The following is a 54,979-nucleotide window of genomic DNA, read 5'->3' as shown; positions in this document are numbered from 1 at the left end:
CATGTATGTTTATTTATTTTTCAAGGCACAAGCTGTAATGTCTATAATGTCACAGATAAATGCAGCATGTAAGCTACTGCTATGAGAACAATGTGGTAGATCGACCATAACTAGTGATTTAAACATTTTTTTCAACAAATGTGTTCTCATTTTGTCCATAGCACAACAGTTGCAATGTTTTTGTTTATGTAGTTCATGGTCAAAACTAATTTGTTTATTTTTATTTTCAGAAACTAGTAAAGTCATATGGAAAAAAAACTGTATATTATACAATATGTCTAAAAAATTTATTTTCAATTGTGAACCAGTTAAGTTCCGGTATTGTTTCGTGACAGTAGTGAAATAACTTTGATTAGTTGGTGTATGTTTCAAGTACTGAATAAAGTGCTTGTAAATATTTTTCGCCAAAATTAATAGCTTGATTCTGAACCTCTAAAAATGGTGTGTTTTTGATCATGTGTGTGCACTGAATAAGGTTAGAGTACTGTGCTTTCTTGGAGAACAGTTTGTTTACAACAATTTTGGCACACAGAGACGTATACTACCGAAATGAAATCAGGTAACGTGAAAAAGTAATTTCCTGCCTGATATTTCTGGAAAGACATGTTGCTGGTTTTTCTGGGAAAACCAGGATCCTGCCATCTTTAGGATACAGCTAAAATATTATGATATCATGAGATACAAGTAAACAATACTTTTTCCACACTGTACTTTATACTACTACAGACTGTGTGTACTTTATACTAGTTCTGTGGTTACTCAGAGCTTATATACTACTTAGTTTCACCCACGAAACACACCGTGTGTTAATTGTCTTATAAACTCCAAGCAGGGCTGTCGAGAAAAACTAAGAGCCCAGGGGCAAAAATTTTGTTCGGCTCCTTCCTCCATACCTAATGTACAACACTTCTAAATCCATAATTTATATACACATGTAAAGGTACCACGGCCATAACTGTAAATGTGTTCTGGAGGTAGCGCATAACGCGGGGAAGGTTTACGACGAACAGACTTGTAATTTCGACGGCCACCGAGAGGCAAGGAGCGCGGAGGGACAAGCACGCTACTCACCGTCACGCCGATGCCCACGGCCATGAAGAGGAGGGAGAAGATGAGGAACATGACTCCCCGCGTGCGCGCAAAGTCAGGCCCCACCGACGACCTGCGCAACAAACAGCACTGCTGCAGCGCGGCGACGCAGCGTCGTCCGTTCCCTCTGCCGGGCGGCCACTCTCCCGGCCCCAGCGATTCATCAGCATTCACACAGTAGTGTTCACCAGTGGCGTAGCCAGGATTTGTTATGGGGGGGGTGTTATGAAGCATGCCCCCCCCCCCCCCCCCCGTATTAAAGCGGGGGGTCCGGGGGTCCTCTCCCGGAAAAATTTGGATTTTAAGGTGTAAAATAGTGCTATTTTAGCAGTTTTCGGTACTTAAATTTAAATATTGTAATGGTAAAAATTTAATTAATTTTTAATATGAAATTTGTTTGAGTGATGAATAAGAAATTTTATTAAATATTTGGCGCTAAGGGGGGGGGGGGGGGGGTTGAACCCCTAAAACCCCCCCTGGCTACGCCCCTGGTGTTCACAGATAACTACACACAGCGCGTACATCAAGTATTATACTACTGTTTACCTACAGTCATTTTGTAATAAATAATTTGGTAACATTTACATGGTGTCTCAAACATTAAAACATCCATAAAAAGTATTATTTAAAAAGAAAACTGTCACACAATTATTGCAGGTCTACAGTCAGGCGGACTCACGAAAGCCATTACCAGCAGCACGTCATCCGCACAAAACTGTAATAAAATTTCCTTGACTTTTCCATCACCGAAAATAAAAATTTTCCGACTAAATGTTTAAATAATTGAACTATTTCGGAATTTTCTGGGGGAAAAAAAAGATTAAACCTAACTTTTAACAACCCTATAGCAGGCTTGATTCTCACTTCACTTACTTTATTTCTAAAATACACAAAAATTAATATTCAAACAGAACCTTGCACTGTTTCATAGCGTGTACGACTATGCACTACAACACCGCACTTGCTATCCCTGTCATTTACCGCGGTGGAAAACAGAAGGAAGGAAAAAACAGAAGAAACCCAGTGACAAGGATGAATATAAACGTATTTGGCACAATTTATTTTGCATCCGCGTACGTTACACGCAAAATTTTAAATTAAATTTTTATCACCCCTCGCTCTTACCAGTGTTTAAGTGCATGTTTCATTTCACTTACTATCTTATATACTAAGGCTGAGTTATGAGGCATAGTTTAAACTAACTCTTTTGTCTGTGCTGAAACTGTTTCTGAGGCGCGTAGTTTGGCGTTACAGAAATCTACAGGAACAAATTTTTAACTGAAAAAAAAATTGTTTGCCCTTTTCGCATAAACTTGATTGGAATATAATTTTTGCAATTTAGACTTTGCATGGACAGGAAACTTAGTTTGAAAGCGAGGAAGAGGAACTACCGACTAAATAACGATGCACATGAGTCTTTAAGGGCTTAAGTCCCTTAAAGAACCCATTATGAGACATTCAGCTCTGTTCCTTTTTTACCACGGGACTTGCTGCTGGTGTGCTATATTGTCAGCGAGTTCTTGCGCCTGTGAAGTTTATGATAAACATTGACAAGACACTAAGCAAACACCCAGTTAAAAAAGTTGATTTAGACTGTATAAAGATTGGGTATTTCTGTAAATTTTTTAGTTCATTATATGGTTCAAGCAATAAATTGATTTAATACACTTCTTTGGACATACCACATAGTATGCCATTGCATTTTTGCGCTGTTTTTCATGGAAAAAAATGTTTATATTTCAAACAGCGCAAAACTGGAATGACATATGTCCAAATTGAATTAATCAAATTTTTTGGTAGCAAACTTTAGATGGATATATGCCTACATTTTAAAATCATCCTTTTATTTTTGTATATATTTCAGAGAGTAGGACTTAAATTATTTTTACTTTCTAGTTGTGCCTTTTGGCATGAGCAAAAAAAGTTAAAACAATATTTTTGAAAAAATTTCATTGTTTTTTCGTCAAATGTATATTCATATAAATTACATGACCGTTAACCAAAGTTGTTGATTTTCAACTACATACCTATCTTAAGTAGCACATGACATTCTCTTTTAAAAAATATTAGATGTTTAAAGACCCCAGACATTTTTAAAAAATGTTGTGTATTTAATTTAATTATTAGTAATATTGTGCCAAGGTACTCAAATGAAGTATGTGTGGACTGGTGTAAGTTTTAATTGGGGTTTTGAAGAAGTATATCTTTTTTATGAATTATGTTTATTCAATAACTATAGCATATTATTAAACAAATGTGGCACTTAAACAATTTTGACTAATATATACATATAAACATACATATGCATATATATGCATATGCATATATATATATATATATATATATATAATGTGTGTGCACTTTTACAAAGTAATAATTTTCAATACACATGTTTAACTATTCGGAACAATAAAAATTTATTGACAAGTATTGGTGTGTTTGGAAGAAGTACCATAATAATGTAGAACTAAGTTACTAATAACAGTTGCATGATAAAAATAAAGTTAAAAATTCCAATTTATTTGGTACGCACATTTAGGTACAAACTTCTTGCATAAATAAATTACAATTATTGAATTTACTGTATTAAAAGATTAGGTTTTTGTGGCTTGAGTTAATTTTTGGTTTTAAATGCTTATTAATTTCATGATTTTCGATGCATTTCAGTGCTTTATGGAGTATTAACTTTCATTTTGGTATTGTCAAAGTTATTTTGGTTTTATCAGAATTCACGGCGAAGGGCGCATCTCGAACATACTTACACCTTGCGACAGTGTGGGCACCGGGCCAAGGCATTGTTCAGGGTGTTGAACTGGAACAAACCACAACACAGGCTGTGAGGACAACATTTGGGAAAAAACAATAATCAGTAACGTACAGTAGAATCCCATTATAATGTTCCTGCTTATGTCATATTTTTTAAGTCCCAACATTTCCCCCATAAGGACAATGTATTTATTTCCTGCATATAACATTTCACGAATGGTGCGTTTCCTGCTTACAAGGTTTGCTTTATAAAATTCAAGAAATGCAACAAATATGAAGTTTTAAAAACCTAACAATTCCAACACGTATCCCATCTGTAAAGTTCAATATATTAAATGGTTTACCTTACACGTTACATACGTTTTTGTTTACAATCACTGTTATTATATAGATGTAGATTGTTCAAAAAACAAAATGTAAGTGTACCAGGACACTAGTACACATTATTGCTGGCTAATGCTGTGTATTTAATATATCAAAGTAAAAAACATTCGCAGTTACGTGTCTGTTGGCACCCTTTTCTTAAAAAAAAAAAATCTTCTGTTCCTTGCCATTCTAGTGTTTTTTCAGATGTACGTATGTAGTCCTACAATATTTTAGTTTGCCAACTATTCTGCGATGGCAAAAAAATGTTATCTATTGCTGATCAAGTTTAATTTATTTTATTCATTGGTAGGAATCCCAAAATTATAATTTTTGTGGTGAAAAAATTGGAAAAAGGCATTCCCATTCTAAACAACATCACAAATCAATAAATCATGAGACAATTTTACTGAAATGTGGCAGTGTGAAGTTGAAAAATTACGCAAATTTGAACATTGAGAGTATCCATCAGTGGTTTTAACTAGAGCTGTACCAATTCACAAAATTTTGCTGATATGTCAATACAACTGTTGCAGATTCACAGATTCTTTAGTTAAAGTTTTTTTATAAATTTACTCAATCATCCAAAATAACTCATTCTAAGAAAAACACGCACAGCAAATGCGCATGTATTTTTACCTCTCTTTTTTAACATGTATATTTAGCTTGTTTTCATTTGTTTGTTGATGATCCGTTAATTGCATATTCAAACATGACTTTACTAACGGAGGCTAAAAAATTTATTTTATATATTCACAAAATACAAAGTTTAAAAAATGAATTTTAAATATGCATTCTGAGACTTTGTACAGATTTATAATTCAAGAACGGGAATTCCAATACCATCTTACCGTGTGCACCGGCGAAAATTTACAGTACCTAACACTTGAACTAGTGATGTCGTTTTCGAACAATTCGTTCAAAACGAACGAATCTTTGAGCAAACAAAATCATGCAAGTCGTTCGCGATGTAAATAATTGGTTCTTAGAGAGTCGATTCCTTGTAAGTTAAACACGAGTCAGAAGAACGAAAAAGCAAAAGAAAAAGACAAGAACTGGCCAAGCGACCCGTCTAATTCAATCTCGAATTCATTCATGAAAAGAATCGTGACATTGGGAGTCAGAGTAATCAGTAATCGCTGCATTATGTGTACACACAAGAGTAAATGATACTTGAGAAAATAAATTAAGGTAAAATGAAAAGTATGTACACCTTACAACATCAACAGTTAAGTAGTAGTTTAAAAATTATTTTTCACATATACAAACATAAACTTTGTAAATAAAAAATACCAAAAAACCATGCAAACTAAAAGTAACAGGGAAAGTAACAACCAAAAAATGTACCACTCTTACCATGTTTGGGTTAATTAGGTACTTCACATTGCTTGTACTGGCTTTTTGGAGCGGTCCTAAAACGAGGTGTTTAAGATGTTGTCTTTATTAAATTAAAAATTATAAATATCATATAAAGAAAAACATCATTTGAATAAAAGTTTTATTTAACATCTGTTTATATTTTAGACAAAATTATAATATTAAAATTTTCATCAGATGTTGAACTTACATGAATATTAATGTAATTTTGCAAACACATGCTAATTATGTCATTATCTAATGTAAATATGTCTGACATGTTTAACTCAGTGTGTCAAACTTCTGGTTGGAAAATAAAAGGTACAAATTTTTAATTTCCCGCCGAGTCGGGAATTTTTCACTTTAAAAAAATTTCCCACTCAGGTCCAGGACTGGGGAAAGCAATGGTAAACCATCGCACAATCAACTTTCCACAAACCCCGGTACACCGCGGCATCCCACAAGACTATCTGGGGTAATCGTGCTCGAATATAAGTATAAAAAAATCTTCATTAATGCAATTATGCATGCAAATACTCCCGAATGTTATATGCATCACTGCAGGAAACATTTGCAGTGATCAACAGTCAATATTTCTGTAACAGTCAGCATTCAGCTATCCGAGTCAAGCAGATTACGATAACCAGCCAGGCGCAAAGACGTATCTAATACTCCAAAGATTAAACGAGTTATGATTCTTTATGAGAGCCACATTCCACAGAAAAAGAAATTATTCTTTTGAATGAATCATTACTTGTAACTGATTCAAAAGATTAAAAGAATCAATTCTATAAATTCTATATAATTCTATATAATTATTCTGCCCATCATATTTTTTTTTTAATGAATTTTAAAAACTATGCAAATTAGTTCAATAATGTTTCTATCATGTTATTAACATGTCTTTGCAGTTCAAGCAGTTCGTATTTCCTGTTGTTTGTAGTGGTAGCCATGCTCTAAATATACCACATTTTTGTTCTTATCTAACTTTACCGTGCTGGTGATATATTTATTTACGATGCATTAGATTCAAGAACAATATTAAACAGAGAATGTTTAAGATTTATATGTACACTAGCACACGTAGATAAAAATGGATGTGAGCAACGTATGAAGTAGTACAAAAATGAAAAGGGAACTGGTGGATTTTTAATATGACAGGCACTTTCATTTTTCATTAATATCTGCCAAAATTAACAAGCATATTGCGAAGTGGCAGAAACACTGATTCAACTAAATGTTGGTAGAATCTGTTTCTGCCGATTCGTATCGGCACAGCTCTAGTTTTAACCTTAAATTTGTTTACATAGCTTGATGAGTCTATTGGTAAAGAGTTAAAACACTGACAAGTACTAAATTACTATTTCCTGCTTAATACCTTTTCCTGCTTATGTTTTGTTTTTTCATGTTGCTTTCTTGAAGAATACTATAACAGGGTTCAACTGTAGTACTATTTCCCTAACTTTTCCCCGACCAAAATTTGAAATAAATATTTCCTTTTTTTTTACCAACTCAGCTGTTTTGTAACTGACTGAAGGAAATACCTCCACCATCTCCGCAGCTGCACTAGCCCAAACGGACCCTTGCAAACGTCACTTAACAGTGTGTACGACCGCACACAAACACAAGAGTGGGTGACGGCAGACTAAAGCACGGCATTTTCCCCCCTCAAATTACAATCGCTCGGAAATTTCCACGAATTTTCCAGGGTTTCAAGTCAAATTAATTCCCCTTCTCAGACTTTCCAGAAATGGAAGCCCTCAAAGTACATATGTACATTAGGTCCGTGAATCAGGCATTTCCACCACCGGTCCAAATGGCCGGACTGACTCGACATGCAAGTATACGCCCCTCGGCGTGTACGACAAAGTGAGAGTAGATTCTAAACTCCTTGATAAAACTGATGGAGTGTATTCTCAAACTTCTCCTCCACGAAGAGTTTTTTCTATTACAAAAACCTGTGCAGGTATGACTGGGACCGAGAAATCTAGACAGTGATTAAACTGCAATGAGATAGTATGTAAACAGTATGACAGTGATTGAAACGCCAGAGGGGCGGCGCGACGCACCAGGAAGGTGTCGTGGCAGTGCGCGCAGCTGACGCGGCACATGCCCGGCATGGTGGGCACGGGTGGGGTCACCGGGCTCGGAGCCAGGTTGATGATGCGCTTGCAGTTGGGGCGCGGGCAGGCGATGCGCTGCGACGAGCTCTTGCAGATCAGCAGGCAGTTGCAGGGGCAGCGCACGTACTTCTTGCCCGGCGGCGCGTTGCGTATCGGCTGCAACCGGCACCCCCGCGCTCTCAACAACAACAACAACAACACACAGCACCACAGCACAGAACAATATCCCCTCAAATTCATTCAAAAGTTTTTTTTTTGATCCTGTTTGAGAAGGCGAGGAACAAATTCAGCGGCAACACGTCTCATTTGCAAATCCTCAGTCAAAATCCGCTGGCACGAGCTCCAACTCACTCCGGTCTCTTCTGAAATTTCGTTCATCTTGAAACAACGATCCTCATTGATTTTTTGGGGAATTTGTTTTCAACGTTTCCATTGTTTTGAGATAGAGCATTCAGAATAAAAATATCACTATTCGCTTATCTAGTTCCTTTCATGATCGACATTATTTTGATTGGCTTCATTCTGCACACGAGATCCCCTGCGTGTCGCGTGTCACATCACGGGTCAGTTTTAGGTCGGTCGTGGCTTTCATATTTTTACCCAGCCTTCTGACCGACATACAAACTAGGAATCCAGCAAGGAATAAAATTAGGTAAATGTTGAAAAAGAAATGTGGGATTCCATGTTTTAACAAAATATAACAAGGTGTATAGACTTAACTGTAGAAACATTTTAAATCCTAATATATGCTTTATTTTTGCAAATATTTCATTTAAATTTTATTTTAAAATGAAAAAGTGACATTCTGTACATTTTTTTCTTTTTTCTGTATTGATTATATTTAAAATATAATGTTTTCTCATATTCGGTTAACAAAATTATACCAATACAGAATTAATATTACTTTACTTAAGAGATGGTATTGATATATATTTATGTTTACGAATTGAATTAGTTGTAAAGGTAAGAGTATTTAAAATTGTATGTTTTTATTACTAATAAATTTTAAGAATAGTGTGTGTAGTAAAAAAAAGAGTTACTTTATATGTAACATAATCCCCATCCTTTTTGGTACGCAATCGTAGACAGAAATAGGCGAATATGGAAAATGAAGCTAGTAACAGTAACAATAGTGGCTAAGCAGTGGCAGTTATCTACGCTCACACGTGAAACAATGGGGGTGCTATCTCCTCTGTGACTCGCAGACTGCACCAGTCGCAGGGTCACACGCGACTCGCCAACCACGTTCCTGCCTCAGGTTACGATATGCTAGCGAGGTTTAGCCAATCAGTAGGTAGTTCAATCCATCAGTTCACCTCACGCTCAGTTTGCAGTACTGTACAGTACAGTGTTGCCACATGGATACCACTCGGATTGTAAACATTGAATACTATAGTGTATACCTACCATTGTTAATTATAACTAATTTTAATACTTTTTTATTGTACTATTTGTTGATTATTTGTAAGACCATGAAATTGTATCTATTGTCAGTATTACTACAGCTGCAGTCATTCTGACAGAAAAAAAAATGCAATGCTAAATACCAATTATTGTTTCACAGTAGAAACTTTTTCTAGCAATGAGTCACTATAAAAAAAGGCATTTCATTAAATTTTGTGCCATGCTCAAAGTTTTTATCACTACATTAAATAATTTTTTTTTTTGTAAACTACTACAGTTGAAATCAAGATGGCTTTAATTAAAATTCCTTAGAAGTAAAAAATTGAATATTTTAAGATGATGCTCGTAACAAAATACTAGAAAATATATATTTTTTTAAATTCTCATTCCCAATTTTCCTTCACAAAAAAACATTTTTCAGAAAAATTAAAAAATTATCATTACATAAAGGTATGCATATTAAGGTATCTAAAACACATGTACTCCGAAAACATAGTATGTCGGAACAAGGACAGTGCTAATGTAGATAGCATACAGTGGAAAGAGACAGTAAATGTCCAATAAAACTCACACTGCAAACTAAGCACGAGACACGCTATAGTCAGTGACAGGTCAACCGAAAGGTCCCTGGTTCAATACCTGCCCCATCTAGGGTTTTGTCACTCGTGGAATATTTTATTCTCAACCCAGGACAGTTTGTTGTTGTCCCTTTACCTCCACACGGCTGAAGGTATGGGCAAACCACTGCAGAATCACACTGCCATAACACGAGGGGGAACCCAAAAAAAAAAAATTTTGTAATATAAAATTTATTTATTTCTACCCAATTCCTTCAGTCACCTTCAAAGTACTCTCCATTAGATTTAATACACTTGTCAAGTCTTTTTTCCCACTATTTGAAGTATCTCTGGAACTCGTCAGCTTTGATATCCTCCAGTGCCCTTTGGAAAGCTGTTTTTACCGCCTCCACCTTACCTTTTAGATTTTTCTTCATTCTCGGGCACAGGAAAACATCACACGGGGCTAGATCTGACGAATACGGAGGGTGGGGAACAACAGGCCTCTGAGAGGCCGTGAGTGCGGGGCGTTGTCGTGATGAAGGAACCAGTCACCCGACTGTCCTCCGCACATCCTCTCGCAAACGTCTTCAAACTTCCAAAAATATTAGTGCTGGTTAACAGTCCAGCCAGGGGAAACCAATTCCTGGTGCACAGTTCCACGAAAATAAACAAAAAATCAATAATCATCGTCTTAACATTCCACCTCACTTGTTTTGCTTTTTTTTAGTCTGAGGGAGTTGGGAGTCTTCCACTGGCTTAATGCTTGCTTGGTTTCTGGGTTACACCCATAACACCAAATCTCATCACTTGTAATGACTTTGGTCAAAAAGTTTGGATAAATTTCAATCTCTTTTTTTTCCTGTCCTCTCTCAAATTCAATCAAAAGTTTTTTTTCATCCTGTTTGAGAAGGCGAAGAACAAATTTAGCGGCAACACGTCTCATTTGCAAATCCTCAGTCAAAATCTGCTGGCACGAGCTCCAACTCACTCCAGTCTCTGCTGAAATTTCGTTGATCGGGAAACAACAATCCTCATTGATTTTTTGGAGAAATTTTTTCGTTTTCATTGTTTTGAGACAGGGCACTCAGAAGGAGCATGGATTTAACACTCATCTCCTACGTGCCCAAACCACTCTACAACTTGTGTGCGGCTCATATCATCCTCCTTGAAAGCCTGTTAAGCATTTGGTAAGCTTCTATTACTGATTATTCAAGCAGGAAACAAAATTTCAAACACAATCTTTGTTCTTTTAAATCTGCCATAGCGACTTCGCAGGCGTAACACGAGAACAGTACGATAAAAACAATACTAGAATAAAACGTTAACCTACAAACTGATGCGCCATGGACAGCTGTTTAGTAAAAGTATCTACTAATCCCATCTAGCGGGGGAAAACGCTACTACTTCTACAAATGGCAGCATGCTCTCGGTCCTGTTTTTTTAGGTCCCCCTTGAAACCCCAGATGTGCAGCAGGTGCCAAGTCACGATGTTGTCTCAAGTCACAGAGCTCGGACAATAGCATTAAGAACTCATCATCATCACTAAACGAGTAATATTGTGTAGAGAACAGCTTTATAGAACAATATGTTCGCTGGGTTCATTACATTATAGTATTTAATGAATTTTTTTTCCTAATTTTAAGGAATTTCCTAGCACAGTAATCGGCAAAACCAAAGTTTCAGTGTTTTCAAAAGTTTCACCAAAATACATCTAAATATCAAGTTACATTTCACAGGGGAGAAATCTAAACACTCTTAGTTTTTAAATTATGCACCAGTTTTCAAAAATGAACAATTTCCAGAACTACATATTTAATTTGAACTCACGGAAGACATCACAAAGCATATCCGGATACAAATTATAAAACTGGAATAGGAAACTCCCGCCTGCCGCGGACTCCAGTCTAACTGTAACCCGGCAAGAGTGAGATAACCGACACACAGCTCTCGCGCAGCCTCACGTACAGACGCCAACGCCTGTTCGTGATGCAGTTGGTCCCGGATTTAAATGAACCAAACCACTCAGCTACGTTTCCGACGGTCTACGCTCAATCAAGCAACCGTTCTGGCACGTCAGGTGATTGCAGCCACTGATACGCCGACTGCTTGTGTTTCTCCCCCAGCACTGTTCCTGACCCCAGGCGGAGAACCTCCCGAACAGCGGTACTCACGGTGGCTTCATTGCACTGGGCGCACTTGACGACATGCTGGTCCCGCTTGCCCGAGATGTCGATCATGGCCTGGCACACGCGGCAGGTGACCATGGGCACCCCGCCCTGGTTGGCGGCCGTGTAGGGCGGCGGCAGCTCGTCCGGCCCGATGGGCGACACCGTCGCGTGCTGGCCTGCGGACAAGACACGACCCTGTGACCCGCGGGGCTGCGACTCTCCCGACTCCCCCGACTGCAACTACACACTCGCACCCGCCTACCTGGCACGTAGCCGCCGTTGTTCGCAGGGTAGTCATTCTGGAGTAGCGGTTGTCTTTCTCCGTCCCCCATTTCAACATCTAACAACAAAGAATTTATTAAACAACAAACTTGGCGATTACTTTAACCACATTCCGTGCACACAGAACGCAAAAACAAGCAGGGCAGAGAACTGTCATATGATAATGTTGCCAACTAACAAAAATAAAAACCTGCTACATTGTACTGAAGTAATTTATGGCGTTTTCAAAACTTCATATATAAAAATTGAAAAATAAAAACCCTACTTATAAATTAAACAAAGTAAACCAAACTAAAATTAGGTAAATATGAAATAACCTTTCATAATACTTTTATGTTATGTAATTATACTGCATACAAGAAAATATCAGTATCGCTTAAGTTCAATTTTAAAGAGGAAATAAACGTAAAAACGCCATCTTTGATTCAATAATTTTGTTAGTCAATTTTAAGAGAGAACTAAGAACCATTAGACACATTATTAGAATAAATAGATGTTATGCCAAGGTTTATTTACATCCAATATTGAAAACTGGTTTCATTGACGAAAATATATATTTTTATTTTAAATATATTTTGACATCATGAGCAAACAACCAGAACTGGCGAAGAGAACTTAGCAAATAAGGTTGGGTTCACAATTGAAAAAATAACAGTAACAGTAACAGTAGATCGTGTGCATAGGATATGAACGCCATGTTTCCTACCCTAACGATTCACAATAGCAGAAAGTTGGTCGTGTGCATGGGAGCGAGGTCGTTCGCATTGGAGTGAAATGAATATATTTTATTTCGGTCGCGTACGCATGGCACAACAGCCAATGAGAGAAGAGCAGGGTGCTTTTTTGGCGGGACTAGAAATATGTTTATATTTATTAACCATATTGTGGTAAGAAAATGTCGAGATAATAATAGTTTTATCGTTATTTTGAAAGTTAATATGTTTATTTATTAACACTGCAAACAGATGCCGCATAGTTCGCGAAATTTCATTGGCTGAAATTAACAGTAAGAATTCAATTGTGAACCTATTTCGCAGTTCGCACAAGAATGTGCTGTGGGACCAATGATTCACAGTACACCAGCACCTCTATCATGACCACCCCACCGAAACATCATCCCAGTTGCTGTCTGCACAGGCCAGCCCCGAGCCAAACGGGCCTGGTCTCACCACCATACCATCATCAACTTCACCAACACATTTAAAGAAACACTTCACCGCTCATAAATCACCAGCCCCCAAAGACTCTTGTGTTGGGAGGGGCCCAGTGCCTTGTATATCATATTGTAAATATCTGTTTTTTATTGTTTATTGTGTCAAATTTTCTCTTTCATGGAAATAACCTTTTGTACTACTCTTTTTCAAATAAAGATACTTTTTTTTGGCGGGGTGGACCCCCTGGGGGGGTTCCCCATTAAAAAAAAATTACTGCTCCCCTCTCCTCTCCCATCACTCTCCTCTCCCTCCGGAGCGGCCTTCGGAATTACGCTCTGGAAACCTTTGCTGGAGAGGCCTTCGGGATTATGCTCTAACATCCTTCCTCCCCTGGAGTGGCCTTCGGGATTACGCTCTAGACTCCCTCCCCCCCTTTGAGCGGCCCTTCAGGGATTTCGCTCTAGGCTCCTGTTCCCCCCCTCACCACTATCTTCGCTCATGCCCAGCAAGAGGGCAGGCAGAAGACATTCCAGGCAGGGCAATCACCAGCTGGACAAGAAGGAACTCTTCGGTAGTGCCTGAACCCGCTACACCTCGGGGGTTTTCAACCCCACCTTAAAACCCTCCATCACCTACGGTCTCTGGCTGGGACACGTCAGTACTGGATAACTAGCTCTACGAAAACCCCCCTCTTAAATTCAATCACAGCCGAAGGCCTAGTGGGCCACGCCGGGGCAGAAAGTATCCACGCCCAAAACCATTGGTTAGCGACTGTGCTAGCCTGGCGCCCACCGGAACATACCCACACACCACCACTTCCCACTAGGCCCGGCCCAGGTCTCGAAGCCAATACCGCGGGTGACGGCAAAGGAAGGCGTAATAGCGAGTATGAACCTAGAGGAAACTTTCAAAATATTCTATCATGTGTTGAGATCGATCAACTGTAGTTCACAGGCAAAGTCTTGAAATGCATGCCGAATAATAAAAAACATTAAATTTATTGTTTTGTTAACTGTGCCGTCACCCGACCTATGTGAAAGGCCCGGGGGGTACCTGACGGGCGCTACGGGCGTCGCGGTGCTCTTGTTGTCTGGAGGGGCGCCAGGCTAGCGGACTGCTAGGTCGTTGATGTTGGGTCGTGGGTACTCTGCCCCCGCGTGCCCCGCCAGGTACACGGCTTGAATCTACCCTGAATGGTTCTCTCTTGACTGTGAAGGCCGCTCGGCCGTGTGGAGGACGGGAGACTCCGGAAAATTAGTATACACGAGTTGGTGAGAATTACCTTTAATCTAGTCCCGCTACAAAACACTCACACCAACACTTGGCGATGTCTAGCCGTTACACGATTAACACAGAAAAAACATAATGCTACGCGACATTAATGGTTACCGCTGCAGTCTCGCAGGACGCGGGTCGATGCTCGCTGGAGACGGCCAGCGCCGGACATTAACGGGTGCAGGGTGTGCTCTATGAGCGGGCTCCTAAATTCGGCGAAACACTTACGTGTGTGCAGCCGGCAGGCATATGCACGGCGTCCTTAAGTAAAAACACTTTCGCTGGAGTCGGCCAGTACCGTACGTTTTGTGCTACGATACGTATCGCGGTATCACACTGAAGACGGTCGGGATAGGCCCGGCTCCGCAAAATACGCGCCGAGTCGACGTGGGCAGCGGTGAATTAACAAAAGGTTTTAAATTTAAAGATTTAGTACAGAATAAAAAGTAATAAAATGAAAGAAACTTGGAAGCTGCCAACGGACACACGTCTGTTCCCGGCGCGGAGTGGTTCGAGACTGCCGGACATGGCCGCCTCGCAAGGAAGAGAAACTTTCTCTTCTTTGTGAGTCGGCGTCAAAAAACTTATATTAATTTAATTTACTATATTACCAGTTAAAACATGTTCCAGGTGCCCAATTAAAATGTAGCACCTGGTAATTGGTGCTTAAGGCTTAACAATAGTTTTAATGTATTTAATTATTTAAAATGTGACATCAAGTTGGCGACTGTAAATTTACTACCATGTTGTCCCACTGTGAATTGTTTTAGAGGGACTTCTCCTATTCCGACATTCACGGGCATTTTAATTAAGGCCAGTGGCCGCGGTGACTGTTAATTTGGTTTGTTGTCTATTGGGGTCACGCCCGAGGCGCTCGTCTGACTCAATCCGGCTGGGCAAGGGGCGCGCTCCGAAAACGGGATACGGTAAAGGCGGTGCGGAGCACGGGCTTAAAGGCCATGTTCGGTACGACGTCAACTGTAAACACCAAAACAGAAGGAGCAGGTTATTTAACGAAGGTCTCAGGAAAAATGTAAAAAAAAAGTGGTAATATCACTTCAACAGTTCTGTACCACTGCATCGGTACAACAGAATCTTAGTAAGCAGCACCGACACCTTGGGTGGTCTTAGAAGCACCCATGTACATCGGCGAACAGTTGTGCATGGAGAACAAGGTTGCATAAAATTCCTGATAGGTTATGCTAAGGTGTTGGTGTTTAGTGCTGCCGTCGTCCGGGGTCTCGGGTTCGAGTCCCGGTGTGGTTCCTAGCGGGAGTGGCTGTTGCAAATGTAATGAGTCCGGGTGGGCGCCAGACTAGCTCTGGTGCTAGTCGGTAGTTGGGTCGTGGGGTCGATTGTCCTGCGTGGCCCACTAGGACCGTCGGCGGTGTTGCGTGGGTTTAAAAGAATCCCCTACTCGGCGGTGATTGGGAATAGCAGGTTTAAAGAAGCAGACGCTGGAATGAGGTAATAAATGACGGACGTCATTTATTCAGGCGACGATGGCTCTGGTGTAACTCCGTTGGTTACACGCCACGTCGTACAATAGGTGACGTCATAAAATACAAACACTACACAATTACACGCAACTAAGTCTGAGAGTTACTTAATTAACGTGGCACAGGTTTACAAAAGGAATGTTACACGAGGTTGCGTTACACAAATTTACGAATGTTACGTGGAGAGGTGCGCCGCACAAGTTTACAAAAGAATTGTTACACGAGGTTGCGTTGTACAGAGTTTACAAAAGAATGTTACAAAGTCACTAATTGTTCCGTATTATCGTGTCCCTAGGCGTTTCTGAGCCTGGTTGCTCAACGAGGGGTGGGGGTGATTGGAGGCGGCCAATCCCGTAAATCTGCGTATCGAGGCGGTGCTCGCGTCCACGTCCGTGGAGCGCGGATTGCAGCTAAATTCGCTCAAAAAGTTCCCTGACGGGGAGGGTCAGTGCCGGAGCGACTGAGTTTAAACAAAGTTCTGTCCTCGGGAGACGGCCCGTACCGGATACTGAACCTACCCCGCTGACCAAGTGTGGTGCAGGGGGGGGGGGGGGTTTAGATTTACGCGGCCGGATTAGGTCCTGGACCGAAAAACTGGACCGGGTACACACGGAGAGATTATTAAAAAGGGGTTTTAAGAATGACTATAGTTACCAGAAATGAGCTTAGTGGAGACAAAGGATGAAGTCTCTCCGTGGGACGTGCGTCCGCCCCGGTCCACGAGTCGAGCTGTATTGGATACATGTCATGGTGTCCGGCCGAGGCTCGGTGGCCCTCGCGCCAGGTTTGACCTCATTACGTTAGTTTATGATATGATATGTTAATAAGAGAATTTAATGATGTTTAATTCTTACATTGATTATAAAAGCTGAATCGAGGTCATTGGTCCCTTTTATGAATGAAAGTTATTATATTTAAGAATTATTATGTTTGAATTTCCACGTCACACCAGCGACTGTTCGTCTCTTGTCGGGTTGTTCTGGTGGGGTTAATGACGCAACACAAGGTTTGCATAAGTATGTCCTAAGGTCTGATTGATTGATTCAGGCAGAAGGCCGCCAGGGGAACATTCACACATGTATTGCTGTAGTTACACACGTGAGTGCCCGGGCACTCCTACGTCGCACCTTCGTTGACCAACTTCAAATAAATACGTAACACTGTTTAATAATCTAGGTTTGTTTTTTACGTGGTTGGTTTTAATGACGGTCTGTTTATTTTGGGGGGGCCGGGTTCTACCTTGGTTGCTGGTGGCTCGCCTGACTCGGGTGGGCCATGGCTAGGGGCGCGTTCCGTTAGCGGGGTTGCATACTGGCGGTTGCAGGTCGGGCTTTAGGGTGGCCTTCGGTCGGACGACGTCAGTGCCAATAATTATCAGAGGTAGTGGGGTGTGTGGCATCGCATAGGAGAGTCTATACCGTTGAGGACATACAAAGGTATAAATAAAGTGAACAAATGCACTTAGTTTTCCCAGGTGATTAGAGGGGAATTGGTTTGTCAAGCGAAGGAAAACAATAATGCGTGAGAATCAAAACTGTAACCATCATGTATATTATGTGTGTTGTATATGGAGAGACAGACGAAGAAGACCTAATTCCAATCACAAACACAATATGAGCTACAGAACATGCAACATTAACCATTGTACAATTTTCTTAGAATTACACACGCTGCTGGTAAGAGAACCGATGAATGGCGCTGCTATTGGAGTATGTAGGCAGCTTGACATGCCGTCACCCGCGGTCTTGGCTTCGAGACCTGGGCGGGGCCTAGTGGGAAGTGGTGGTGTGTGGGTATGTTCCGGTGGGCGCCAGGCTAGCACAGTCGTTAACCAATGGTTTTGGGCGTGGATACTTTCTGCCCCGGCATGGACCACTAGGCCTTCGGCTGTGATTGAATTTAAGAGGGGGGTTTTTCGTAGAGTTAGTTATCCAGTGCTCTCCTTACACAATATAGTACACTGATCCCTAGCTGGAGGGGGCAAACAACACTACGGAAGAACACAATTGATTACGTTACTGGGTTTTATTCGGGGCTGACCCCTTTTGCGCTGTGAGCACTGAGTTACACGTTACAGTTCACACAATTGGAGAGGCACTATACTTTAAATTATACACTTGAAAGTTCCGCCCTTACGCCATTTCCACCCATAGCAACGGGGGGAAGGGGGGTGATTAGGGGCGGCCAATCCCGTAAGCTTAGTTCTTAGCAGCGGCCGGGTCACTTGTGTGAGCCGCGGTCCATGTTAAATTACTTGCGAATGCCCATGAAGTTAGCATCGGCACTGGTGTGCGCGATGTTATTACTTGTAGTAAATGAGGAGTGGGGGTCGGCCCGTACCGTAAATAGACACTGCGCGGTGGACCGGAGTCTCGTCGCCCAGTTTAAGTTGGAGCGGCCGGGTTAAGCTCTGCACCGTAAATGAACGTGGACGAACACGGGAAGTTGAAAAAGCAAGGTTTGGTTAGTGACTATATTTACCAGCGTTACTTGGTGGTTGCAAAGCGATGATGGCTTCCCGTGGCACTAAGGACGTCCGGCCCGGTTCGCGAGTAGTTCGATACTGGCATGCTAACCTTGGCAAGGGGGAGAGGTAGGCTGATCCCGCGCGCCAAAGTTCGCCGTTTACTGTTATATTTATTTAAAGATAACTTAAAGAGATCATAACCACTACAATGTTCACACAATAATTACTAAGGCTTAATTCTAATGGCGGAAGGCCTATAATAATCGTAGTTACATTAATTGTATTTAAATGTACTTAAAAGGAAGGAGAGTCAAGTTGGAGACTGTTTGTTTGTTAACCAACTACTCCAGCAGTTACAGACAAGTTAGAACGGAGGGGAAAATGATGATGGAAAAGTCATTTAATTAGTTTAGGCGGAAGGCCGCAAAGGGAGCACTTGCTACGTGTGATTTCAAGTTCCCCACGGAAGTAAGTGGCACACTCCTACGACGCACTTTTCTTGTGAATAGTTTGTAAAAATTAGGGTAATTACTGGGCTCCCTTAATTACTCGTCTTTACGCGAGGGGCACTCGAGCCCTCAGTAATTACCACAATTTACCTTTGTGGTACGTAGTGGCGGGAAGCTCACTTGACTCCGACCGGGTGGCTAGGGGCGCGCTTCGTTAGCGGGACTAAGTACGGGCGGTCGCAAGTCGGGCTTGAAGACGGCCTCCGGCCGGACGACGTCAGACATGTTTCGCAAGGAGTTGAATTCAATTCTGGTATGTTCATCGTCGGAACGGTAGCAGTGTTTCTCAAGAGCGGAGAACTCTCTGGCTTTAAGCATGGGAAGCAGGCCCTACCAAGCACGTTTCTCACGTGTCTGTACATTGCCTAATGCATATTCCCAAGGTTAATAAATAAGTTAAAAGTTACATAGAAGGTTGATACGTTAAGTCCATAGATGGTCCAGTGTGGACGATGTAGGAAAGTTCACAAGTATGATATCCTACCTGACGATAAGTGCGCGCGGCTTGTATCGTTACTTTAATTAAAAAATAATAATTGAATAATTACATAACCAAGTCAAGGAACTACAACCTTCGGACGAATACACTTGCCATCATCCGGGGTCTCGGGCTCGAGTCCCGGTGTGGCTCCTAGTGGGAAAAGGCGGTTCTTGATCTGTGTTGTCCGGGTGGGCGCCAGACTAGCTCGTTTCTAGTCGTGAATTTGGGGTCGTGGATGTATGTGCCCCTGCGTGGCCCACTAGGGCCGGCGGCGGTGTTGCGTGAGATGATTTTAAATAAGAGACGTGGAGTTGAGGTGGTGGTGTCGTACCTTTTATTCAGAGGAGCGAGTCGTACACAATACAACACTCTACAGAGGTCCCCGGGGGGTTGTTACTTGTTATTCCGTGGCGCCGTATTGTTTGTGTTCCGCGTTACGTGGCCTCGGATGCTGTTATGTCTCAGACGTCTCACTGGGTACGCAGGTAACGTAATTTCGTAACACAAAGGCGGGACACAAAATACGCTGAATTAAGGGGGCGCGTACAGGTTACGTGGCACTCGTTACTCGGGTAACGTAAGTTAGCAATACAAAATACGGGATACAAAAATACATTGAATTAAGGGGGTGCGCACAAGTTACGTGGCACTCGTTACTCGGGTAACGTAAGTTAGCAATACAAAACACGGGATACAAAAATACACTGGATTAAGGGGGCGCGCACAAGTTACGTGGCACTCGTTACTCGGGTAACGTAAGTTAGCAGTACAAAATACGGGATACAAAAATACACTGAATTAAGGGGGCGGGCGATTGGAGACGGCCAATCCCGTATGCAAATGTCTCGGCGCGGGTGTTGTGCCCACTGTGGTGAAACACGCACCGCAATTAAGTTTGTCCAAGTTCCCTTGCGGGTTTGTGGTCAGCGCCGTGCGCGTGACCTTAAATAAAGTTCTGTACGTTGCGGGAGACGGCCCGTGCCGTATGCTGAAGAGCAGCCCCGTTGACCAAGTGTGGTGCGAGGTGTCCTTAAGTTGATGCGGCCGGATTAGGTCCTGGACCGAAAAAAGGGACCGGGTACTCACGGAGAGGTTAAGTAATAAAGGGGGTTTTGTTAATTAGTGACTATATTTACCGGACGTAACTTTCAATGTAGACAAAGGATGTTGCCTCTCCGTGGGACGTAGGTCCGCCCCGGTCCGTGAGCTGCGCTGAACTGCCGAACTGGCATGGCGTCCGAGGGAGGCTCGGCCTCTCTCGCGCCAGGCGTGACCTCATTACGCTAGACTCCAAACGGGTGTGTCTGGAAGAGATTTTATTGTCGCTAAAATCCTAATTTAATGTTTCAGGAGGAATGGGTACGGTTCTTCTCTTGTCTACTCAGGTTTCCGCGGTTTTGCCTTTAATTGCTGTTCGGCTCGCCTGACTCGGGTGGGCCATGGCCAGGGGTGTGTTCCATTAGCGGGAGCGTATACTGGCGGGTGCAGGTCGGGCTCTGGGGTGGTCGTCGGCCAGACGACGTCACACTTATGGCAAAGGTTAATGAACCCATCAGCACTCGAAAGCTATGCGGGCGTTTATCGACCTATCGACATCGGGTTCGTTTCCTTCGCTGCACTGACCTACACTACTGAAGCATTCGTGGTATTCACATTTTACAGGGGTACACATTGACGTGTAATGATGACCTATGTGACAGAGGAGCATTGACAGTTGGCGTCAGTATATTTTCTGTAATACTCGTAGGACTGGAGACTGGTAATTTGTTAATTAGCATTCAAGATTTTAACTTTATAGGAAGTTGATTTTACATATTGAAGTGCTTTTTGTCAATGATTCGCACCCATTCGAGTAAAGTAAACAAATTGTATCTGGATGTAATGAATTTTTTCTTTGTAGACATTTATTTGATGCATTTTTGTCATAAATTTGTTCTTGTCTAGAGGCACCCCAGTTATATTTTGAATGGAGATAGTGAGCTTACATATCTTGTGGTTGTCAGTGGTGTGCAGAGAGCCATTTTCTTGAGTCAAGATGTAATTCTAGATTTCTCGAATGTGTAAAGTTGTAATTTTGGAACGTAATGTTATTGAAGGCAAAGACAAGTTTTTGTAAGATTAAAGTTATTATGTTGTATTTAGTTGTGGTTATAAAAAAAGAATCTATGCGTTGTGATAGTCATTGTAAAAATGCTCACACTAAGCATTCTGCAAATATTTACTTTTGCGAAATTAGTTTGTTGGATATTATTTTGTAATCTCATTTAATCTTTTTTTATGTTCTGCTCATATTCGAACCTTCATATAGGCTAATTTGAAGTTAAAGAAGCAGCTTGAGCTTCATTCATGGACTTTCATATTCAGTATTAAATTTTAAAATCTTTTTCTTATAATATAATTATGGTTATGGGCCTTCTATACTTCTTAAAGTCATCACATATCATGTAAATGGATTTAACGTTGCTCAAGTAATGCAAGAGATTTCTGATTTTTTTTTTTAATGGTAATATTAAATGTTTAATGATTTGAATTTGATGTTTTATGTGTTCTGTTGATGTACGGCTCTAAAATAATTGATGCTCCTCTGAAGTTGGAGTCTCTACTCTGCTCTTCTTTTAAGCTTGTAGAGAAATAAAAGGTTTGTTTGACTCGAGGTCTCTCGTGCTCCTCAGGAGTTGAAAGAGTTGAGAGCAAGTTGACCTGAGGGCAAAAAGAGTCGGTAACTTTTAATGCACGAAGAAAACGCTATTTGTTGTAAAACAATGATGGCGGAAAAATATAGCAGACATCCTGAGAAATTTGTTTGGAAATGAAGATTCATCTGAAGATGAAGCTGCTATTGATTTACCATATATTGGACTACAAATTATGAGAGAGCATGATGAAGGTAAAAAATATAAATATTGAATTTTGACTTTAAACCACCTGTGGTATGCATAAGCTAACCTGTACTAGGAAACGATTGCAAATCTTGTGATTGCTAAATAAAGAACGCCAAATAAGTTATATTGAAAATTTTTTTCCGCTTCAATGTCGTCATCTAATTAAAATATTACCGTCATCACCAAATGTAGCTTGATAACATATTGACTCCATCATCAAAGTCGCGCCAAAACAACCAGCAGACGACTTGCCCTCGCAACTCTTCCTCGAGAGGAGGAGCATCGAGAGCATGACCTGAGTGACCTGAGAGCAACTTGCCCCCGCGAGTAAAACGACCATCCGCCAAACTGCTTCCGGAAAAGGGCGCCCCGAGAGTTGACAGGTCAAAAAGAGACCTCGAGTCAAACAAACCTAAGGAGTGTTGTTTCAGGTGTAAGAGTTTGCAGACATGAGTTTTCGCTCAGTTCTGCTATCTCGTACACAAAATGGTATTCTCTTAAAATTATTCATATAATTTGATAGAACCTTGATAGTTTTACTTTTACAATACTTATTATCTTTTCGCATTATTTTTTTGTGAATGTAATAAAATAGTTTTTTTAATTTTTTTAAATAGAATTATCTGAATTTTTTATTAACCAAGAATGTTACACCTTTTGTTATTATATTAATCTTTGAAATTCGGTAGTTTTGAAGAGAGAAAATGGCGATTGCGGCGGCTCAAATAAAGGGCAGCGGCTGGCCAAGAAGAGCAAGCCAAAATGCTCAGTTTGATTCCAAATTCGTTGGAAATCAGTCGGTGACTATAAATAGGACAATAAATTTGTAAGTATGAGTTATATTCTTGAACTTAGTGTGGATTTAATACCTGTGAAACTTCACGTTTGTGTGGTGGCCTGTCTATGTCAATAAAAAACCCGGGAATTATTATTTGTTTTACTCGTTAAATTACATTACACACACTTACAAAATTCTTATAGTGTATTTGACACATTGTTTAAGATGCCAGCCTATATTTTTCTATGGTTTTTGGTATATAATTTGTTTTGTCATTTCCTGAGGTGATTTCCTGAGGAATAGAAGACAAAGAGTGAGAGTGGGTGAGGAAAGCTCCGAGGAGGGGGAAGTGACGTCGGGGGTGCCACAGGGGAGTGTGCTGGGGCCTCTGTTGTTCACAATTATGATAAACGATCTGGGGGAGGGCATGAAAGCCAGATGGAGGCTATTTGCAGATGACTGTGTAGTGTATGAGGTTGTGGGGGAAGGGGGATGTTTAACAGAGGACTTGATAAGGTTGGAGCAATGGACGGAGAAAAATGGAATGTCCTTGAATGTTGGTAAGACAAAAGTTGTCAGATTTACAAAGAGGAGGAAAGTCACACGAAATGTATATTACTGGAAGGGGCAGGAGATAAGAGAGGCAGCAGGATATAAGTACCTGGGGGTGACACTGAAAAATGACCTAGGATGGGCGGAGCACATAGAGGGGGTGGTCAGGAGGGGAAGGCAGGCGCTGGGGTTGCTTGGTAGGACCCTGCAGGGAGCTGGGAGGAGGACAAAGGAGAAGGCATACTCCACATTGGTCAGGCCAATGTTGGAGTATGCGGCGGCGGTCTGGGACCCCTACCTGGTGACTGAGGTGAAGGAGCTGGAAGGGGTGCAGCGCAGAGCGGCTAGGTGGGTGATGGGAATGTGGAGAAGGAGGGAGGGGCAGGATGGGAAACTGCATAGCCCAACGGAAATGATTAAGGAGTTGGGGTGGGAAACGTTACAGAGGAGAAGAAGAGTGGAAAGGTTGGTCAGGATGTTCAAGGTGCTGAAGGGGGAAGGGGGATGGGGGCAATTGGGAAGCAAAGTACATAGAGGGGAGTACAGAGGACGAAGAGACCACAGATGTAAGCTCCAGAGGGTGTGGAGGCGGACAGAGAGAGGGCGGAACACCTTCCTGGTGAGGACGGGGAGGGAGTGGAATGGGCTGGGGGAGGAAATGGTGGAGGTCAGGGATGGGAGGGAGCTGAGGAGAAAGCTGATGGAGGGGGGGGGGGAGAGGGGAGTGAGTGGGAGTTCTTGCCACCGGGTGAAAGCCCAATTGCAGGTTAAGTAATAATAATTATATAAATTACGATGTGAAAGTCAGAATGGCCTCATATCACAATTGGTTGTACTGGCTCATTGTACTAATCTGAAGCTGTAGGAGCTTATATCTTTTAAAAGTGTATGCAAATGGATATGACTAGAGTTACTGGTTTTCATGTTAGATTTTTAAATGAACATTAAAATAAACTTTTAATGTTGAGGACAGTGTGTGTTAAAAAAATAGTGTGGAGATTCCCATATATGATTTGATAATTCTACACGAAACAGACTTTCTGTTAACAGGTAAATTGTAAGGATCATGGCTTTTATTTAAAAAAGAAATTTTGAATTATTCTGTATCTATCAAAGTTCATCGCTTGGTCCTTATTGAATAATCCTGCATACATTGATCCAGTGGTACAAGATGCTTGTTGTATCAATTTAGTATGTCAAAAGATCATAGACATGACAACTTGACTACCAATCATAATTCATTGTTAAACTTTAAAATGGAAATTTATATAAAAAAAATTGTACTTTTATTGGTCAAAAATATTTCTCAACACACTTAATGAAGGAAAATTGGAATGATAAATAAGTACTTATAAAAATGAATGGTAGTTTGTCCCTTGCCTATTACATTCACCCAATTGCTATGAAACTTTGATGAGTTGTTATGTATGTGACTGCGAAGGTTTTGGAATCAGTACAACCATTTTATAATAGGTGACATGTGAACTAGTATTTCAACAAATGTGTGTATTCCATATAGCTTAGCAGTATTTTGTGTGCTTTTGTTGTACGAGTGTGCACGTATGAGAGAATTGAATATAAAAGATATATATGGAGATATAACAAAGAAAATGAATGGCAGTGTGTATTTCACAGTTGGCTAGATTTTCAATCAGAGGATACATTTTACTCACTAAAATACGCTAACACAGTTAAATGTTTTTATCTTTGGCTTGCCAACAGATGTAGGTCCGCAGCACTGAAGCGACCAAATTTCAAAATGGTACTTTAAAAACACCCCTCATGCAATTGTTTATGTTGCATGAGTAAAAGCAGTGTGTTCCTAATAACACAATAACACAATATAGTGTTGTCTCATCGTCATCTTCGCATTGCATTATTCCAGCAGAAAAGTATAATAGTGTGAACTATTTACTATGTTAACTACATTAGATATACTTTTAAATTGTGTGAACGGCTGGTTATGTTAACTTAGCTACATTTAATATCATTAATCCCTAACCAATTGTTCAAAATATTTTACAATATTTGTAATGTAGATAACCTAACCAAATATTCTCCCAATATAACAATATTTTAATACGTTCTTCGAATATTTCTTTCAATGGGGAAGATTTGTTTAAATCATTATTTTAGACATGTGCCATTGTCAGTATGCACTGTACATCGTAGAGGAAACCAGAAGAATGGACAAGAAAGATGCACACACAAACACAAAGAAAACATGCAAAAATCAGCAGCTGTCAAATGTTTACTATAAAGACAGCAACAAGAATTCTATGGAAGGAATTAGAACAACATCTATCACAGCACAGACAAACAGGGTGGGCTGAGGATAGCGAGACAGTTGCAACAAAAATAGTAAATACAGGCAAACAAAAATCTTGTGTTCCCATTTACATTGCCCTATTGGTGGTGCGTTGTCTAGATTATCTGTTTAGTACCATCATTGTGTTCCAGTGTCTGTCAGGTTGTCCAAAGATGTTTGTCTGTAGTTACTGTTTGTTGCAACTGTCTTGTCAGTCTCATGTGTTCATCTCTGTTGTGATATTCCTTTATGGAATCATCAGTAGTTATAAATTCATCAGCAATTTCGTTTTGTGTACAGTTACTTTCTTTTGACTAGGCCGAATGGTAATTGTTTACTGTAGGGGTTCCACTAAGAAAAAAAGCTGATTGTTCAAAAAAAAAAAAAAGCCATCAAAGTGAATTAATATTTGACAGTTCTCCCCCTTCCCTTTGTTTCCTTATTATTGTAGCAGTTTACAGTTGACACTTGATGTGTGGTAATGGCCGGCTAGCAGCTAGCAGGATGTTTGGTAATGTGGCAAAGCCGGCCGGCTAGCAGGAGCCGTGGCGGCCAGGGTGATGTGCAGGGGTCGTGTGGCGCAGGTACCCGCTCACCAACTACACGTTCGGCACGAAGGAGCCGCTGTTCGAGAAGGACCCGTCGGTGCCGGCCCGCTTCCAGCGCATGCGGGATGAGTTTGAGAAGATCGGGATGCGGCGCAGCGTGGAGGGCGTGCTGCTGGTGCACGAGCACGGCCTGCCCCACGTCCTGCTGCTGCAGCTCGGCACCACCTTCTTCAAGCTGTGAGTGCCGTGCCGTCGGGCGTCCTTCCGGTCGATTACAGTGCAAACATTGAGTTGTTCAGCATGTTTGTTGACACCAGTTTTAATGATGATGTGTATTGAATAGTATCATTAGCCAGAACATACAAGGAGTAAAAATGAGGTAAATATGTAGTTCAGCGGTATTTGCGGAAAAAAAAAATTTAAAAATCCGAAAATACTTTTATTATATGCTCTTTGACTTCCTCTTTTCATTGAACTCGGCGGAGATGAGAAATTCCAAATACTTTATGATATATAGCCGTTCTTATTTTGCAATACAATACCTGTGCTATCATTCGACTGCCGCAATTTTTGTTATTTTGCCGTGTGTTCGTGAATGCCTAATTAATTAAAATGGTCGATTAGGTCAGGTCAGTTACATTATATATACTTTCAAACTAAGCGGACATTAAAAATAATGTGAATTAATTTTAATGGTTGTTTAGTTTTAAAGTATTTATAATGTAACTGACCAAACAAACCGGGACAAAGGATGAACAGTAGGAACTCACGTAATTTTTTTTTTACTTATTACTTTGCAACAATATCCAAATTACAAATAAAACATTAAAATTTGAAACGTTAAAAACTCACCTAAGTTAGAGGTGGGTACAATACCTTTGCCATTAGTACAAAATGATGTAGTCGCTCACCTACGTCGCCAAAAAAAAATTCATACCCGTAAACAAGAAACAGTTATGAAAGCCGCATGGATGCACAGGTATTGTGATGAAAATTAAAAAACTCGATATCTCCTAAAGTATTTGTAATTTCTTATCTCCGCCGGGTTTAATGTAAAGAGGAAGTTAAAGAACATATAATAAAAGTATTTTCGGATTTTTAACATTTTTTTTCACAAATACCGCTAAACTACATATTTACCAAAATGAAAAGTGGGTCAGAGAAAACTGAAGGAAAGTGACTGACGTGAGAGTGCAGGAAATAGGCGGTATGTGATTGCAATTTCTGTCATTCTCGTAACATTGCATGGTGTCTAGTGTTCCTGGCTCATCACAGAGCGTGTGATCGTCACCGCACTGTCGCACTCGTCGGCCAGGGGAGAGTGCTGAGTGTGCAATTACTGATTACAATGAACAATATTAATATTTTTGGGATAATTACACCATATTTATTAATCCAGTCAAATATTTGGGCAGTAATATACTTAGTGTCATCTATTCAAGTGTTCTTGTAATATATATTTCATTTTGTTGCTAAATATTAGCAACTAAATTAAAAAATTCCACTAAAACATTTTACCTAAATTGATTTTATTGTTGGGACCATCTTGAAAGTTTTGAGTGGTTATTTTATAATTTTTTTTGAACCATGTCATACCACGGGCCCAAATGGTTAATCACTTAATCAGTTCAAACGTTAAAAAACATTAAACTGTTATTTTTTTTACTTCAATCTTGTATTTTATAAAATAAGTTTAATGCTATGCAGCTTCGCCAAGAACAATATTGGCAATTCTATTGGACTTTGCAAATATTTTAAAAATTTGATTTGATATTGGCTTCGCATTAGAAAACTAGTGTTTGCACAGGCCTAGTCGGAGGTAATCTTTTATAAAGCTCAGTACATGTGAACTGTGTAGGACAGCGCAAGGTCTCTAACCTGGCCTGTAGGGCCCAGCACAGTCGAGCCCTCGGCTGCTCGTTTCCTAGCTGGTTACAGTTCAAATTCCACCGAGAAATTTCTGTAATCGATTTTTTAAGAAGACCAAGTGCATGGTGTTTTATAGCACTGAAAATGTGTTAATACGAGATCTGGTGTTGTGAAGACCTGTTCAGTAAATTACTATTTTTCTCGAGTTAATCGTTGGACTGTTTTCCAAAAGTTAAAAATTATTTCCCTCAGAAAGAAATTTTACTATAAAGGCCCCCCACATACGATCAGTCCAGTTTCCAGTCCGGACTGCTGAGTCCAAACTGACAGTTTGGACTTCTGAAGCCTTCCCCACACACATGTCTTGTTGTTGCTGTTGGGTTTATCTTTTCATCGTATGAAATGGAAGAAACTTTTGATATTGCAATTGCAGTTGCAATTTCAGTTAGAAAAATGAAGAAATTAAATAGCAAAGCATCCAAAGAGCATAAACAAATATGTCTGCCGAGACACTCGGCTGATACACTGATTGTTTGGACTGACGAGACGCTGGACGCTGTTCCCGCGCACGGCAGTTGTGACCGAGGGCTCTCAAACCCACATGCCTTTTTGGTGGAAGCCATCAGCTCCGGCCGATCAATCCTCCGTCCTTGCTCACACACGGCAGTTCCGATTGATCGTGTGTTTGACCTAGCTCTCAGACTGACGTCCAAACTTATTAGTGTCACCAGCAAGGATCAAATTAGGTGCGAGGTCTGTATTTTATCTTTCTGTAGAGCAGCTTGTTACAAATGGTAATAAATACCATTGTACTGTCTATTATTTTCACATTTGGTATTCCTGTTAAAAACCATATAGACGCTTGATAATCGGGCCAAATCACCAACCAGCATGGCCGTGCGCTGCCAGATGGTGTAGAGGAGCAGTGCGGAGGGCGCGGCTCTGACGGGACGTGTGTGTGTGTGTGTGTGCAGGCCCGGCGGGGAGCTGAACCCAGGGGAGGACGAGGTGGACGGCCTCAAGAGACTCCTGACCGAGGTAACGCTCTCCATCGCTCTCCATCACCGTCGCTCACTGTATGTCCAGTGTTCTCGTGTGTGTGTGTGTGTGTGCGCCCTCGGCTAGCTCGGAGTCCGGCAGCAGTGCACGGCATGCATGTGTGTTTCTCCGAGGATCCCGGGCTGATGCTTCACCGGGCATGAGGCAGACCCCCCGTGCGTGTGAGCCGTGGCTGAGGCTCGCTGTGCGTGTCTTATCACGACCATGGCTGCTCTCGTACACACTAGGCCTTGTGGCTTGATGTCAGTGGCTGTATTTTTTTTTTTGTAAATGTGAAATAACCGAAATAATCTTAAACAATACCAATGCAAATGAAATAAATCCACGTATACCGAAATGAGTAGGAAAACTGATACATCAAACAAAATCACTCGATACAATAGAAATAACATGATTTGTACCCAAATGTACTTAAAAGTGTAATATGAAATAGGAAAACAACAAAAAGCATCAAAAGAACACATTCATAACGAAATAAGTATACTTTAATAGAAACGAATTTCATTGATTAAATGCATGAATTGTAATGAAATAAATCATTGGAAAGGACTGAAATGTGTGGAAATGATATCTACTTGAACATTTTAATGTGAAATAACCGAAATAATCTTAAACGATACAAATGGAAAAGAAATAATATCACATATACTGAAATGAGTATACTTCTCTCGTATTTTTTAATTTTAAAAAAAAATCATTTTAGTTCAAGTTAGTTTTCTGTCTATTAACTAGGCTACTTGCCTTTAATGTAACTTTTTGCAATAAATTTAAAATTTGCACTGTTTTTAAACCTGAAAACAATTCATGTGTTACCAGTGTATTTGATTATTAAATTGTATTTTGTACCATCTCCTGCAGCAGTCATTGTGGTTGTTGCTATCTGCGAAGTTGGCTCATCTGGAGCTCCTCGGTCGAGGCCCGCTCCCGATTACGGGTGTGGGTTGGAATATAACCACATATTTCCCCCAGAAAATTGTCCTTTTTTCTGCATAAATTACCAACCTGTGTTTTACAATAATTTATCTTCTGTGTACTGGTGGGTACTGTTTGAACAACAATTTTTTGTTTCTGTAACTTAGTAGATTATATCGTGGGTCCACCAACTCAAACATGTTGAAGAGCCTTGAGGGAAACTGTATAAAATGTGTAGTGTGTAAGAACTGATGGTTTGTTTAATTGTCCCAGTCTGTGTCACAGAATAGTCGCCCGTGAGCAGCCAATCACTATACTTTTAAATGCCTTGTTTACGACAACATCAAGAACTTGTAGCTGGCTTGTCATTCCAGCTAGTATAACAACCAAGGCCTTGTTAAAATTATCTGTCGTAGTTTTAATCTTCGGTTTTAGATGTCCTCGAAACGCATCAACGAACAACATGCTATCACTCGTCATCCAACCTTTTTCTTGGCGACGAATGATTACGTCCCACGGAAACGCTTCTTTGGGAATAGTTTTCCTTTTTAAGATGATGAATAGTGGCACTTTTCTCCCGTCTGCCAAAGTGGATAACATCACTGTGACTCGCAGCGTCTCATTTCCAGTTGTGCGAACAGTGGAAGTCTTAACGCCTTTTGTTTCAACAGTACTGTTGCTGGGCATGTCGAAATACACTGCCCTTTAATCAGCGTTTCCAATTTGGCTGTAAAAATAATCGTGTTGTTTACGGAAACCAATCACATAGTGCTAAATGTAATCAATTTCTTTTGGAAATTCTTTTGGCAGTTCTTGCGCTAATTGTGTTCTGCGCCACAAACATAAACCACAACGGCGAATCATTCTTTCGCACCAACCAGTACTTGCCTTGAAGCTAGTCCGTGGAATGTTCAATTCACGAGCAATATCTGGACTTTTAATTTTATTACATCTCGTGGAATTAGAATTCAGTCTCCTCTTTTCTCTTTGATGAAATTTCCCACGCTGGTTTCAATATCAGAGAACAGTCTCTTTTTAGGCCCTCTGAATGATTTCCTCGAACCATTTGCATTCTTGAGATGAAGCAAATCCGCCCTTCAAATACGCACATGGCTTTCAGTAACGTCATATTTACGAGCAGCTTGGCAGTTGTGTGATTTGTCTTTATAATCTTAAAGTTATGATCGTAACTTTGTCTCAGTCCTTTTGACATTTTAAAGTGTGAACTCCCACGCCTACAATTCAGAACACAGCACAAGCGACCAAACCACAGTCACATCTATTGCTGACTAAAGCGCTGACTAGTAGCGCTGTTCACGTTTTGGCCGCGTCGCTGGCACCGGCAGTGACCTGGACACAGATGTCTTACGCCGTGCCGTGCCATTTCAAAACATTTTCCAGCATCAAAGATATAGGTTTGCGATTATACTGCGATGCTCACTTTCAGTTTCAGCAGTTTTGATAAAAATCATCACATTATATTCAGGTAAATACGGTATATACTCATTGGGAAATTTTCCAGTAAATTACTAGTAAATTTCTCCAAATATTTTCTGAAATATTAACATCTCTACTTGCATTGATGAGGTTTGTAATCTATGATGCTCTGCTATTAAATGCTTAAATCTGATTCATGCAACAGTGTGTATGTTGGAATGTTTAGAGATAATTTGAGGTATGTTTTTGTTTTTATAATATATTATTTCTTACAAGTTTTGCTTCCATGCACTGCCGAAAACCCTCTTGAACATGACAAGTCCTAAGATATATTATTTTTTTTCATCCCACAGTCTGTTGAGTTTATAATGTATGCAGAAATTACCAAATAAAATAAATCCTCAAAATAAATCCTCACAAAGTTATAGTTCCTGAGTTTTGCTAAAAGTGTGATTCTGTGCTTAAAATACTTTGATTTGAGTGGCTGAGATGTGTGTTTGCCAAGATCCAGTTGATAGTATCCAGTTCCCCAGAACACGCTGACACAACATCCTTAAAAATATATTTGAGACTCAAAGGTAACTAGTTTCAGTGGATAACTTCACAAATCAAGTGACACAAATTTTCATTAACTAGGCATAGAATAAAATAACTACACTTTGTAGCAAAAAGTTTATATCAGGCATAGAAGTTAACATAATAGCTTGATAAAAATGACCTGTCCATTTTTCAAAACAAATCAACAAATCAATAAATTTATTTCACTAAAATAGTTTTTATGCGGCCAACTCTACGCGGCTTAAGACTTGGGAACGGGATTACTGGGATTTTGGACCAAAGCTGACTACTGGAATCCAATCAAATTGCAGAAATATTGAAAACGCTGGTAAATACAAATAAACAGCTGTAGCGTCACTATATTGGGTGAATTCGTGTGACAAAAATTTACACTTGTGGATAAAGCCACTGGTAATTGTTTACGGAAATTAATATCATCACAATCTTCTCTCCGAAAATTCCAGATTACATTGTGTTAAGAAGTTGTACAGGATGGCTGAGACTAGCATCAGTTTAAAGTAGATTAAATTTTTTAAGAAACCAGCTTAATCATTCAGGACTGGAAAGAGGTGAAACCAGCTAGATCCAGAATGACGAATATCTACTTACGTTCTGCTTCGTGGTGGGAACTGTTCCAATCACGTGCTGTGCTCCCATCTCACACAAATGGAATTTACAAATTTAAAACTGTTGCAGAGAATTATCAAATAATTACAGATGCGTAAATCTTAAAAAGTCAAAAGTAGCTAAGAAGTTTTAAAATGTAATAATTGGGTGAATGAAAGCTTTTCAACAGTTTGTAAACAAAGGCTAAGTCATAGAGTATGTTATGTGGAGCACACCTAATAACTGCATAGAGCATCTGTTTTAAATAACAGGTTGACACAACATTAAAAAAAAAATTTGTAAGTAATCTATAGTTCCATGACTAAGGAGATTTACAAAAGAATGAAGAGCTGTTGTGACTTGGAGAATCATGATAGAATCAGTTATTGATTATATGTTCTGCTTTTTGGAAGGTGTATTAGATTCTCATGATGTACCACAGTGAAAATTCATATAAACATACTGTTCTTCAAATCAGAATAATAATGTACAATATGTGTGTTCCTACTTTTTAGTACAAATTTTGGACTTTTCCCCCTTAAACAGTTAGTTTTGTGATTGGAGCTGTGACTTGCTCCTGATGTTGAAACGGGCGAAGTGAAGACGACCCGAGTCCAGGGGTTGTAGGCAGCGGGGTGGGGCCACAAGGTCCAGGGTGACCTCATGTGGTCTAATTTGTACAGTACTTATGGCCAGTTTTATAGTTGTTTTGTGACAACTTTGTTATGGCATACTGTATATTTTGAAAAATTATTTTATTTAAATAAAATATTTATCACTAAAATAAGACACTCTTGTGGCTTACCTATTTTTTTTTTTTTTATATGATTGTGTTGAGAATATGTAAAACAGAAATAAAAATGGTACAAGATATTTTTTTTTTAATTTTAGACAATGAAATTTACTTCTGACAAGCAATATCTATATATGTGATCAAGGTTCCTATATTTGTATTCTGTTTTAGATCTTGTTGGAAATTTGAAGTTATCATAAATAAGAACTGGAATAACCAATAATTTTGTTTTTGTATATATAATTTATTTAAATTTTAAAAATTGAATACTTATTTTTTTTTTTTCTATAAATTTGTAATAGAGTTTGTAAAGCCATAAATGCTGTGTCAACTATAGGCTGTTAGAAGAACTAATATGTGGAATGTACATGTTGGAAACAGAAGCAGAACATGCTTGTCGCTAGTCACGCTAATAATGAAATGTGGGCTGTTAACTGATAAAAGTGTTCAGTAGGAGTCTTCATGTTCATTATAAACATATTATAAATTACGTAACTGGGACTGGAAATGTCGTACCATGAGGTAAGCCCTTCTCTTTATAACGATGCTTCTGTATGTTTGGCTTCCCATGACATTATAGCCAAATATCTTGTCAGGATAGGAGCCAGTTTTGCGACATTTACATTTGTAACCAGTGCAGCAGTTTACAAATACTAGCGATTAGTCGTTTGCGAGTTGTAAACGACATTGGTAAAGTGTCATAGAATGTCCTCTGTTTTGTGTAGTCTCGAGCATACAGTGTGAGTCTGACATTTGGCGCAGACTGCATGTACATTAGTTTTTTTTTTTTCTTTTCCTTTTTTAGAAACTATTCAAATAGTTAAATGGGTTTCGGAAATGTGTGTTGGTGAGCAGTTTTCTTTTGCTTACCCTGGGACACAAAATGGATTGATTTGTTTTAGCCCTAAAGTGTTTTTAAATCATTGTTTTTGACTTTTGTAACACTTGTGTAATAGCTTATTTCTGCATTATTAAGTGGTATCAAATGTAAGTGTGCCAGAGTGTATTTTACGGCGGGGTTGATTACGTTAATCAGCCAAGTGTTACTTGTTTTTGAACTTTTATTCTGAGTGGCCTTGTAAAAAATATTTAAAAACTCCACAGTTGTGCATCTTGCTTGTTTCTATCAGTGTTTGCTTTGTCCTTTTTATTCTGTCTTCTGTGACAGTTTTTCCAGTCGAGACCCAAGAGATTATTTTCTGTACAACTGAGATGTGTATTGTGGTAATATTCGCTGTGCCATATATCGCATCTGGTTTGTTTTCAAGAATTTGTAATTCTATGTTCATTGACAAATTGTTCTGGTTATTTTGATTGTTAGTGATAGAGAACACATTTGCTGTGCTATGCAATCACGTCTGTGTTTATTGCCCTTTGCACATTGTTTACGTCCATGAGCACATTGTTCATTGTTCAGATCTCATGTATGTTTATTTCCTCTGCATATTGTGAGTCATTCAGATCAGGTGTTGGTTATTGGCTACAAACTGTTAACTATACTAAACACAATTTTTTATCATATCAGTTAGTGTTACATTCAGTTTATTTTTTTATTTTACTATTCATTTAACATTGATTTTAGTATATTAACTTGTTCATATTGTTTATCTTGATGACATTATTGTTAATTACATGTGTTAACCTAATGTTATTGTTTACCAATAATTAGGCCTGTGTACATTTTTTTAAAATTTGAATTGAATATGAATACCTAATTATTCACGAATACAAATATTGAATTTGAATAGTAAGAATAGTTAGAATCACACTAAAAAAAATTTTTTTTCACATCATGTAACAACTTTTGGAAAATTATACAAATTTAAAGTGAAAGGTTGGTTAGTCAATTAATTATTTGTAAAATTTTTGTTAAATATCTAAGTACAATCAAATAAAACATTGTGTTTTTAATTATGAAACAACCCTATCTTAACCCAACCACCCATTCATTCATTCATTTCCTATGAGTTATTTTTTAGAACCTGCTACTCTACATGTTGATATAGAAAATTTTTGCAATGGCAAAATACTTAGAAATCCAATGCAATCCATTTTTTAAAAATGTGAGTTTTTTTAAATGATGTATTCCCAAATATTTACATATTTTAACCATAGTTATTCACAAGTTTTCATTGTTAGCATAGTCAAGTAAAGTTTTTTAATTCAGCAAATATTGTAAGCACAATAATGCTAATTTCATCTGGATACTTAAACCATTATTTACCTTTTTTATATATTATGTATATTTTTGAGTTGCAATATCTGTTTCATCATAAATACATACAGCAAGGAAGTTGCTACTGTGTGTATGCGCACAGGCCTATACAAAACACATTAATTTTTTTTATCATATCTGTCCATGTTTTTTATTCAGATTTTTTGTATTTTACTATTCATTTACATTGACTTAAGTATATTAACTTGTTCATATTGTTTATCCTGATAGCATTGATGTTAATTACATGTATTAACCTAATGTTATATTGTTTACCAGTAATATCAAACTGTTTAGTTTTGCGCTCACATTAGTTCTCTCACTCTTTAGTAATGACTGTTCAGTATTCAGATAATGCTAATTATTATTCATACCTCGTAACAACCAGACCTTGTCAGTGATCAGATCACGCAATATTATACTACGCAAATCACAATCAAGTTTTGTAATCGTAATCATTATGTGTAGTTTGAAACGTTAAATGTTGGCTATAGTTGTGCATGTTAGTAGTGAAGCCAAGGATCACATACACTGTTCTCAAGTTGCCTCCCAGTTTGGAATCGAAGCCAGTACTGCTGGTCTTGAAGTATGTTATCACCGTTTCTGTATTGCAGGCACCTCATGGTCAATAATTTTGTCTTCCTTTGGTCGTGTATTACGATCCACTGATATTAAGAAATTATTTGTGTTTAAGTAAATTGGTACATATTGTTTTGACAGACAACTGAGTCATGATTGTTGGTGTTTGATGTATTTAAAGCGACAAACTGGTACAAAATGACTTGGTGTGTGGCAGTGTGGCGCTGATGGAAGAGTCTGTCGGAAATGTTTGGAGGTAGTGTAAGTGTGCGTGGGCCGGGCGCTGGGGGGGAAGAGGCCGCGCCGGGACCCCGTGCAGAGCTGTCTCTTGAATATTGCTTGCTTGCAGACGCTCGGCAGGCAAGACGGAGTGAAACAGGATTGGATAATTGAGGACACGATAGGTAACTGGTGGAGACCGAACTTTGAACCTCCGCAATACCCCTACGTGCCGCCACACATCACCAAGCCTAAGGAACACAAGAGGCTGTTTCTAGTCCAGCTGGCGGAGAAGGGTATGGCTCTCACCCCAAGATTGTATACTTTCCTCTTGTCGCTGCCGTGTTAGCGTAGTGCGCCGCGGGCCTCTCCGTAATCTCGCTCCGGAGTTCCTTAGAGCCCTAACTAATCCTTCAGTGGTTGATTTGCAAATGTAACTAGAAGCCATGTTTTACCTGCAACTGTTGAAATTTAGTGAACAGCTATTAAAGACTGGCAATTTAATCGTTGGATTTAAAATAGGTTAAAATATTTGTTGAAACGCCAACGAAATTAAGGAATTGTGTGGTGGTGACACTTGTAATGAAATAATGATTTAATAACTCGTGTTGAGTTTAATTTAGGCTGTAATTTTTAGAAGAATTGGTGCTACCCTTTTAAAGTGAACAAAAAACTCCTGCTAAATCGAACGAGACTTCGGGTGAATTGGCTCACAGCACACAGATGATAAAAAATTTTTTTTGTAAAATTCTGATTATTCAACATCACTTTCAAGTACAGAGTGGCATCTACTCTAATTGAGAACGCGCTGCTGTAACACAGTTCCTCTGCATTTAACTGTCCTTGCCTGCCTGGGCAGAGCTTCAGGGAGAAAACACTTGATTTGAAAACAATTAAATATGTGCGAGCAGAGTCTGTTTAAGAACATATGCCAAGGGTGGGTGAGAAGCTGTTTCCGTATTTAGTGCACAAACTGTAAGTGAAGATGGCTAAAATGCGTGTGTGCACGATACATCTGTTTGAGATTCTTGAAAGCACTCCAGAGACTTGCATTGCACCTTCATCTTCATTTGTCTGCCATAAAGTGTTACGGTAACCGCTCGGATCTCGTGGTTGCTCTATGCGCGACGAGAAGACTGTCTTGTGCTAGAGGCGACACTAACACACACACCCCTGACTAGGCGGGCCCCTGAACACAAACTTCCACTACAGAGGTTAAATATTTTGCACATGTTTTGGCTCCTTTGAAAATTAAATGTTTGCAATGATTATATTTATGTAACAAATATTAATTTTTTTATCTACATCACCTTTCATAGTATTATTTTTTTTTTTATGAAAATTAGTTTGGGCTCTAAAAATTGTTGGTACTACAAAGTTAGGGCTTAAGTTTTCTGTTCTCTGCAGTAAATGCAATGCTGTGAAGCCTTCACTGTTCCAAAACAATGCTACATATTTAAATTTTAAAACAGAATAGTTAGCATAATCATCTAATTTATCCAGCGGAGCAGAGAGTACGGAAAGGCTTGTGCAACGTATGTGTTTGTAAATATTGGTCTGGTTATTCATTTACTGGCAACATTTTGTTTTCAATCGTTAAAAAAAAAATTGTAATGAATTGTTACTTTATCAAGTGGTATTTTTTTTTTTCTTTGGCTGCTAAATTGGATGGCAGGTTGATACCTATCACTAATGTTGGATCATAATCACAGTTTGCAAAATGATGAAATATTGTGACTCATTGCACAAAACCTGTCGTTTGGCTAAATGGTGTGTGAGATTACTAGTAACAATCAGCATCATTCATTTATAAACTTTGAATTTTCCATTGTTCTTTGACGCCTTACTTTCATAAGGCATCTGTCATTAAAACCTGACATTTACAAAGTTATGTTTCAGTCTTAGTGGTTGATGTATTGTCACCAAATGTACCGTTAGATTTGTAACACGTATAATGTTAGCCTTCAGACTGGATATTGAAGTCAATTACAATTTTGTATATTGTTTCTTTTAAATCATTGTGGCTGTTGTTAAGTGTAATTCTGCTAAAATAGATGTTTGAGATATTGCATGCAACTAATCATACTTTAGCAGTTAATGTTTGTAGAAGCCTATAATCATCTTAATTACAAAATATGGCACTTGTCTTATGTTTTTCTCACTTATTTAAATATCATAAGTAAACTATTTCTAGTGATAATACTAAACTATTTTAATCCTTATCTTCATCAGGTGTTGGGAAATGTCACAATATTTTTTGTAGTTCCTTCAGAACTTTTCCATTTAAATTTATTGTAGAACATTGTGATTTTTCTTGTTTCTCAGTAATCTTGAACAAATTAGTGTGTTTCTTTTAGTGAATTTTATTTCCAATAAGCTAAGATAAACGTACTGACTTCGTCCAATTTTTTTATTATCTTGTTTTCTTATGTAATACTGTAGTATTCCTGCACCTTATATGTCAGACGTGTGTTGCTTGCATTATTTTTTTTGTTTTATTTATCATACATTCATTATCTGATGGTCAAGAAATTAAAACGAAATGAATTGTGAAATATTGATGAAATAATTTTTACAAAATGTCTGTAAAAGATATATTTTTTTTTTACGATTCGTTCTATGAGTTGCGGTTTTTATACTAAATTATTCGTGAAATAACAATTTCCGTATGTTCTGTTTGTTTGGTGGCTTTTTTTATATGTGATACAATTTCACTTTACCTTCGGTTATTAGTCATGTGACACTATAGTCTATTCTTCCTGTATGTATATTTGTGATTACTGAATTAATTATATTTTACAATTAGATCTATTTTATAATTAATTAAATCTATTTTACAATTTTTTAGTGACTGAGAAATAATGGTTTTAATGAGAAGCATTAAAATTTGTATAATTTATTTTGTCATCTCATAAGCACAATACAGATAATTTAAACTTTCCATGCATTCTTTTAATAATTAATATTTGTGAAAACAAACGTATCTACTATTTTTTGATGAGTGAGATTATTGAAACTATTATGTGTTCTTATTTAATGATCTAATGAACTGTGACAAAACAGGTTTCCCAATGTATTACGTTATTGCTGTGCAAACAGGCTTAGGCTTATCCTTATCTAGAAAGTCTACCTAGTAGACCCACACTCAGGAACAGCTAGAACATCCCATGAACGACTGGCTTGAAGCTCGTTGGAGCCAGAAACCCTCTCACTCTTAGATTGCAGTGCACGTGCTGTTGCAGATTTCAGGAGATGATTGCACAAGAAACATTTTAAGAACTCATATACGTTAGTTATTTATAATATTTTATACTTTCACACTTATGATTATGTAATCACCACTTTTTTTTACTCTCATCTTACAACAAAAAACCATTCACGTACATAGTTTTTATTTATGTAATCAATATAAAGGTATGTATAAAATAAAATCTCATATGTGAATAAATAACCAGTATTGTAACTATGAGTCACCGGACACAACGCGTCGCTGCGGTAACTGGCTGGCTGGTATTCAAAGGAAACGGCTGAACTAAAGGAAGCCTCTATGTTAGAACTTGCTCTCAGTTCTCCAAACAACGGCAGTGCTTCATGTCACGGCAGCAGTTTGGGAGGGAGCCTCCGTTACAGCGCGCTCTTGCGCTGATGAGACACGGAGCAGTTCAGATGATATTCCCTTCATTGTGAACAACTTTCATGCTTTCCTCCCACCCATCTAACTTTAATCCAATAAACTTTGCCGCTGATCAACTCTTTGTTGTTTCAGTTTCTGAGGAAATGCATTTTAGGATTTTTAAAAAAAATATATATATCTAACTGGAACATTAAGCATTTTTGGCTTGAGGTTTATTCGGTGGCATCCTAAAACATTAATTTATAACCAATAAAAATCTGAATTGAATACACTTGTAGATTAATTTTTTTTATGTGATACATTTTGTAATACTTAAGAACAGTTCCCAGTGAGAAATGTACGTTTTTGTAATTTCTTTTGGCTCTTTAAAATGCTATTAAATATGTAAAATATTTATCATCTGATGCACATTTTCATTGAAAATACAATTTTTATTTGTCGGACATGGCAACAGCGCTCGGAAGAAAAAGGTCGTTGCCTACGGCAGTCGGCGTGTGCTTCCGCACTGCAATCTAAGAGTGGGACGCTCTATGGATGAGTATAGTGACTTGGAACATTCAGTATTATTTCCGTGTAATTTTGTGAAGAAAAAAAAAATTATATTTCTCATCAGTGTTGGCAGATTATGTTCTCAGCACTTAAAAAATATGTATACAGTATTCTAAAATTAGGCCAAAGAATATTGTGATTCTGGGAAAGCAAAATTTTTTTGTGATGTAAATGGTTGAAACAATTTGCATTGTAAACATAGGGTGAGAGTCTGGAAAAAAAATTTTGTGATAAGGGTAAAGTATTCTACAGTTACTGTAGTGGTAACATTATTTAATTAAACTTTCTTTTTACTATATCATATCTAAAGTAGGAATAAAATATCTTAAATCTAATAGAATATGTTATCAAGGATGTTATGAATTTTAGTAGAAAACCTTCAGTAGTTAATATTTTATTGTGAATTTATGTAAAACATGTAATAAAGTCAGGATAGGATAAACCAAAGAGAATTAAAAAAAATATTAATAGATTAGCTAGCTATCAGGCGTGTGTGTAAATTAATCTCTGCAGTTACTTGTGCACGAAACACAGTTATAATATAACAGATCTAACTTTCGGCTATAATTTCAATTGCTAGGCCTATGTGAATATCAGTTTTTTAATTTTAATCAAATATGAATACTAAATTATTTTGAAACATGAGTATTGAATTTGAATTGTGAGAATGATAGGATTTGTAATCCCACTTTAAAAAAAAATATCTTCTTTTGCATAACTTTTATGTTATATATACCTAAGGAGAGGAAATGGTAAATGTGTAAAGTAGCAGCTTCTGGGGGGGAAAAAATAGGTGAAATAAATGGTTAAATAGGTTAAGTCAACTGCAATAGTAATACATAAAATATTTTGTTTCAATTGCAATTTTTGAAGAAGAAAATGTGTTTTTTTTTACAGCTAACATAACTTAACCATACTTTTATTTTTGTTATTATTCACGTTATTTCCAATATGACGCTACTCTACATGTTGATCCAGAAAATATTCGCTAACCGCAAAATATTGTCAGAATGAGCTCAAATTTACCTTTCAAACCCTAGTTATTTACCCTTTTTTGTATTTAATTTCAGCCAGGTAAATTGTATTTTAGTTCAGTAGTGTCACAAACACATTTTCTGCAAATTTCATATTGAATCCGTAACCATTATTGAAGTTTGTTTAGTTGCAACTTCTGTTTCACAATAGACAACTACAGAAAGTAAGCTGCTAGTGTGTCACTTGGGGGTAGATTGTTTGTGGCTATTGTTTTACACACCAGTGCAACTATCGCTGTTCTGTTGTAGTTCGTGGTCCTAGAGTTATTATTTTAAAAATGATCTGTGTGTTCAATTGTCCACACAGTTTTTCTCACTAATGCGTTGGTAGATAGTAGTGAAATAATTTTGAATATTTGTGGATTTAAATACAGATGCTTTTGCGTATGCGTCCTGTTAAAAAAAATCTAAACTGGGTATTTATAGCTTACAAATTACTTAACCTTGATACTGAATATTGCCATTGGACAAATATTCATAGTCAAATGAACATTCATTATTTTGAAGTGTTAGTGTTTAAAGTCAAGTATAATACTAATAATAAACTACCTAATCATATTTGAATATTCTGTCAGGCCTTTCAATTGCACATCATGTTAATGTGGTTATCATTTCACTGTGAGAATCACGACTCCTCAGAATACAGAAGAACCCTGATTTTATATTACTGCCTTTAACGTTTTCCCGCTATTTGCACCATTTTATTTTGGTCCCGCTTTAACCTCATATGACGCAAATCAATATATTTGTGTTGATTACGACGCACCTGCAATCTGCTTCCCACAATTTACGCTGTTTGTTTATGCTATACCTGCATAAATTCGTTATTCCCGTGTTTGTCACGTACATCATACATATGAAGATAACACGTATGAAATATCAAATCCAGAATGCTGTTGGGAACACTAGCGCTGTAGCGCCTGGATTTTTCCATGTGAAAATGGTGATTACAGGTTGCCAACATGGGTTGAATAATGGCAGACTTTAAGAAAATTTAGCACGTGACACTAGTGCTACAATTTATAGAAATTCAGACTGTCCATCACTAACTTACACATACTGTATTACGTAGTTTATGTTTATGGTATTCATCTTTGTGGACGTCTGTTAAAAATAATTGGGTCGTAACAAATTTGAATGTCAACATGCCTAAAATTTTATCTTTTACTGTGAGTAATGAACTGAATTTTTATCTGTACGTATTTTATCGAGATGACAACTTGTAAAAGATTGAAAACATTTTCAACTGACGGTAAACTAAACATTTGAAAGCACTAAGGAGGTTAAGCATGCCTATTTCAACTCTGAACACAATTGTGAGAAATCACAAAATCATGGAAGGAAATCCAGGCGAGTGTTGTAATAAAGTACTGTATTTTTATTAATATTATTAACCTGTAAATTTTTGATGTTAAATCAGTTGCAAATTGAGATATGACAGTACATATGTACATATACTTACCAGTACTCTATACAGAATGTAAGTATAGAACTTGAATATTTAGATATCCTTCAGACACTTAATAATTATGTGCGTATCAGAGCGCGGTATGTTAAAGTAGTATAATATCGCTATTCTCTGAGCAAAAAATAATTTCTCATATGGTTCCCTTATTTTACACCATTTTCAGGCACCTGCTTGAACAGTGTGAAAATGGGTCCCACTGTAATTGGTTTCTGCAAGTAATAGTTAGATACTGTAGCTGGCAGACCCAGGCAACCATGGAAGGGTTGGGTTGAGTTGTATAGTGGTGTGTTGGATCTAGCACAAGAAATCTTTTTGTAATAGAGGACTTCGGGTTGTTAAACAAAATGAGGCTAAAGACAGGTGGTAGGTTTTTAAAGCATGTGTACTAAGTAGTATTTATCTGTAGTTGAAGTTTACTGTGGCTTCCGTACCTTATTTGAAGGATGCAAGATATTTTGATGTGGAGTCGACTTTCACTTTGCAAAAAAATAGGGTTTTTCATGTCATATTGCCATAACTCACTCCATCTCTCTCTTTTTTTTTTTTTTTTACATTTTCCTTTTTATTTCTAACTAACAAGTAATACTGTACATGTATCACAATAGTTTTCTAATCACTATCATTGCATAATAGCCATATCTACCATATTCACAAAAATTTACAAATTTATTGAAACTATAATTTTTCATGTATTTAGTTAGCTATTAGGATTTTCTTTACAAAATTTCTTTAAATAACTATTATTTAAAATTAATTAAAATGTAAATGTAACACAAGAGAACTAATATATACGTACATATTTTGTGTAGTTTCATTGTAGTTAAAGACTTCAAATTTAAGGTGTTAATTTAATATTTATATGAAAACTTTTATGACACCCCCCACTGTATAAATATTTTTGGGATTTTAAATATTGAATTTTTTCATTGTCCTGTACATACGGTATGAGAATATTCTACAGATGTTTAGCCCATTTTAAGAAACAATTGTTACTGCAGTAAATTCTACAAAATATATAAGGTCAGTTCTTATAAAGTATTTTTAGTTTTGTGTAGTAAATTGTAGGGACAATACTTTTAATGGCCGCATATATGTCTAAATATTAATGAATATTATAATTACAATACCCAGTACAAGATGATGTAAAATCAGCCATCACTAAAAACTTGAATATTGAACTATCTACATTACTTATCATGAAATGGAAGGCGATTGTTGTTTAGTTTGTAATAAATGAATTTTCAATCTTTTGTGCATCTAATAACATTTTCTACCGATCTGCATCGTAGGTACTTCACAATCACTAAGTATTTATAATGTTGGAACACACTGGTTTTGTGAATGAGATATTACTAGTGTTTCATTGTTTCCTAAACCAAACAGTGAAGTACTCAACATTTTGAACTTTATAATTGCAGGCTAGCCACCCTACCGGGAAAATCGGGAAACCTGGAATAATCTGGGAATTATTTTGGTTCTGGGAATACTGTGAGAAACCCGTGAATATTTGAAAGCCATCAGGAATTATTTATTGGTCTAGCAAGTTGAAAAGAGCTTAGAAAATTTGCTCATAGTGCCTTCATAGTGCCTACGAACTGCATCACTTATGCCATTTTGAGCGCAGTTCACAGCTTAGTAGTGAAACTATATGCCATGCCTAAAAAATTAATGTAAGGAATGTGACACGTGTTAAAATAATACTATGGGTTGCCTTCAAGATTAGCTTCTTGTTTTCTTTTCTTTCTCTTCTTGTTGGATCTTTTTTACTTTTACATCTTACGATTTTCACAGTCTCTGATAATAAACAGAAGATACATTTGAACACTATTACCTTTTTTTTTTTTCACTTGAAAGACTGGAGACTATTTAAGACTAAAACAACATAAAAGTTGGAAAAGAAACTAGATTAGTAGATGGTGCCATAATTCTTTTTTTTTTTCATTAAGTGTCCTAATTAGTTAGTTTTTTAAGGGCTATCATAAGAAAAGAATATATATATAATCTGTTTATTAAGGTTTTACCATTACAATTTGAATTTAGATACATTTCTACCAACCAGTATTCAAGTGATTTTTTTGTGGATACAAAAAAAAATACAGGCTGGACAAGTAGAGAGGTAACTTTTACAACTCAACATTCATGTAATGTGTTGGGAAAGTTCTCTTTGAGGAATTTAAGCTAGGGACATGTTTTTATATGCTCAGTTAACAAACATACTATTTCAATGATAATTTTAAAGTGTGAACTGTTTTCATCCTTGGCAGCTGCTGAAGTTATTTTAGTTGCGCCCTTATGGTTTGCTGTATTATTTATACCAATGCTTTCTTTTCGTAAAATTTTGCTGTTGATTGCTACTGCCGTAGTTTAAAACAACACAAGAGGTACTAAATTATGTTCGGAAAATACACTTTTATCACAGAAGTTAAATGGTCTTACAGGAATACTTTCTATGTTCCTATTTTACATAATATTAAATGGTTAATTTGGTTTCAGCTCTGATGCAATTAACATGGTTAGCTAAGTTACATATATATTTTATTAACATGGTAATGTTTTATGAACCTGCAATTTGGTTTTGCCAATAGTGTGGCCATCCTGTATTATTATTCTCAAGTAAGGTTCAAAAAAGTTGATTCAAAATTTTGAGGACTGTGCACCCATATCTTATTGCCAGGAATCGAGATGCAGTAAAACTTAGAGCTCATTTTATATCACTTTAAGAAGTGATTTCCTAAGGGGGTTAACCCTTTGTCGTACTTTAACATTTCCTAACATAAAAATCTTAATATTTTGTATTCTAACCTATTTTTGAAAATATTTCATAAAATAATATAATAGTACTAGCTGAGGACAGCCTACTTTGGCTAAATAGGCTGGGTTTCTTTTTGGTGCATCTGTGCAGTTCATTCTGTGCAGTTAGTTCAAGTACATTGTCACTCACTATTGCATTCAGTGACGGGTGGTCGGTGGTCAACTCGCTGGCCCACACACACACTGATAATTTTGTAGAACACTATTGGAACGGTATGAAAATGCCTGTGGTCGGCCACTTTCAACCACAATACCTCCCGCACCAGAGCTACCAACACGCGACCACGGTATAGCACGACCTCACACAAACACCAGCACACTCTGGTGGCTGCAAGTTGCGAACCATGTGTGTTTGTACGTCAGCCTGTATAAACTGTATTCACCAATGGCAGCGGAGTACTAACTGTGCTGCACTGCAGTGTGCGAACAAACTGCTCTGTACTGGCCTGGGTGTCCCTTTTAGCATCATTTTCAATTCACAGCGTGTCCTCATTCAGGAAAATTCCGGGAATGTACTTGAAATCATGGGAAAGTTTGGGTAATTCCTCAGGGGTAGTGCTTTGAGGTGAAATGGTCTGCCACCAACCAGACTGGAACACGGTGTCTCTCACACGCACGTACAGTGGCTGTATGAGGTTCCGTCTGAAGAGATAGCACTAGGCCAGCTGCGGGGATGGATGCTGGAGACCGGGTTGTCTCTATTTGTTTCAAAGAATTGCGAGAGGTTAGTTGTTTATATATCAAGTCAGGAAGAAGTCTGGTAATTGTTTTGCAGGTTTGTGTGGGTGCAACTGGTATGAGCAGGCAGGGGCTGTCTTTGTGAAGGGCATGGCCCTGGGACTGGCCGATAGTCACGGGGGAGGCTCCTCCGAGCAGCCGTGCAAGGGCACTTCTGTAATACTTCTGGTTGACTGTCTGTGATGCACTGCACCCATAATATCAGAGGGGAAAAAAAAACATTGTTTCATTATTATAGGACTGACTTGTCATATCTAACGTCTGTCGTGCTGACTTTCACTTCCCGCTGCTCTGATTGTGCCTTTGTTACTGGGTCCTACACACAAATCCATGTGTGCCGCCTTTAGGTACCCTGTTCAACAAATTCGGGTCACTTTCGGCCTGACTTATCAGTTCCCAGTACACTTTTGTGTTCCTGTTATTTGTCTTTACTGACACATGTTAAAATATTAGTTAAAAATTGACTGAAGTATGTCATGAAAACTTTTATTTAGTTCATCGGCCATCGTACGAGCTGTAATTATATGATAGAGTGCACTAAATTGTGATCTTTCACCATAATTTTGTTGGCTGAACCATGGGTCATCTGAGACTAATTTGTCTGTTGAACCAGATAAAAAAAATTTTCCTGTTCTGGAAAGCTGTTTTTAAAGGGTTTTAAGTCTTGAAAGCTGATTTCCCGAATTGAAAACACGAAAGCTTGTACCGTAATTTTCATCCATTCTGCAAAATATGTGATCTGCTTGAAACCGAAAACACTTCTTCACTCACCATAACACCACTCTCTCCCAAACAAAGATATCGCTTTGATCTGGTCAGAACATGACTGGGTTCCAGTAGGACAAGCTTCCCCTTCCACGCGTGTGCAGACCTAGCCCCTCCTGGCGTCGTGGGCCTCGGGTAGTGCAACTACTGTAGCTGCCCGTGAGCACACCACTGCACGTCGCAACTGTCCTCTGTTGTCCAGTCGCCTGTGCGTCTCTGTTTAGTATCATTGTTGTGTTTTCCAAGGTCTTACTCCTTGTTGCTACTGCAATAATTCTTGGCATCGCCTGATTTTGGCTTGTTTTCTGTGTTTGCATATTTCTTTTCAATAAATCACCTGACATTTATATGTACTCTTTTTTTTTTTTTAATTAATTTCTTGAGAATGAGTCCTATTTTGTGAATCTTTTAGAAATGAACAATTGAAATATCTATTTAGTTTGAAATGTTGAATCAAATATCAAGTTATTCACGAATATCAAATATATTTTGAACACTCACAGTGTTATTGTGGAAGCATACGAAGCAAGTGAACTACAGTTCTCATTGGACAAGGACTTCTGGCCCGGATGACCGTCCAGGCTTCGTCCTTGCCGAGGGCCGAGTTGTTTCTGCACTACTACCGAGTAATTCTAACTAATGCTTGGCATGTGTAGGAATGCCTCTTTCAGTATTTTGTAATTTAGTTGAAGTAGGTACACACACAAAAAGCATTAAGCTCTCTCCACTGTAATAACCACCCAAGTATTATTTTTTTAGTTAATTCTATTCTAGATATGATGTCAACTGTGCACAAGCATAGAGTCAGTAGCTGCGAGGGTTCTGCTGGTATCTGCAAGCCTGTGATCCCCCCCCCCTGCCCACGCGTGTCGCACATGCAGAGGATATCAGCGCTCCTCACTATCCGCCAGTCACGGCCAGCGACTGTCCGACAGGCCGCGTACCACCTCGGTTAAGTTAGGCGTAGCGAGGAAAGTTCAATACACATTCTGAAACTCAAACGTAAACAATTCACGATCCATCTCGCATGCTAGGTGGATTTTTTTTTTTTGTTCTTAATTTAAGGGCTATTTCTGAAATTTTAACTGTATACCTCCCTCGCATTTGTTATTCTATAACAAAAATCTTCAGCAGATATTCACTTAAGAGTAACATCGTGGGAGTAAGAAGCTGCAGCAAGTCTTTATAATTTTCATCACTTGCATAACTTTCTACACTCATGATAATGTTTGATGAAAATATTTGTTATTGAACAACAAATGCAAGGGAAGATGTAGTTAAAATTTTAGACATAGTACTTGAGAAAAAAATTATGAGAAAAAATAAGAAAAAGTAAACATGGCAGGTGAGGGTGAACCTCAAGTGAAAACAATGTTCGTCTACGGTCGTGAAGTCTTGTCTAGAGTGCTGCAAGGAACCTTTCAGAACCTTCATTCTTCCCTGGTCTAGTATGAAAAGGTTTTAATATATTTGAAGTAATCAAAATATGTAATCATTTAACTGTTGGTATCTATTATAGTTGAATGACTTGTAGAAGTGGTTCAAACTTCCAACAAGATTGCATGAGGAAATGTACAAGTTGTGTGCTTAACATGTTACCAATTTTGATTCTGTTGATTATGAGTAATGATAAACTTTTATTGCTACTGTAATATATTTATGATAAAATATTAAATTGCTAGTTTCATTATTAATGCCAGAAATTAAATTTGAAAACTTTGCAGTCAATAGAATATGATTTCTTTAATGCCAGTTATATGCAAGCTGTATACTATTATTGAAATTCAGATGTGCGCTAAAAATGAAACGTTTTCACTACCTGTGTGTATGTATTTATGCTTAATAATTCCACAGCATGTTTTTTTTTAAATAAAAGAAAAAGAAAAACAACATTAATTCCAAAATTTAACCATAAAATCTTGTTTCTGTTTATAAAACTGTAATTTAGTTATACTAGATGTAGCTCTTTACAGAATCAGTATAGAAAAGTTTCAGAGTAAATTCATTTTTTACAATGTACCTTTGCTGTTTTTAATTTACGTATTTCTAAGTTTGCATTATCAGTTATTTAAATTAAATTTTGAAATTTTATGATACTGAGTATATACTTCAAATTTATCGGTAATCCTTTTCTAATCCAATTATATGAGAATGTGTATGAACATCATAATTGTGGTATTTACTGGTTGAAAATAAATGGATAGCCTGTTTATCCATTTGTTAGCAACATGGTGCAGCATGTATTACTGTTGTATATTATTATGTTTATATCATTACAGTTGTTTTCTTGTTTCTGGACTTGCTCTGTTTTTTTTTTAAGGTCAAGTCTTTGTATTTGTGAAACTTGACCTCAGTGCGTCACTGGTGGCTCACATCTCGTTTCTACACATTTCTTGAATTATTAATGCATGCCCCAAGATGTAAAACATTGTACAGCTTACAGTGTAAAAATGTAGAAAACTGTAATGTCATCGAAAACTAAACTAATGAGAAGGAAAATCATGTAAAACTTGAAATTAAAACAAATAAAATCACGAACTGGCACAAAAATATCTTAAGATTGATTGCCACTGTGTTACTATATGCATTACACAGTGATTTTATTTCATAGTTAGTATGATTTTTATTTGTGTTTCGATCTGTGATGTTTGGGGATTTTCTATTTCTCGTGTGACGTTGCTTGTCGAAGGAATGAGTGTTGGCAGCACTGGTGGGTTTGCCCGACTTGTACGAATCGCAGCTGCTAAGTACAAGAATCACGCTCAGTATTTTCAAGGGTAATTAATATGCAATTTTGTGCATTTCATAATCTTATTCAAGTTTTTAAAAACCAATTTTGTTGTTATATAATTAATTGAGGTTTCTTTTACCGAAATAGTTATAATTCCTGTATTTTTTTCTTCTTTATTCCATTAATATGTCTGATCATTTGTTAGAATCAGTGCACAACCTTTTTCCCAGTTTTGCATGGAAAAAAGACCCCTCCTCCCCCTTTCCTATTGATTTGTGGCCATGACTCCAGAGAGTGGCTGGTTGTCTTGTGGAAGAGTCCAGTTAGTATCGTCGACACACTGGCCTTACTCTCCACATGCATATGTGGTATGAATGTTGTACCAAGATTAATATATTGAATGTTGTGCAAAAATAAGTCTTCAAAGTCATTAACGTGGCACTTACAGAGGATAATGAAATGCTGGAAGACGACTTGAAACACACTGCTATTACGATAAGTAATATTTCTTCAATATAATTACTTTGCACTGGTTTCAAACTGAGAGCAAATGTAGGTTCGCGGATAAAATAGCATGTTTTTGTGTATTTCAAGTGCGTTACAACTCAGTACCCAACTATTTACGAGAAGTATTTTACCACCTAATAATCTTTTAACTGCAAGTGATATGCCTCACCCTCCTGTTGCATATGCTAAAATACCACGGAGTGACTGCGATGTTGCAATTGCAGACAATGTTTACAGCTGTGCCAGGTTAGCGATTTCACTAGTTTAGCAAATTTCACTATCAAAAAAATTAAATAATAATCGACCAAGTTAACTTACATGCGATGTATAAGTTTAACAAAGCATATAAACTCGAGCTGTTCTAATATTTAAGGTGATTTTTGAGTGGGTTCTTATGGAAACGGTTGATTTGTTTTTGAAACAGCAGTTTGTTTAAATAAAGTACTAAGGGAAAAAATTCTTTATAAGGACATATGCAACGTATTTCATCGCCAAGAGAAGCATGAACATTTGTGTTGTGCCAAGCTTTTAGCGAGCGATCACAGCCTAGTCCCTTTCCTTTTGTAGTGGCTTCTTGCTGGAAAATAACGTTACTGCTATGAAATCATATCATTTTGCTAATTACAGGTCTTCTTATCCAAATTTTACTTCAGATGGAAATTTTTTTTTGTATTATCGCAAAATTGTCTCTTCTTCTTCTCTGACTAAAAATTAAGTTTTCGGATTGCACACACAAAGTTTATTTTTCTTGGCTTCTTACAAAAGTATGTATAAATTTGTTTCAGTAGTTAAGACGTCCTGGCAATAAAATAACACTAAAGAGCAGATGAATGGGATCACTTTCATGCCAGCTAGCTGCCAGCTTCACACGTATAGCTGTATAATGGTACTAATTGTTTACTCAAGTATGAAGTATGATGTGTTTCTGATGAGCGGAACCCTGCATCCATGAATAAGTTCACACTGACACTTTTCCTGAAGCATTGAAGATTATTCAAGTGTGTGCACAATGCTTCACAGTATTTTGTGCTGTTACAAGGTTCCGTTGTTCGCGAAGCATAACCGCCTCAGGGGCTTCCACATTATTGAGCTGTTACCAGCACATGCGTCACGGACTCCACTGTCGTGTTGCGAAGGTCCCCGAGTACCGAGGCTGCTGTAGACTCCACCAGGACTCACCGAGGGCCTGGGACGTGGCCCCCAGAGCGAAGGGAGTTTTAGGCTCTTTCCCTCCCTCCCCCCCCTCCCATTTGAAAATTTAAAAAACGAACTCAAGCCAACCTGGAACTTAATTCCCTGATGAATTATTTGTGGGTTGGTTTTGCAAATGCCGGAAATGATATCCTGATGTAATTGCGTCATATAAGGCAATAAAATCTTTGAAGGTCTTTCTTATGCAAAATCATGAATCTCAGGTTTAAGGAACGAGATAATAACAGTTTGATTATTTATTGTTCCATTAATGTTAATATTTGTGATAGCAAAGCAGAGGTTGCCCGCCCCTGCTGTGGGCAACACCCAGTGTCGAGTCGTGCTCTGTGTTTGGAAGCCCGCTTGCCGTACTCGTGCACAGACTTGTGTTCAGTGTGCACGTGTGTTCCTACCGGAGCAGAGGGAGTTGCAGAGGGGAGCCGTGTCGCTAACGTGCCGCGGGGTGTGCTTGTTGGGTCTTGCAGCTCTGTTCGCCGTGCCCAAGAACTACAAGCTAGTCGCCGCTCCGCTCTTCGAGCTGTACGACAACGCCCAGGGCTACGGGCCGATCATATCGTCGCTGCCGCAGGCGCTGTGCAGGTCGGTGGCTCCGTGGCTTGTGCTTCGAACAAGTGTTTGCCCTGTGGAGGCCGTGCTTCCCTGCCCTTTCAATAGACTAGACCACCACCAGTGAACTCTGTATGAATTTACTAATTTATCTTATTTTTATCTTTTATTTGAATTGTGCCGTTCATTCCATAGGTAGGGACACCTGTATTTCGCGATTTCATTTCATGTCAAGATATTTCACAAAACACTGTAGCTCTTTCTAAGAGCCACGGCAAATTGCGAGGGTGCAGCAGTACGGTGACCACATTCTCATTGGCCCCCCGTCAAGAGCGGGACGACACCTCTCACTGACCTCGGCCGATAACCTCGGGAGAAGAGCTACAGTATTTTATGAAGTACCTCCACACGAAATGTATTCGCGAAATACAGGTGTCCCTATCCATAAGGTATTTTTTCGTAAACTCGTAATCGGAAAGTTTGGTGTTGCGTATTCTTCAGTTGCATCGTTTTCGGGTGAATAGGGCATATTTCTCTCATTTTCGTGTTATTGTATTTTGCGTCAGGTTATTCTTGTACTACTGTTGAGTATGGGAAAAAAAAATAATAATAATTTAACTGTATGTTTGAATTTTGATTCAAGAAATGTTTGATTGTCATGAACAATTTGATATTATATTATAAATTCACTTTGAATATTAAAAAGAAGCAGGATTGGCAGAAGGATTGTGTGATAGAGAGGCTTGCATGAGGTTCCATGTTCCAGATTCAACTTCATCTACATGTGAGGGGTCCAGTCCGCACGAGGCGAAGATGGCCGACACTACAATGATGATTCCACTGGTGAAAATAATAAGTGTTCATTGTTTTATTGAGAACTTTCACGTTTGACTTGAAACAATTTTTTTCTAAGAAAAAAAGGACAGTTTTATCTCACAGTGCAGCATAGGTTGGTAGTCTTGTGTTCCGGGATGGATCATTTTCAGTGTCACGTGTTGCCAAAATGCAATCAATGTGTCTGTTTGTGTTCGTGTGGAGGTGGATAATCCTCCGTCGCTGCGTTGGTCGTCGTGACTACAGTTGTGTTATTGACACTTTTTTACTGTGTGTTTGCTTCCTACACAATAAATTTTAAAATTAATTAGATAATTGCTGTAGTGTGTTGCAAACGTGTTCCAACCACTTGTTCTGTAGCTAGAAGTAGTGACCGCATATTGCAACTGTACACTCGCCTCAGTACCGGGCGTCTGCTACGGCCACGGTGGAGACACAACTTTGGTATTTTAATTTTGGTCTCGAGTGAACATTATTTTCCTACAAGTACATATTCATGTGATTTACAAATTATATAATGAAATAGAATAAAATAAATATTAGTTTTTACATCAGTGAAGTAAGTTCTATTAATTCCCTGTCCAATTAAAGCGAGGAGGCACGCAACCGAAGCTACGACGTACCTGCGCAAGATGCTTCATGCTGTCACGCTGCAATACCGTAGTCACGTCACGTTGTGTGTACTGTGGTGCTACAGTTTCTCTTGCAGAGGAAACCACCAATAGTTGGTAGGCCTGTGCCAATACATGTTTTTTAGTTCGAATCAAGCACGAATACAAAATTATTCTGGAGTATCGAATTGGATTAGTATGAAAAATAATTTAAATTGCACTAAATAAATTTTTCACATCATGTAACACATGGGAAATAAGACATTTGATAATGAAGTGAAAGTTTTGGTTAGAATAAGACAGCTACAATAATTATGCATAAAATTTTTGTTAAAATATTAAAATTTTTGAAGAAAAAATGTGTTTTAATGCAGCTTACTTAATTACCTTTCATAATCTAACCAACTGTTTCCTTTCTGTTTTTATTCCCCCTTATTTTCCAAGAAAAACTACTCTACATTTTGATCCAGAAATGTTTTTCAAAATGCAAGGTACCACAAAACCAGATCCATTTTATTAAAAACATTTTAAATTATGTATTTGCAAAAAAAATGATCAAATGAAGTCATTTTTAAATATTTAAACCCTAGTTATTGATAAATTTTCATAGTTAATGGCAGACAGATAAACTGTATTTTAGTTCAGGAATATTAAAAACACGTTTTCTGATCATTTCATTTGGAATCCGGAAACATTATTTACATTTTTTGAGTCTCCAACGTCTGTTT

General features: G+C 38.2%; 2 protein-coding genes across 2 annotated transcripts in view; one reads left to right on the top strand and one right to left on the bottom strand.

Annotated features, from left to right (window-relative positions):
* The window catches only part of LOC134540538 (type I phosphatidylinositol 4,5-bisphosphate 4-phosphatase-A), an 18,338-nt gene extending 6,017 nt beyond the window's left edge, over nucleotides 1-12,321 (bottom strand). The window contains exons 1-5 of the mRNA XM_063383344.1: nucleotides 12,092-12,321; nucleotides 11,833-12,005; nucleotides 7,644-7,853; nucleotides 3,852-3,901; nucleotides 1,072-1,162 (exon numbers count right to left, since the gene is read on the bottom strand). Of these exons, the coding sequence (XP_063239414.1) occupies nucleotides 1,072-1,162; nucleotides 3,852-3,901; nucleotides 7,644-7,853; nucleotides 11,833-12,005; nucleotides 12,092-12,161 (594 nt within the window). The 5' untranslated portion in view covers nucleotides 12,162-12,321. The remainder of the gene's footprint in view (nucleotides 1-1,071; nucleotides 1,163-3,851; nucleotides 3,902-7,643; nucleotides 7,854-11,832; nucleotides 12,006-12,091) is intronic.
* A 10,727-nt stretch (nucleotides 12,322-23,048) lies between these two features.
* On the top strand, nucleotides 23,049-54,194 carry LOC134541000 (cleavage and polyadenylation specificity factor subunit 5). The gene is made up of 6 exons (XM_063384114.1): nucleotides 23,049-23,204; nucleotides 26,601-26,801; nucleotides 29,408-29,471; nucleotides 36,942-37,107; nucleotides 52,725-52,839; nucleotides 53,573-54,194. The coding sequence occupies exons 1-6, from the start codon at nucleotides 23,083-23,085 to the stop codon at nucleotides 53,592-53,594; spliced, it is 690 nt and encodes a 229-aa protein (XP_063240184.1). The 5' UTR covers nucleotides 23,049-23,082; the 3' UTR covers nucleotides 53,595-54,194.
* The last annotated feature ends 785 nt before the right edge of the window (nucleotides 54,195-54,979 follow it).

Source organism: Bacillus rossius, chromosome 17, assembly GCF_032445375.1.
Source record: "Bacillus rossius redtenbacheri isolate Brsri chromosome 17, Brsri_v3, whole genome shotgun sequence".
In the NCBI taxonomy this organism is placed as follows: domain Eukaryota; kingdom Metazoa; phylum Arthropoda; class Insecta; order Phasmatodea; family Bacillidae; genus Bacillus; species Bacillus rossius.
Note: the sequence above shows the minus strand (reverse complement) of the source record. Positions and strands in the feature narration are given on the sequence as shown.

Bases quoted from the DNA above. Each gene is read 5' to 3' on its own strand.
- LOC134541000 (XM_063384114.1), top strand. From the start codon at position 23,083: ATGGCGATTGCGGCGGCTCAAATAAAGGGCAGCGGCTGGCCAAGAAGA. The intron at 26,802-29,407 runs GTGAGTGCCGTG...GTGTGTGTGCAG, and splicing joins GGCACCACCTTCTTCAAGCT to GCCCGGCGGGGAGCTGAACC. The intron at 52,840-53,572 runs GTCGGTGGCTCC...TCCATGTTCCAG, and splicing joins CTGCCGCAGGCGCTGTGCAG to ATTCAACTTCATCTACATGT.